Source organism: Coenobita brevimanus, chromosome 13 (assembly GCF_032717465.1).
Source record: "Coenobita brevimanus isolate Jiangsu-jjx chromosome 13, ASM3271746v2, whole genome shotgun sequence".
NCBI classification, from domain to species: domain Eukaryota; kingdom Metazoa; phylum Arthropoda; class Malacostraca; order Decapoda; family Coenobitidae; genus Coenobita; species Coenobita brevimanus.
In genome coordinates, this window is record NC_136966.1 from 38355411 (window position 1) to 38427499 (window position 72089).

The 72089-nt window shown below is 46.1% G+C and overlaps 2 protein-coding genes across 2 annotated transcripts; both read left to right on the forward strand.

Moving 5' to 3' along the window:
* Positions 1-17363: 17363 nt before the first annotated feature.
* LOC145414485 (C-type lectin domain family 10 member A-like) lies at positions 17364-19856 on the forward strand. Its single transcript, XM_080284025.1, has 4 exons — positions 17364-17436; positions 18324-18518; positions 19258-19431; positions 19636-19856. The coding sequence occupies exons 1-4, from the start codon at positions 17364-17366 to the stop codon at positions 19854-19856; spliced, it is 663 nt and encodes a 220-aa protein (XP_080140151.1).
* Positions 19857-28918: 9062 nt separating this feature from the next.
* LOC145416109 (lithostathine-2-like) lies at positions 28919-34977 on the forward strand. The gene is made up of 3 exons (XM_080285204.1): positions 28919-29134; positions 34050-34223; positions 34686-34977. The coding sequence occupies exons 1-3, from the start codon at positions 28930-28932 to the stop codon at positions 34901-34903; spliced, it is 597 nt and encodes a 198-aa protein (XP_080141330.1). The 5' UTR covers positions 28919-28929; the 3' UTR covers positions 34904-34977.
* The last annotated feature ends 37112 nt before the right edge of the window (positions 34978-72089 follow it).

Consider the following 72089-nt stretch of genomic DNA (forward strand, 5'->3'; position numbering starts at 1 on the left):
ATTATCTGGTATCTCATTTTATCAGGGCTGACTTAGATAAATTTACTCTTGCTAATTTTGTGTTAATAGAGGCTATTGCAGTTAACCATATATTTAACCTGTTTATTTGCCATTACATTATCCTTATGAGTCCTGAATGTTTTGTTGTTAGTTTGTGCATTAAACTTTAACTTGTAATTTTACCTAACTCTTTTGTTTTGAACCTGGAACTTTACGGGACAGTAGTGACTCTTCGTATTCTCACTTAAAGTGTACATTATCTTTCTCTCTGTTCCGTAACATAAATTTGGCGACCTCATATCAGGATATTCAGGATATTATCATAAGGATATTGTTTGATATTTTGTGACTGTGATATATTCATGATGGCTACTATTTCTACACTTGATGAAGCCAGGGATTTTTTGTCAAATGTGCAAACAGTGTGTGATATAGAAAACAGAACAAAGAATGAACTTAAGCTTGTTGCTCAACAATTGGGAATTGCAGTTCACTCTCATCATTCTAAAGATCAAATTGTTGGCATGATTAATAAAAGCTTGTTTAATGTAACCTCCTCCAAATGAGCAAACGCAGATTGAATTAGCTAAGTTACAGCTTTAGCCCTGCAGGAGGCTCGTGTGAAGGAAGCTTTGAATTTCAAGCACGTGCTAAGGAGGCTGATGTTAAGGAGGCAAATGCTCGTATTCAAGAGGCAGAGGTACGGGCTCAGGCACAAATTGAGCTTGCCAGGATTCAGGCAGACCATGAGTATCGCATGAAACAAGGTGGAACTGGATCATCTAGCTCTGATGATTTTGATGTGGCTAAAAATGTTAAACTTGTCCCTCCTTTTAATGAATCTGATTTAACAAAGTATTTTCAGTTGTTTGAGAGGGTAGCTACAGGTTTTAATTGGCCTAAGGAGTATTGGCCAGTACTCCTTCAAACTGTTCTCACCGGTAAAGCTCAAGTAACTTATGCATCTTTGCCTCAGGATCAATGTGATAATTATGATGTAGTTAAGAGCTTGATTCTCAAGGCCTATGAGCTTGTTCCTGAAGCTTATAGAGTAAAATTTAGGACAACTTACAAGCAAGATAAGCAATCCCATGTTGAGTATGCAAAAATCAAAGAAGATTTGTTAGAGCAGTGGTTAAATTCTAAGAATGTGGATTCTGATTTTGGTAAATTTAAGCAGATGATTTTGCTGGAGGATTTCAAGAGGTGTATTTATAAAGATGTAAGCCTATATCTTGATGAGAAAAGAATAGATAATTTGTCTGATGCTGCAGTTTTAGCTGATGAGTATGTTCTCACTCACAAGAGAGTACAGGTAACAGGAAAGAGAATAAAGATGATGTTTCTCAGGAAGTAAATACCAGCTTCACCTCTAGATTTCAGAAAAGTAAATGTACTTATTGTAGTAAGCTTGGTCATACTACGGAGAGATGTTTCAGGAGACAGCGTGATGTGAACAAAAAGGAGTCTTTAAATATTCAGTCAATTGGTCTAGTGTCCACTCTTGAGAGTTCCCAGAATTCTTTAACTGAGTTAACTGAACCTGCTTTGAGGGGTAACTTAAATTCTCATGATGGAGCTCCTCTTTTGAGCAGTAACGTGGGTGACACTCTCAAGAGTTCATGTGCTAATTTCCTGTCTGATGGTTTTGTCAGTCCTCTGGACAGTAATGACAGGAAATCAGTTCATATATATCGTGATACAGGTGCTTGCCAATCCCTTATGCTGACCAGTGTTCTAGGCTCTAATGTTAATTCCTCTGATGAAACTGTAATCTTACAAGGTGTAGGGAATAATTACTTCTCTGTCCCTCTGTGCAGAGTGAATTTAGAGTCTGGTTTTGTTAATGGTTCTGTTATGGTTGGGTTGGTTGAGACACTCCCAATGTCAGGTGTAACTTTCTTACTTGGAAATGATATTGGTGGAAGTCAAGTGTGTCCAGCTCCTCAGTTGTCTGGTGAGCCAGTGGCTGCGTCCCAGGATTGTGATGTCCCTGATGTGTTCTCTGCATGTGCTGTCACTAGGGCTAAGTCTAAAGTTACTGGTGATTTAGAGGATAATGATGATGATGATGTTATCCTAGCTGACACTTTTCTTGCTAATTTGGACCACTCACCAGATGAGGCAGTACCCCGTAGTGTTGATAATTTGTCTCGTCAAGAGTTGGTTGAGTTGCAGGTTGCTGACCCTGAGTTGAAAGGTCTAGCTAACTCTGCTTACAGTGAAGAAGAGTCAGCCGGTGCTTCTACTTGTTATTATGTAAAGTCAGGAGTACTTATGAGGAAGTGGAGACCCCCAACAGCATCAGCCGACTGTGAATGGGAGGTTGTACATCAAGTTGTCATCCCTCGTGTTTGTAGGCAGGATATCATTAGAGTGGCTCATGATTCCAGTTTGGCAGGACACCTTGGAGTGAGGAAGACTGTGGCACGCATTTTGAAACACTTCTACTGGCCAGGTATCTTCAGGGATGTTTCCTGGTATTGTAAGTCTTGTCACACCTGTCAAGTTGTGGGGAAGTGTAATCAGACCGAAAAGGTTGCACCTCTAGTTCCCATTCCTCCTTTTGAGGCGCCTTTCACCCGTGTGTTGGTGGATATTGTGGGCCCTCTTCCTAAGACTTCTTCAGGATTTTCTTATGTGTTGACCATGATTGACATGGCTACTCGTTATCCTGAAGCCATTCCACTTAGAAACATCTCAGCAAAGAACGTCGTTAAGGAAATGCTGGGGTTCTTCACAAAGTTTGGTCTGCCTAAGGAGGTACAGTCAGACCGGGGAAGTAATTTCATGTCAAATGTTTTCAAGCAGTCTCTGAAAGAGTTGGGCATCACCCAGATCACGTCTTCAGCTTACCATCCCCAGACCCAAGGAGCGTTGGAGAGATATCATCAAACACTCAAATCGATGCTCAAGAAATACTGTTTGGAACATCAGAAAGACTGGGATAAAGGTCTTCCATTCGTTGCGTTTGCTGCAAGAGAATCTCCAAATGAATCACTGGGCTTCTCACCTTTTGAACTGCTGTTTGGCCATGAAGTAAGAGGACCCCTTAAGCTGCTCAAGGAATGCTGGCTGTCGGAGGAAGATGACGTCAACCTGCTGGAGTATGTGATGAATTTCAAAGAACGGCTGTCCACTGCTTTACAGCTGGCGAGAGAGAATTTAGGAGCTGCTCAGGAGAAGATGAAGACTTGGTATGATAAGAAGTCCAGGTTACGCCACTTTCAGCCAGGAGATCAGGTTTTGATTCTGCTACCAGTTCATGGGCAACCTCTTCAAGCCAAGTTTAGTGGCCCTTATTTCGTGGAGAAGAAACTCAGTGATGTCAACTATGTCATCGCCACACCAGATCGTAGAAAGAGCAAGCAACTATGTCACATCAACATGCTAAAGTTATATCACAGGCGGGACAAAAATAATCCAGTCTGCACTGTAGCTGTTCCACCCGAGTCTGCAAGTGAAGCTCTCCCATGCAGTATGAGCCTGAGTGATAGTTTGGGGAAGAATCCTGATATCATGAATGATCTCCAGACTAAGCTTTCTCATCTACCACCCAAGGAAAGGCAGGAGTTTTCGGCATTACTGCAGGAGTACCCGCAAGTGTTCCGTGCCACTCCAGGAAGAACCACTGTGTTGATGCATGATGTCGATGTTGGAGACGCAAAGCCAATTAAATTGCCTCCTTACCGTGTGAACCCAGTGAAAGTTCCTCTCATCCAGAAGGAGCTTGGCTACCTGTTGGACCACAAGATGATTGAGCCCTGTCAGAGCGAGTGGAGTTCTCCTGTCACTCTAGTCCCTGAGCCAGGTGGGTCACAGCGGCTTTGCATCGACTACAGACGTGTTAATCAGATAACCAAAACAGACACTTACCCTCTCCCTCGTGTGGAAGATTGCATAGACAAGATCGGAAAGGCTAGGTACATAAGTAAGTTTGATTTGTTAAAGGGATACTGGCAAGTACCTATGACTGAACGTGCTAGGGAGATCTCATGTTTTGTAACATTAGGAAAGGCTTTTGCATGTTCAGTAATGCCGTATGGTATGAAGAATGCACCAGCCACATTTCAGAAGCTCATGAATGTTGTAACAGAGGGTTTGGCAGGGTGTGTTGTTTATATTGATGATGTATTAATCTTCAGTGACAACTGGAAAGATCACCTATGCCATGTCAGTAAATTTCTTGACCGTTTAGTTCATGCTAATCTTGTAGCTAATTTATCAAAGTGTGAGTTTGGTCAAGCTAAAGTTCAGTACCTTGGGTATGTAATTGGTGATGGACATGTTGCACCACCAGGAGCTAAGGTTCAGGTTATAAGTGATCTTCCCAGACCTAAAAGTAGGAAAGAGCTACAAAGATTTTTGGGAATAGTAGGTTATTACAGGAGATTTGTTCTTAACTTTTCTATTCTTGTATCACCACTTACAGACCTACTGAAAAAGGGAGTTGAATTTGTCTGGACCGATAACTGTGAATCCTCTTTCAACAAACTTAAAGCTATTCTATTAAGTCAGCCAGTGTTCGCTACTCCAAATTTTGCTAAGCCTTTTAAGATGGCTGTTGATGCAAGTGATACAGGAGCTGGGGCTGTTTTGCTGCAAGAGGATGATCAGGGTATTGAACACCCTGTATCTTACTACAGTAAGAAGTTCACTCCACCTCAAAAGAACTACTCAACTATTGAGAAAGAGCTTTTGGCCTTGATTTTGGGTTTACAGCATTTTTCATTTTATTTGTGTTCTGGTTTTGACCCCATAGTCATTTATACCGATCATAACCCACTGAAATTCCTTAGTAAGTTTAAAGATAAAATTCAGAGATTGACAAGATGGAGTCTACTTCTTCAGGAGTATTCATTAGACATACAACATGTCAAGGGGAAAGAAAATGTTATTGCAGATTGCTTATCTAGACTTTAGACAGATTGTTTTAGAGTAATAAGAAATTTCCTTTGTAAATTTCTTTTTCTTTGTGGGAGGTGTTACATAGCCTATGATTTCATCATCCTTTGTGTAATTTTAACACTCAGTATGCTGCATGTTTGATCACGAGCGTGTTCTGCCTCAGTTCCCCCTTCTACCGTTATAGTAGAGTAAGTCGTTCTCTCTGTTGCTTAGAGCGGGATTATCAGCTCTTTGCCCCCATGGCTTCATTTGCGCGTCCTGCTTACAAGTTGTATCAGGCTCTGCTGGCCCCTATATAATGAGCTCAGTCTCTGCATCATTGCCACTTAGATCTGCTCCTCATTTTGTTCACATCTCTGTCCTCCCCTGTACAGATATTATTATTGTGAGTGCTCAAGAAGTCTCCAACCATCTAGCAGCTGTGTGTAATTTGAGTATAACTGTTGTTGCATTTTTTCTTGTACTGTATAGCATAAGTTTAATTTGTAGGCCTAGTGAAGTTTTTGTAATTCGTGTGGGGTTCTTTATGTCAGTCATTTTTGATAATAGTTTGTATCTGTAATTATTTATCTGGCATTCACTGAGTATTATCTGGTATCTCATTTTATCAGGGCTGACTTAGATAAATTTACTCTTGCTAATTTTGTGTTAATAGAGGCTATTGCAGTTAACCATATATTTAACCTGTTTATTTGCCATTACATTATCCTTATGAGTTCTGAATGTTTTGTTGTTAGTTTGTGCATTAAACTTTAACTTGTAATTTTACCTAACTCTTTTGTTTTGAACCTGGAACTTTACGGGACAGTAGTGACTCTTCGTATTCTCACTTAAAGTGTACATTATCTTTCTCTGTTCCGTAACAATATATATATATATATATGGCCTTAATGACCTGGCTTCGGGTCCTGTGGTCGATAGGCCAAAAAATCTCTCTCTCTCTCTCTCTCTCTCTCTCTCTCTCTCTCTCTGATGTATGGGAGATAGTGTGGGTGGAGGCGAGGGATGGTGGTGATTGGTGGATCATGCCAGGGTAAGAGTTTGCTGTAGAAATGAACGTTGTAAGTAGCCTGGTAACGTACGAATTAATGACGAAACAGCAGATAAAAGGATGAGTACGCTACATCATAATTATGTTGACAGTTGTATGAGGTGCAGCGTCGTGATGTGAATGTTTAAAAGATCAGTGCTGAGAGAGAGAGAGAGAGACGGGGGGGAGGGATAATAAATGTGAGTAGGGTGGAAATGACTGGGGAGGACGGACTGATATAGCAGTGGAAGATAGGACTGAGTGGCGGTAATACGACCTGTGATTGTCGCCAGTGTGGATTTGTCAGTATTGACCTGCATTAACAAGAAGGTAAACACGTGACACTTTCAAATGTCTAGCTTCTCAAAACTTAGGTACACAGTCTGATGATACGAAGCAGAACTGTGTGGGTGAAAAATTATCCACCAGTGTTCATAAATATATTGTTCGCGTATACCATTGTTTCAGACCGACACACGATATGTATGCTAGGTCTGCTGAGTGTAGGGGAGAGAGGGAAGAAAGGACATGGTCCCTGTGCCCCATCTCTCCCAGACTATTCACCTGTTCCAACGCAGAGCCACAGTGGAAGCTTGAGGCACCAAGCCCGCTAGTCCAACCTTATGTTTCTAGTTAAAGCATCGTGTCCAGGCATTGTCCCAGCATATAAACAGGGGCTCCCACACTAAACAGTCGCTGCTTCTTCAGTGAGTGAGATTTTTGATAAATAATTGTAAATGTGCTTAAATAATAAGAGCTGCGAAAAACAAGTTACCCTGTTAGTTGCCTACGTTTTTCTAGACTGAATTACCAGAGAAAATGGATAATACTACGGGTTCGTGAAAGAATGGTTTATTCAACTTTTCACTGTGTCCTTGCTCAGATTTCATTATTCTTAATATTCTGATTCAGCACAAGAAGTGGCGAAAGGAGGGGGGGGGGGTTCAGGGGCGTACCTAGAGATCTGGGGGCCCGGGGGGCTAGGTTCTTTGCGGGGCCCCCCTCCCGGAGGGCCCCGCAAAGAACCTAGTACCCCTCATTCTCAAAACTTATCTAATATCTCAGCCGGGATTGTCTGGATGATAAATACATATTTTTTTAAATATCAATAAAAAAAAAAATAGCTTACAAATTTTTAAGAACTTAAAGGACAATTAGGGGCCCGGGGGGCAGTTTCAAACAACCCCCCCCCGCCCCCCCTCAGGTACTCCACTGTGGGGGCTGAGCAACGAAGGTACCTTGCATTAACGTGGGATTAGTGTGTGGTAAAGGGCAGCTGTTACAGCGGGATCTGGGACAGATCTCCGCCCACAAATGTGTTCCAATATTTCCGGTGTACCTTAGAAGTATTCAAAGGCAACTTTGATCGTCTTCACAACGAATTATGTCGTAAACTTTGTGAATGTGTAACCGCACTGAGGCTAAGCAGTAGATTCAGGAAAAGTGTGCCTTATATGACACGTATTCATATACTGAACGTATTCATAAACTGGAGAATTGACCCAGCGTATCACATGAGTAATCGACCTTCATTCTCAATTTGCAGATCTGTGCTATCTCCACCCACAAATGTGACCAGTGCTTCAGTGACTGGGCATAGGGTCATACTGTAAGTGGCACAGGAGGCTTTGTAATGTATCTTCCATAGTAGGGTATTTTGCTTGCTTCATCTTAATATTGGTTAGCGGGATTTGCTCGTTAGGTAGTCTGGAGAGTTTTCCGTACTTCACGTACTTTTTTCTTTTTTTTTTTAATAGTTACGTTTCAGTGTTGCCAGTTAATTTGCTGTTTGTGAGCGTAGTTATTTTGTAAGTTGTACATTAATTTTTGTGCTCTTTTTTCTATAATGTATTATTAATGTGATTGTTAAATTATGTAATCTTATCTTAGTTTGTATACTCAACAATTTAGTGTTATGTAATGTAAAAAAAACTCTGGCATGTTTTGGATGTCTCCGAGTTGGTAACGGTTGTAACCGTTGCTCCCTCGTAAATGCACAAGAACTTTGTAGAAGCAGTGGATCACTTAGTCTAGCATATAGGAAGCTTATATAAGGATAGGGAAGAGACTGGAGCAGTTTCAGTCGGTGTTCGGTTCAGTCTGAGTGTAGTTCAGTGTCAGTGCAGTTGCGGAACTTTGTGTATTTTCAGTACTTGTGAAAACAGTGAAGTGTTGTTGGAAAGCATTAAGTGTAATTATTTGGAAAATAAAGACTGAACTTAAGAAGCCAGTGTTTACGAAGTATTTACGATGCCTGAGCTGTTCTTGTGTACTGTACACCGAAAGGCTGACCATAGGAAGAACAACTCACTGGGCAATATCCTTCTTATACTGACCTACTGCTGTTGGAGCCTGTGGCAGTGTGGGACAGGGATGTAACAGTGATGTCAGGAGTGTGGATTATTAAGGACTGCAGTGAGTCTAACCTTCGACATGGAAGCAGAAGGTGTACAGGCAAGGGGCCAAGCTAGGCAGGAGGAGGCATCACTGGGTACAATTATGATGCTATTACAAGCACAACTACAGGCACAGAATGAAGGGTAGAGAGAACTTAAAGGACAATTACAGGCATAAAATGAAGCGCAAAAAAGGCTCGGAAAACAATTACAGGCATAAAGCGCACAATTACACGCACAGAACAAAAAACAGAAAGAAGGATATGAACATTTGCAAGAGGCATTACAGGAGCAACAGAAGGAGTTACAACTGAGGATGCAAGGACAGCAAGATGCTTTCATGGAGGAAACGAAGAAAGAACAACAACAGTTAAGGAAGGATATACACACTAGGCTACGGCAGCAGAAGTATGATGTAAGCAATAATGTGATGGAATGCAGACAGCATGTACGCAACCAGCTGGAAAGTAGTGAAGGAATAGTGATGGAGTGCAGACAGCATGTAGATAACCAGCTGATGCATGTAGTCGACCATGTGAAGATAGTTAGTGAGAAAATTGAGGCTGTAGAGAAATATTGCACTGCTGAGCCTCAGGTTAGTGTATGGGGAGCAGAGGAAAAGAATGGACGATGTATAGTGAATCGTGAAGAATCCCAAGCATCTGAAGGTAGCATTACAAGGTTGAACAATCAGAATGCAGAAGTTTTAAGTCCTGGACTTAACTATGATGCCCCAGTTTTTAGGCCCCAAACCAGTGAAGTGTATGGCTATTATGGGGATCCAGTTAAAAGAAACCTGTGGAATTTGATGGTAGAGTATCGTGGGAAGCTTAGCGTGCACAGTTTGAGTTGCTTCCTGATCAGAATGGTTTGGATAATAGGCAGAGGGCAGTGCAGCTGGCTACGAGCCTCAAGGGTGCTGCAATGGAAATTCTGGGCCAGATGTCAGTGATGGAAAGGAACAGTTATCAGTCCCCAGTAGATATGCTTGAGTGCAGATATGGGACCATGCATCAGACTGAGGTTTACAGAGCAAGATTCCGGACCCATGTATGGGCTCGAGAAGAATCCCTATAGCAGCTTGCTCATGACCTGGAGAGTATGACATACAAGGTGTACTCTGGAGCAGCACCTAACCTGTTGGCTATTCTTCTGAGGGACCAGTTCGTCGATAGTGTAGAGTTGAAAGTGCAAGTGATGCAGGCACAACCCAGAAGCATGCAAGAAGCACTAGCCAGGGCTCTAGAATCTGAGTTCTACGACAGGTCCAGTACGTCCACTCTTCAGGCACGTCGTAATGCAGAATCCATGGCAAGAATCGTGCAGGTACGTGAAACGGAAAAAATTGAGGGTATTGTGAAAAGCCAGAACATTGGACAGAGAACTGCAACAAGTGGAAAAGGGAACAGGAGAAGATTAGAGGAAGTTGCTGGTATTGTGAGAAGCCAGGACATGGGAGTGGATTGCAACAGGAAGAGAGAACAGGAAATGATCAGAGGAGGTTGCTGGTTCTGCAAGAAGCCAGGACACAAGCAAGTGGATTGTTACAAACGGAAGAAGGAGCAATAATGAAAAAGTGCAAGGAAACCCACGATTGCAACAAACGGGTGTTAGACACTTCAGCTATAAGTGTCCAAATGGGAAGGATGAGGGTAAATTAGTGGAGGCTGGTGACAAGAGGCAACAGCCAGCCAGTTTTTCCCAAGAAGCCCCACCACTGAGGAAATGCAGGAGAACCTTGATGAATAGTGTGCAAGAAGACGGAAGAACAGACGGCAACCAATGCAGTAGGATTGGGAATTTTGGCAAGAAATGCAGCCGTACTGCAGTAACAGGACCAGCATCAGATGAAGAAGACTTAAAGAGGATGCAGTTGGAGGATGCAGATTTACAACCAGTGCTTGAGTGGCTGCAGCAGAGTACAGTGCAACCATATTGGGAAGAAGTTTCCAGGTTCAGCCCTGCAACTTAGAGCTACTGGGGTCAGTGGGACCTTCTTCATTTGAGCAACGGACTAGTGGAGCGTCAGTAGGAGACACCCAGTGGCCTCAGCAAGTAATGGCAACTGGTGGTTCCAAAGAAGATGAGGTCTAAGATCTTGGATGAGTCCCATGACCAGATCACTAGTGAGCACTGAGAGTGAAGAAAACTCTAAGTCGGTTGCAACAGAAGTTCCACCGGACTGGTATGTGGCAAGATGCTGAAGAGTGGTGTCAGGCCTGTGATGTATGCTGAGCCAAAAAGGGACCCAAGAAACGAGGTTGCGCCCCTCTTCAGCTGTACCAAGTGGGTGCACCGATGGATAAGTCACGGTGGACGTTGCTGGACCTCTGCCACTCACTGAAAGAGGAAACCGGTATATATGTGTCACCACGGACTACCGTACTTCATAAAGTGGCCAGAAGACAATGCCATCCCCCATTAAGAGGCTGCAACTGTTGATCAGGTGTTGGTTGACCAGTTTTTCTGTCGTTTTGGGATGCCACAGGAGCTACAATCAGACCAAGGTAGAAACTTTGAGCCTGCGTGTTCCATGAGTACTGCAAGTTATTGGGGATCAGGAAGACCAGGACGACCCCATTAAGGCTACAGTCAGATGGGATGGTGGGGAAATTCAACTGAACCCTGGGACAAGAACTGACCAAGTACTGCATAGACGGACAAATGGAATGGAACCAGAAATTACCTGTATTGCTGATGGCATATCGGTCTGCATCCCATAAGTCTACTGGCTACACTTCTGCAAAATTGATGTTGGGCCATGAGTTACGGTTACCTGTTGATTTGTTAATGGGAAGACCACCTGGTGAAAAGCTGCCTACAGACACCTCCAGCTATGAGAAGCATCTTCAGGAAAGGCTGGCTGAGGTACATCATCAAGTGCGATGAGCCCTTAAGTTTTCATGAGAAGCGCTGAAGTGCAAGTATGATGCCAAGGTAAGTGAACTGAGCTTCATGGTGACAGTGTTTGGTTATACAATCCTCAGCAGAAGAAGGGACAGTCACTGAAGCTGCAAGGCCCATGGGACGGACCTTACACTGTGTTGGACCGCCTATCAGACGTAAGATACCGGATTCAGGGAAGCAGAAAATCTCGACCAAAGGTGGTACACGTGAAACGTCTGTGGCAGTATCATGGGCCAGGACAGTACAGCTGGGACATCTCCAAGGAATCGTGCTCTACCGCAGCCGAGGACACTGAGGAGGACCAAGGACCTGAGGTACAAGAGGATGGTGACAGTTGCCCAAGGGAAGAAGTGCATCAGGAAAAGGACCAAGACATTCCAGGAGGAGCAGACTGTGTGGAGTAGCAGGGACGTCGTCGGAAGCAGCGTAGGAGAAGTCTTGATAAGCTGAAGGATTACCTTGTGTATAATTAAATGTTTAGTCTGGATTAAGGATTATGTGTGTATACATTGAGTAGTTTTGTTGGGACGACAAGGACTAGGGAGGGGGTAGTGCTGAGTAGTGGGATTTGCTCATTAGGTAGTCCAGAGAGTTCTCCGTACTTCCCGTTTTGTTTTTGTTTTTTTCAGTTACGTGTCAGAGTTGCCAGTTAGTCTGCTGTTTGTGAGCATAGTTATTTTGTAAGTTGTACATTAATTTTTGTGCTCTTTTTCTCTATAATGTATTATTTATGTGACTGTTAAATTATGTAATCTTATCTTAGTTTGTATGCAAAATAATTTAGAGTGTTATTTAATCTAAGAAAATTCTGGCATGTTTGGAATGTCTCTGAGTTGGTAACATTTGTAGCCGTTGCTCCCTCGTTGATACAAATCCACTGGGATGGTTCCATTCTCCCAAATAATCATTTAGCCGCTTAAGTATACGAGGCTTGTTCTTAAATTCATTTGTCTTAGGGTGATCTCGCTGCGAATGTGGGACGTTTTGGCCACGGACTTTTGGGCCGTGGGTCACCAACCTAGGACGTTTTGAAGTGTGAAGTGTTGTGAACCTTACCTAACCTAACCTAACCTAACCTGTGCCCAAAACGATGGCCGAAACATCCGAGCACGCCTCACTGCCAATGGGAAAAAAGTACCATGAGTTACATCAAGAGAAATAAAAATACATTGTTAGTTATTAAGTCCGGCATAATCATCGGATCAGCGCGACTGCCCACCTGATGCCCACTCAGCGTCTCACTGGTAAAAGAACAGTTCATTTGCAGCAGGTTCCTTTTACTGCAGATGTAGGACAATTTCTCAGCTGCATTGTAAGACTGACAGACACTGAAGTTTTTATATACAGAGTTTCATATCGTATTAAATTTTCTTACTATTTCCAAAAAAAAAATTTCTGCTTAAAGATTTTTTAAAAGCGAAAGGCATGAAAATAAGTGTTCATTTACCTCTTCATTACGATCACGTATCTTGTATCCTTTGCTTGTTACTTCAAAAAAAAAAAAAAGTCTGTTTAGAGAAGACTTCTTATAAAGTGAAGAGATTAGAAACACTAGTTAAGTTTTTCAGAAATAACAGCGAAGTGGTTAGAAATAATCTCCAGTAAATCCTACAGAATGATGACGCCTTCTTTACGTAATTCTTACTGTCACCACAAAACGTAAAAAAAAAAAAAAAAAAAAAGCATAGACCTCTTGGAATGATGGAATTAGAAAAAAAAAAAAAAAAAACTCCGAAGAAATTATAATTCAGTTAAAACATGCTGTTGTGAAAATGCAAGTGTCCTTTAGAACACAGAAACAGACAAAACAGAACTTCAAGACCAATTTAGGCAAAAATGGAAATAAGACCACTATCTTCCGTCACTCGTCACAGTTACCATGCTGAAGAAAATACAACGCAGCGTCAAACTGAAAAGAGAACGTGAAATTACCCTGAGACACGAAAATCCACATAACTGCACCCCAAGACCAAGTTAAAGTTATAGGTACAGAGCTTCACCTTAACTTTGCCCAAATTCTCGTCGCTTTGCTGTTAGTTTCACGTGGCTCAGTGACAGAAAGCCAACGTTACGTCTTTGCATCATCTCCATACAACATTGTGACTAGAATCATACCGTACATATTCTAGTGTTAATCTATGTCAACAATTCAGCATTTAAGGCGGCGATGGCAGTTTTAGGGCATGTTAGCGTAAAAAGTGTAACCATTACTCTACATCACCTTTCTTGACTTCACATTAAAATAAAAAAATACGTAAGTAACAGTTTAATAGCTAAAATGATGATGCGAATCTCCTATGAATTACAGAAATTGACATACTTCAACGTAACGTCAGTACGATTATGTATCTTCTGTGTTATTCTAGCTACCTCTAGACGATTTTATTCAGCTAAGAAGAGGCTCGTTGTGGTGAAGAGGTAGACTGTGTTGAACCTCTCCACTTCGAAAAGTCTCGCCTAAACTTATTAAAATCGTCTGCTGGTACCAAAAATATAAGAAAAAAAGACTGCCTCGTCTTGAAGGGGTTAAATTGTTTGTCCCAGGTGGTGGTAAGAACTGAGAAAGAGAGAGAGAGAGAGAGAGAGAGAGAGAGAGAGAGAGAGAGAGAGAGAGGGTGGGGGGGAGGGAAGGGAGAAACTCAAGATGAACCACCTGTCGTACTTACATTTCTGCCGACGGGACAAAAAGCGTGGAAGATTCTCATGCCTCTTGCTCCCTCTGCAAAAAGAAATGTAGTTACGTGAGAAACAGAATCATGAGCTATTTTCTTTTTTCTTTCTTATTGTTTTCTGGAAGGAAGTGGAGAAGTATCCTATGGCTTTTGTTCTTCCTGCAAGCAAAAATCTGAGTAGTAGTAGTAGTAGTAGTAGCAGCAGAAGTAATAGTATTACGGTGGTGGTAGTAGTAGTAGTAGTAGTAGTAGCAGTAGTAGTAGTGGGAATAGTAGTAGTAATAGTAGTAGCTGCAACCCCAGACTCATCTAAACTTAAACCCGGTGAAGTGCAAGCTGAAAGTTTCTTCAGCAGTCCACAATCCTCCTTTCAGGGTGGGAATAGGGAGGGAGGTGAAGGACGTTTGTAGATCCGGGCAGTGGAGCCGACCAGCCATATCGATGCCACCACGTCAGGGCGTCCCTCTCCAACACCAGAGAGAGAGAGTTGGTTTTAAGTTTGCCTGTGAGCACCCCCATCTCGCTGCCTTAAGATCACGCACTCCCCCGCACTCTGGTTACACTCACTTGACGTAAATGTCTTGCTGTCTCCTTAACTGATAAATTACACAGGCGCTGGCATATCAACCCCTCGCCATTGCAACAGCCTTCCTTCCGTCTCATTTCATCTTTGCCTTGATCCACTAGCCTTCCTTGCTACGTCATTCCGCTTCATTTGCTTTTCCTTGAGGTATCCTTCCGTTTCATTTGCTTTTCCTTGCTACATCCTTCCGTTTCACTTGCTTTTCCATGCAATATCCTTCCGTTTCATTTGTTTTTCCTTCAATATCCTTCCGTTTCATTTGTTTTTCCTTCAATATCCTTCCGTTTCATTTGCTTTTCCTTCAATATCCTTCCGTTTCATTTGTTTTTCCTTCAATATCTTTCCGTTTCATTTGTTTTTCCTTCAATATCCTTCCGTTTCATTTGCTTTTCCTTCAATATCCTTCCGTTTCATTTGCTTTTCCTTCAATATCTTTCCGTTTCATTTGCTTTTCCTTCAATATCCTTCCGTTTCATTTGCTTTTCCTTCAATATCCTTCCGTTTCATTTGCTTTTCCTTCAATATCCTTCCGTTTCATTTGCTTTTCCTTCAATATCCTTCCGTTTCATTTGCTTTTCCTTCAATATCCTTCCGTTTCATTTGCTTTTCCTTCAATATCCTTCCGTTTCATTTGCTTTTCCTTCAATATCCTTCCGTTTCATTTGCTTTTCCTTCAATATCCTTCCGTTTCATTTGCTTTTCCTTCAATATCCTTCCGTTTCATTTGTTTTTCCTTCAATATCCTTCCGTTTCATTTGTTTTTCCTTCAATATCATTCCGTCCATTTCATCCTTTGGTTTATCTTATACAGAATTTTTCTTCCTCATTTGAACGCCCACATTATATTTTCCATCTAATCTTCTCATTTCCTGCTACTTTTAATTGATTTCATATAAGCATTCCTGGTAATTACCCGAAGAATAATAATAATAATAATAATAATATTAATAATAATAATAATAATAATAATAATAGTAGTAGTAGCAGTAGTAGTAGTAGTAGTAGTAGCAGTCGTAGTAGTAGTAGTAGTAGTGGCAACAGTAATCGGATGTGTTCAGGATTTACAGATATCTTTCACTGCCAGTGCAGTTCACTTGGTTCACTTAACACAACTGTCCTACTTTTATTATTCCCTCTCTCTCTCTCTCTCTCTCTCTCTCTCTCTCTCTCTCTCTCTCTCTCTCTCTCTCTCTCTCAGGGGGCATAGAGAACATCGTAACACTTTTCCTGGTGACTTATGTACTGAACACCTTGACATTCAATCTCATGTTTTTTACATATTCCAAGCAACGGCACAGGTCGCCTTAGTAACATAAAAAAGGACAAGGTGTAATAAACAAACTAAACTGCTGGGGAATAGGTGCCACGAAGCTTCCTATTCCATCTACATTATGGCTTTGAAAGTTGACAGGATCAAAATAACAAGTCTGACTGGTCCAGATGGGGTTGATTGGAGTGTGGATTTGATTAGTAACCAAGGAGACTCGTTTTTGCCTCATACCCAAGGCTCATTGAATTTCATGCAACCACGACTTAGTATTAAAGTTCTGATCCAATTCCGTCAGATAAAAACAGACAGATTACAGTAAGGGTCGCCTGCTGCCTGATGGTGGTGCGGGAGGACGCGGGAGGAAGACTGCTCAGCTATGTCCGAGAGAGAGAGAGAGAGAGAGAGAGGTGTCAATTTTAAAGTGGCTTTGGAGATTTCCTAACACTTCTTCCTTAGCTATTCGTTTTGCATTTTCCATCGTAACCTTGCCTTTTATGTTACTTATATTGCTTAAATATAGTTTGCAATAGTAATATATACTGAGGGGCAATGTGCACACCAAATCGCTACGTAAGAGGTGCCACAAAACTTCCAAAGCCGCTTAAATACGCCACTGAGAACCCAAGTTTCGTGCCTGGGAGACTTTAATAGATAAATGAGTGTTCTTGGAGGGCAACGGTGTCTGCCTTATTTGCATCCTGACGCGACGCTATAGCCCCGTTACCTTGACTTGGCCCAGATTTTCGTAATTTTGCAGCTTATTTCACGTAACTCGAGGGCAGATATGGACAGTATTACGGCTCTACATCGTTTCTATAGCACTTCTTTGCGACTAGCTTCATAGTCTAGTACAGTATTAATGTATTGTTAAATGTCAGCGTCCAATATGGAGAGGTGACAATACTGAACCGGTTCATAATTAAAGTAAAATATGGAGCCTGTGATGCCACATGGCGCGGTGTGACGGATGACGCTGGAGCCAAAAACTGGAAGATGCAACAATGTTTTCTTGTGGCCTGAGTGAAAGAGTGAAATGGTTAACTACACAATATGCTGAGTAAGGAAGGATGTTTGTCTTGCGGGAATGAACTGTCAGGTGCACAGAGGCTTTCTTTGTTACAAAAGCGTGTCACTCCTGTCTCACGCTAGCTTGTGTACAGCTGGTGGTGAACAAGCTTTCGTGTTTCTTATCTAGCTTTCAGGAGAATGATTTCCAAAGACTCTGACAAGCCTCGACTGTGGCATAGTATTGGTGTTATAAGTCCTTACAGTAAAGACTGAATTTTATATTACTGAACGTCCATGTCATGTTCTTGGTAGGAAAATGGCAGTCTGTTCTTCACGAGATTTCATTGAGTCGTAGGGCTGGAAAGTGGAACATATGACAAAGATTATTGTGATAACCTTCTTAGTATGTTCTCCGTGTGTGTGTGTGTGTGTGTGTGTGTGTGTGTGTGTGTGTGTGTGTGTGTGTGTGTGTGTGTGTGTGTGTGTGTGTGTGTGTGTGTGTGTGTGTGTGTGTGATTACAATTCTGCTGCCGCTTGTGCTGGATGAGCTGAATAAGAGGGAACGGTGTCACGAGAAATATAACTAACCATGATCTGGTTTGTTCCGGTTCTACTCAAGCCCAGAGAAAAGAGGCAGCTAGACGCCCGTGACGCGCCCTTGAGTGAGGGGCGAAGTGACGCAGCTTCATGTACCATATTTACTCCCATCAACACCATGAACAGTTTACATTTATACACCATGTCAAACTCAAGTGTCCATTAGTAATATACCTCTACAAGTTTTGAACTAATACGTGTCAGACGGTGTCGGTAGAGTATACAGAAAGAGGCAAAGAATGGCCTACGGTGTCCCCGTTTTTAGTGTACGGGGGAGTAATAGCGGGTCCGTCCTTCCTCAGTCATTAAACACTTGTGGCAGCGACGACACTCACGCCACCACACTTCATACTCACACACTCAATATTGTACACACACGTTTGACAGTCTCACACAAACTGACTTGCAGGAAAACCGCAGTGAAATGATACTGGTTTATTACTACTGTGTATGTCTACAGATGCAGATGCCATACTATTGTTTTTAAAGAATTGTTTAATATAATTATAGACCACTTGTTTAGTGCTTATTATCCAGCAAGTTGTTAAGTGCCATCACTCTAGCTCTCGCCTGGCAGTGGCCTCACCCATCTCCTCTCCCTCATTGTTGTCTCTCCCACCAAGGAATAAACACGCACAGCCACCCTTCTCCTCACTCCTACTTTAATACTGACTTGTAAGAGAAACTCTCGCGAACCTGAACACCCACAGCACAAGTCAGTGTGTTGTTTGTGTATCAGACGTCGGTGTAACATGTCGGATCAAAGACAAAAACGTGTCGCGTTGAATACCACGTGAATACACAGTCATCTAAACAGTGCATTAGAGATATATTTGCAGTAATTTCGGTCAAGTGACCTGTATAGGTGTGAACACCAACTGGTTAGTGAGAAAGAGCAGGAGGACAGGTGCGGTGTGGTGTACTGTGTTGTGTTGCTGTGTGATGATGGCAGGGCGTGTGTGGGCTGTGGTGGCGGTGGTGGTGCTGCGTGCATCGTGTGTTCCCATCTCTCCACTGTCTGAGGACAACGAATGGGCTGAGCTGCGGGAAGCCGTGAAGTCGGCTCAGGCTACTATTCGCTGGCAGTCGCGGACTCTAAACAAGTTGCTCAACACCACACTCGACATCAAAAACACCATCAAGCGAGGTTAGCTCGACGGTCTAAACCCTTTTCACTCAATTTTCTTCATTCCATCTTCAGGTATGGGCATTTCTCTTTCCCAGTCTGAACATTACATACGCAGAAAGTAATTAGCATTTATTTACAAATAAACTTTAGCTATTGCAACCACCGAGCCTCACGGGCACTAACTTGGGCACGACTACCCAAGGTCTCCATAAACCTTGGTACTAACATACCTCACAGATCAAGCAGCGTTCCAAGCTCAAGGTGTTACAAACTTATTGGAGATAATACAGCACTGACTCATAACACAGGAAAAGGAAGGATTTTCCTCATTTCAAGGAAATGTCCATGCATGTTATTTTTCCCTTTTCATTTGCTGCTACGATGCAAAAACTCACTAACCAGAATCCATTTTATCCTGATCATTGGATACCTTGAGGTTTAAATTGCACTATAAACGACACATGGAGAAGTAAACGTCTTTATGTAAGACTAACGGAAGTAATACTTTGGTGGAATCATATATAATGATCTTTTTTTGTCTGTACTGACTTTCAGTATTATAAATTCCTCAATGAACATCTGCTTAGGTTATTCCTCGTTGGATTCCTGCTAAGTTCCATTTTCACTGGCTTCTATGCACATGGTTGTTGCAGAGGACTTCTGAGTTTATAATAACTTGAGCTGACTCACAGACAGGCATTGTACACGTATCATCTTCAGCAGGCAATTTTAACTCCTGTCGTCTGTGTCATTACAGCATGGGGCTGTTCCCCGCCCTACAAGGAGGTCCTGGGGGAGTGTTTCTACTTGAGTCAGCACTACGTAACGTGGCATGTGGCCAGGAACAACTGTCGAGCTTTGCAGGGAGACTTGGCCACTCCTTCCGTCGTCAGTCGCCTCTTTCATTTCCTGCTGGATAATGGAGCCACCGGTAGGGCCGTCGTCAGTACTGTGCTCGGTTGTTATAATCACCGACAATCGATTGACATAAAATGTCATACAATATCCCCTGCATGTTAAACATTTTGGAATGGCTTTGAAAAACACGTAGGTAAAATAGGTCCATACAATACTATTTTACCTTTAGCCATATGGTTCAGTGGTCGACTAATTCTGATCCCTGGCACTCCCACAGAGCACGACCGTGTGTGGATAGGCGGCCGAAACAAACGTGGGCCTTGGGGTTGGGTGAACGGGAGGGCCATCGCCACCGCTAACTGGGACCACGGTCAGCCCAGCCACCCTGATAACCACTCCCTCTGCCTCAACATGCGCCTCGACCTCCAGCCCTCACTCAATGACGCAGACTGTTCACTTGAGTACCGATATGCTTGTCAGAACACAACGATGTATTAATAATGCGAGCAGGGTATTCTTACCACAAAAAAAAAAAAAGTTCCTTAACACTCGCTGCAGATATTCAAAACCTCACGATTTCCTAGCAGCAGTAATCTTTATTTTTTTTACCACGAAAAAGAAAACTTACTTAACGCTTTCCCTGTGGACTTTATATCTCATGATTTACTAACAGCGGTAGTATATATATTTTTCTTACTGCGAGAAACTTTACTTAACCTTCCTTTGAAAACGTTGTATTATTCCATCCCCAGACGATTTTTTTATATATATTTATATAGCTCAGGATATTTCGCAGTAGCAAGAATATTGACACCTCGAATTCGGGAGACGTCCTTTCAAGTTTCATCTTGCCACTGCTAGACAGTTTTACCCGCTGAGGTGGTTTATTAAGGTAGTATCTAATCCAGCCATCTCTAAAGGTCTGAAAAGCTAATTAAATCGTCAGAAGACAGACAGATAAAAACGAAAGAGACATCCCCATGCTATGTGATTTAAAGACGATCTAGCTTAACGCTTTGGACCTTATTATTAAATATGAGATTACCAAGGGGAAGCCTCCAGTTTTCTTCATCATTATTTTAACAAATGATGAAAAATAAACAAGTCTGACCTTTCTACCTCATTGCTAATTTTATTATAGACAGTGAAATGCCGTCTAACCACTTCCTTTCCCCAATGGTATATTACTGTTCTTACTCTATAACAGTCCATTCCTTGCTCCTGCAAGAGCGCGGGGGATTGGAGCTAAGTTTCTCAGGCCCAAAATTTAAGGCAAGGGTGGCTAGTCGCTCGACGCTTAGTGGGTCTATGTGAACAAAAAAACTCCAACCATTCCTCGGACATAAACTTTAAGGACCATTTCCGGTTAGAGCTCCTTAATCCACGAGACCATTGGGCATTCGTTTGATAACATGGTTGTCACCCAGCGTAGTAAATGTTTTCCTAGCGTACAGGAAACAGCTGGGCTTGTCTTTCAATGTAGATCACCTGAAGGTAACTACACCAAGTGAGTGTATGATGAACGTTCCGGCCTAACACTACTGACTCTCATAAACTAGTGACATGTCTGCACATTCATCTTTCCAGTTTTAAGAATAATCTGCTTAGTTTGCTAATTACAACCTGCACAGTTGACGTTTAGTCAGTACAGACCATTTCATTCAGCTCAGGAAAACACTGCACAGCCAATATGTTAGCTAGATAATGCTGTGTACACTGTGCTGCTGTGACTCTTAGGCAGTAATAACTAATCTCATTTTACCCCCTCCAAGGTACTAAGGCACGAGGCTTAGGCTACCATACTGTAGTTCAGCACATTTATGAGTAAATGACCAGCCAACTGTCCTTGTAACACTACATGCTCGAAAGGTCCCCAGTTACCACTTGAAGATCGAACCTATTCCTCACTCCGACTGGGGCATTCTAACCACTAGACCACCGGGTACCATATGCTGTAAACATAATATAAAAAGGACACGTGTTAGTTCCTGTTTTTATCGTTTCAGTGCGATGACGTCTACTTATATTTTATTTTTGCTACCACCAGACGATTTTACTTACTGTAGGTAACACAGGTCGTCTCACATTGAAGCACTTAAGGGAAACAGTTGCAATGTCCTTCTCTGCTGGTCTTCTCTGAACAGTATAATATCTGGACGTAGCGAGAATAAAATGAGACATCGTACTCAGGTGGGTCAACCTTCAAACGTCTTTATTATTTTTTTTTTTTCTGCTATCAAAATATTTCTGTCAGTTTAGGAGATTCTTCAAATAGTAAAGCGACTAATGGCCTGCAGTTCGAAGTCTCTTCTAATCGTGTGATAGCAGCAAGACTGATGTACAGCGGCCAGGGAAGAGGAGTGCTTAAATCAGGAATAGGCTACATCCTCTATTCTGTGATGCTCATAATACACCATTATGATAAAACAAAAATAAAGAAACTATAACATCTCTGGTTTTCTTCTCCCACTATTCCATCACTGCAGCCAGATCTTATGGAATATATTTATGTACTGAAGGTGTTAGAAGCAATTTAATTGAATCGCATCAATACATTCATGTCAAGTATATAATATTCTTTCTAAAACCCAATTATTTTATTCAGTTTAGAGGAGATCTCTAGTAGTTTTCCCCTTCACTATGGTCTTTTCTTATCATTTTGCTGTCCTAAGACAATTTTATATAACTTAAAATCCCACTCGTACTGCAAGGCTCAATGAAGGCTATTTGTAACACCTAGGCTTCAAAAATCTCTCATAGCTGAATAAAACTGAGCTGCTTTGACAAGGATCAATATAAAAAAAAAGTCCTCAATGTGAAGGAATTAAGTGTTAGTGGCTGACAGCACAATACGCTTATGGCCAACAGTTCCTTTACACTGTTTCGACTCTGTCTAAACTTACTGAGATTTTGTCAAACTAATCATTAATATTCTAAAGGGCTGGACGGGCTGCAGTCTTCTTTCACTTGTTCCAAACCGTAGACGTGTGGTGTAAAAGGATTACTGACCGCAACCCTATGACAACTTTTAAAACCTTTTCTTTCCTGGTTTCTGAACCCTACCTCGCCCTATTTTTAAGAGGAATCAGAGGATGTAATGGTGGTGATGATGATGATATCTAGCCGTGCGGCGGCTATACAGCAAGGACACATGATAATCTTTAGGGTGATCCTGAATGTGGAGAAAGGAGCTCGTATTCTCAGCGGTTAAGGAAGCTCCCTAACACCTCTTCTTTACCGATACATTTTTGGATATGGCTGACTAATATAGTTTTGTATGTTAGTCAAGCAGAGTAAGGCGATATTAGAAGGATTTGTGTAACACAGGAGAGGACAGAAAAGAGTAAAATGCAAAACAAATTGCTTAGAATGAGGTGTAAGGGAGCTTCCACAGTCAACGAGAATAGCGGAGTGAATAGGAGTGTGTAGTCAGGTATCTGCTAATGGATGGGTGGGTGGCGGCAGGTGAGGGTAAACCCTATTATTGGAGTCCCACTGCTGTAAAGCTTGCATAAATTAAATATTCCTAAGTTTTAAAAGTGGGAGCCAATGGGGGGGGGGTCAAGAGGCAGACTGTATCCCTCCCCTGTGGCTAGGACACTATGGGGAAAGGCACCAGGCACCGTGTTTATTAGCTGTACCAATTTCAGGTTGTTAAAGATGCCTTGTATATAGGTTTGTCTTTATTCATTCGCCTCCCAAACACTTCACAATCAAACTAAATATTAATCTTATACCAAAGCTACAGTAACTGTGATGATGACTTGTTTATCTTGTAAAGTGGACTGGATCTTTGTAATTATGGTTCCAGACGGCAAGCACACACACACACACACACACACACACACACACACACACACACACACACACACACACACACACACACACACACACACACACACACACACACATGCAAGTGGGAGAATCACACACAACGGTAGAACACATAAGATGGCTACACGACATAGATACCTGAACTTATATTAAAGTGACGGAGGCCGGGCACTTCAGCGTTTGTAAGGTATGTCATTTGCGTTTGTAAGGTATGTCATTTTATATGCTCGTATATATCCGCACCCTGGGATGGGCAGGTGAGTGTACAGGTGTGTGAGCATAGGTGTGTCAGCACAAGTGTTTGAGTACACGTGTGAGTACAGGTATGTAAATACAGGTGTGAGTATAGGCGTTTGAGTACAAGTGTGTAAGTACAGATGTGTGAGAATAGGTGTGTGTGCACGAGTGTTTGAGTACAGGTGTGTAAATACAGGTGTGAGTATAGGCATGTGAGTACAGGCGTGTAAGTATAGATGTGTAAGTATAGGAGTGTGAGCACAAGTGCTTGAGTACAGGTGTGTAAATACAGGTTGAGTATAGGCGTGTGAGTGCAGGTGTGTATGTACAGATGTGTGAGTATAGGTGCGTACACACAGGTGTGTGAGTACAGAAGTGCAAGTTCAAGTGTGTGAGTACTGAACTATAGATGTGTGAGCATAGGTGTGTGAGTACAAGTGTGCGAGTAGAGATGTGTGAGCATCTTTTCAGATAAGTAATCATGGCTGAGAAATACAGAGCCTCGGAGTTCCCAGGAGGGGGGATCATAAATGCCCCCACCTTCCGCCCCTCTCCCGGTGACGACTCGAGCTGCCTGGAACCACTGTCTGACTCACTTCTTCTTCATTTCTGCAACATTCGCGGCCTTTCCTCCAACTTTCGCTCTGTTGAGCACCACCTCTCCTCCTCTAAACCTCACCTTCTTTTCCTAACTGAGACTCAGTTGTCTGAGGCAACTGACAGCAAACCCTTTTCTGTATCCTCCTACTTTCTCTATACTCATTTCAAAGCCAAAGGTGGCTGTTGTGTATATATATATGTAACGACTTATCTTGCTCTCGTGTTCCTGAACTCGATTCTTCTGAATTCTCTACACTCTGGCTTCGGCTTTCCTGTCATTCTCTGACTAAATATATCTGCGCTGTTTACTTATCTCCTAATTCTACCGACTATCAGAAATTCTTCGGCTATCTTACTTCTACGATGGAGCACATTCTATCCATTTCTCCTTTCTCTGAAATCTCCATTCTAGATTTCAATGTTCACCACCACCTTTGGCTCTCCTCTTCTCTCACTGATCCACCTGGTGAACAAGCCTACATGTTTTCTATCCTTAATGGCCTAGAGCAGCTTGTACAGCACCCTACCCGTATCCCTGACCACCTTGGAGAGAACTCCAACATACTTGATCTCTTCCTTACAACTATAGTCTCACCAATCTAAAACCAAGGTTTGGGTGGGGTCTGGCGCTGGGTGCAGCCATGCCATACTTCCTAAACGAGCGATGAGTAGATTCTGTTATATATGTAATAGGCATCACAGATAGGTACACACATACTAATACATTATAAACGTAAGTATTCTAGCATATCAAAGGAAGGTAAACTTGTAATGCATATGGCTCTTGTACATCAATAAAGAAACGTGGCATACATATTTTACAGTGGTGCTGAAAAAAATGTAGTTACTTTTACCGACTTTCACGGTAGTTCTAAGTTGGGTAAGTAATGTAACAATTACGTTTATAATATAATTTGAAGGAATCAGTAGAACATACGCTATTTTCTTAATAGAAATAAATAAGTTAAAACACTCACGAGCGGCAATATCCAGATCCATTGGAGGGAGATTTAAGCTTCTGTCACGTGCTTCCACTGTTCACTTTCTGTTATATATATAACTTAAATTATATTTATAACTTAAATTAGTTTGTCTTTACACACACACACACACACACACACACACACACACACACACACACACACACACACACACAGAAGTGGGTGAAGTCATGTCAGGCCAGGTGGCGAGGTGTGAGCGGCGAGCTCTAACGGTGTCAGGTCAGCCACTAGCCAATCAGAGTATAGGAAACAAGACAACGCTGTACGCTGGGAAATCCCCGGCTGGACTCCACCCAAACCTTGGTTTTAGATTGGTGAGACTATAATCCTTTTGCTTACAGTATTAATCTTTTCTCTCTGTTGGGCTCCTCCGATCACAACCATATCACCTTAACCTGTCCTATCACTCCGGTTCGGCCTGTGGACCCTCCAAAGAAACGTTGTCTGTGGCACTTTGGAGCTGTGGATTGGAAGGCCCTCAGGCAGTACTTCTTTGATTTTCCCTGGAATGATTATTGCTACCATGGCCGGGAGCCATCTGAGTGTGCCTTGCGCATTACCGAGCTTATTCTCTTGGGCATGGAAGCATACATTCTTTCTCATATCCTTTCACTAATGCAAGTAAGCCTTAATTTAATCACGCTTGTTCTAATGCTGTCCGCAACAAGGAGAGGACCTATAAAAGGTACCGGAGCCTGTTCTTCGCTCTGTTAAAAATAATTTCATCCGTACTAAATGCTCTCAACTCTCCAACTCGAATTCTTCCCGCTCCTTCTGATACTTTGCCAAAAACCTTTCTAACAACTTTACCTCATCATCCTTCCCTCTTTTCTACTCTGATGGGTCTGTAGCTATTTCTTCTACTGATAAAGCAGATCTCTTCGCTCAGACTTTCTCCTGCAATTCCATCTCAGACGATTCCGGTGCTGTTCCTCCATCACTTCCCCCCTCTGACTTCCTCATGGCTGACATTAAAATTTCTTCAGTTGATGTATTTGCTGCCATCACTGGCCTCAGTACTAACAAGGCATATGGGCCTGATGGAGTCCCTCCTGTTGTTCTCAAGAACTGTGCTTCTGTGCTTACACCCTGCCTAGGCAAACTCTTTCACCTTTGTCCATCAAGTTGTACCTTTCCTTCTTGCTGGAAGTTTGCTCTCATTCAGCCAGTCCCAAAGAAGGGTGACCATTCCCAACCCTCTAACTATCGTCCAATTGCTTTAACATCCTATATCTCAAAAGTTTTTGAGTCACTTCTTAATAGAAAAATTTTAAATCATCTTTCCTATCACAACCTTCTTTCTGATCGTCTGTATGGGTTCCGTCAGGGACGCTCCACTGGCGATCTTCTCACCTACCTTTCAGACTCCTGGTCATCCTTCTTTTGGGACTTTGGCGAAAGCTTTGCCATTGTACTTGACATTTCAAAGGCTTTCGATCGAGTGTGGCATAAATCTTTAATTTCCAAACTCCCCTCTTAAGGTTTCTATCCTTCTATCTGTGCCTTCATCTCTAGCTTCCTTTCTGGTCGTTCTGTAGCCGTTGTTGTAGACGGCCATCGTTCTTCTCCTAGATCTATCAACAGTGGTGTTTCTCAGGGCTTTGTCCTATCACCAACTCTCTTCCTTTTATTCATCAATGACCTTCTAAGCTATACATCTAACCCTATCCACTCTTACGCTGATGACTCCACCCTTCAACTTTCCATTTGGTTCCCACAACGTCCATCTCAGCAGTTACTTCAACAAACAAGGGATGAGGCTATGGCACACCTAATGTCTGACTTGGCTCGTATCTCTGACTGGGGTAAAAATGATCTGGTTGTTTTAATGCATCAAAGACTCAGTTTTTACACCTATCAACCCGACAAAATCTTCCACAGGTATACCCAGTAATGTTTAATAATATTCAGCTAAATCCTGCATCATCCTTGAACATCCTCAGGGTTTCATTTACTCGGGACTTATCTTGGAAAGATCATAATATTACATCTCTTGTAAAATCTGCTTCCAAGAGATTAGGTGTGCTAAGCCGACGCCGTTCCTTCTTTACCCCTGCACAACTGTTGACTCTATGCACGGATTTTATCCGCCCCTGTGTGGAGTACAACTCTCATGTGTGGGGAGGTTCGCCACATAGAGCTCTTCTCAATAGGATGGAGTCAAAGGCTTTTCGTCTCATTAACTCTCCTCCTCTTACTGACTCTCTTCAACCTCTGTCTCATCGCCGCACTGTTGCATCTTTATCTCTTTTTTATCACTACATCAATGGTCGCTGCTCCTCTGAACTGTCTGCATTCATTCCTCCACCTCTATGACGGGCGCAACTCTCTAATGCAAGAGTTAACCGTTACTCCCAGTCCTTCATTCATGCAACAGGTCAACTCTGGAACTATCTCCCTCTGTCTGTATTTCCTGCTTCCTATGATCTCCAGTCTTTCAAACGCCGTGTGTCCAGGCATCTCGAAATGATCGGATCTTGAATTTGGCTCTCTCTTGTATTTTGTTTTTCTCTTGGAAGGAACAGTTATTGCGGACTCGTGGCCTTTGGTTCCTTCTTCCTTGCATAAAAAAAAGTGTGCGAGTAGAGATGTGTGAGCACAGGCGTGTGAGTACAAGTGTGCGAGTAGAGATGTGTGAGTACAGGTGTGTGAGTACAAGTGTGCGAGTAGAGATGTGTGAGCACAGGTGTGTGAGTACAGTTGTCATTGCAGGTGTAGGATGCTGTGTATGATGTAAGGCATCTTTCTTAATTTACTACACTCCATGGCTATTCTGTCATCATATATATGCTTAGATATCCTTGACTGGTGAATAATATTGCTAAGAAAGTAATGTTATACGGTATGTTTTAGTACTTTCCAAAAACTTAAGTATAAAAATAAATGTACTAAAACTGCGTTCAGCAGAATGATAATCGAGGGCAGTCACTTGGACATGCAGTCATAATAAAAACTGAAGAGAAGCATCGGGAGTCCGCCCCTCGCCCTTGACTGAGCCGTGGCCCAAGTCTACTTGAGCCATGGTCTGAGCGTGGACCCAGGCGAGGCAGTGACGTAGCTCCATCGCCTTGATTACTCAAACAATTTTTATATCAGATCATGCTGACGCGTGGATGAAGGCTATCTTGATCCCTCTCGCACTAAGACGTATCGGATGATGGTCTTTAAATTTATTGTTTAAATAAACCAAAGAATGTCCTACAGTGCCCACATTTTTAGTATGCAGTACTAGGGAGTTATGGCGGGCTCGTCCTTCCCTAGTCATTAAACACTTGTGGCAGCGACGACACACGCGCCACCACACTTCATGCTCACACACTCAGTATTGTACACACACACTCGGCAGTTGCCAGCAAACTCACCGACAGGAAAACTGCAGTGAAGTTAAATAGACTCATAACTGTGCAACTAATGTAGCTGAATATAATTCGCTGTAAGCGACAGGGTAATTGTTAAGTGACGTAATAGCAAGTTGTTAAGTGTCATTACACTGGCTCTCGTCTGTCAGTGGCCTCAGCCACCTCTTCTCTCGCATTGTTGCCTCTCCCACCAGGGAATACAGACGCACTGGCAGGCCTCTCCTCATTCCCACCTCATCATTTGCATCAGCCACGTCTTCTGTAGATCTGAACATAGACGACACAAGACCATTTCTTCTTTTAATCTATCAGACGACTGCATAATAAATGTCATTTCAGCTAAAGAAGTGTTGCAAGTGTCTCATCAAATACTGTATGAAAATAAATTGCTACCTCAACAGTGTATCAGATTTTAAAAAACTCTCAATGGCTGATCCCAGTGCTAAAGTGGCCAATGCAAATGTAAGAGCCTATTAGTGAGCGAGAAAGAAAATTAAGACAGCTGTGGTACGGTGCGTTGTGGTGTGGTGTGGTGTGGTGATGGCAGGGCGTGTGTGGGTTGTGGTGACGGTGGCGGTGCTGTGTGCCACGTGTGTTCCCAGCACTCCACTGCCACAGGACAACTTCGAATGGACTGAGTTGCAGGCAGCAGTGAAATCGGCCCAAGCCACTCTTCGATGGCAGTCCCGGACCTTGTACAAGTTGCTCAACACCACACGTGACATAAAAAAGTCCATCTCGCGAGGTAAACCGATGCTTGTAATGCCGTCAAACTACGCCTTCACATCTAAGTTACACACACGTCCATTATCATAAGATGTCTTAATCAAACATTCCTACAAACACTCTTGTAATTCTTGCCTCTCGTGTATTTGACAGCCATTTTCATGTAATTATCAATTAGATAGAAAGACTTTCCTATGTGGTTTTGTTATTCCGACAGGGATGACCTTTTTTACTGCTTCAACGGAAAATACTGTGTGGCAATAATACTGGCAGCGTCGCTGTCACTTGGTACACTGTACAGTATGTGTTGTCTTAATATTCATTTTTCCTCTATGGCGTTACACCTTGTAGGTTTAATTTTTGCATTTTAGTGCGCCATCTTTGGCCCATACTGATAGCAAAGTTCTTTTCACTGATGTCATTTTTCTAAATTTCCAGTGTTAATCCTATCAACTTAAACTTAATTATATTGCTAGGGGAGCGGGGTGGCTCAGTGGTAAAGCGTGTGAATCGAAATCGTGAGGTCGAGAGTTCGCGCCGCGCACGGGGAGTTGGCTTTGCTGGTAGGGGTAGCGCTCTCCTGTGACCCTAGCAGAGCTATATGACCTATCTAGGTCATGCTCGGGGGAATAATCAAATCAATCAATCACATTGCTAGACGTTGGAAGAAATTACAGTTACTAAAAGGAAGGAAAGAATAATAAAGACCCAGCACCAACCCAGTAAATGGCTATATGGCACTAAGATAGAAAGCAACCGAGTCGATGTTCATGGAGTAGCCGTTTAAAAGATACAACGTCACCAGAGTCGACGTTTATAAAGTCGGCGTTGATAGCTTCGGTGGTGGCAGAGTCGGCATCAAGAGAGTCGGTGTCAGCAGAGTTGACATTGATAGAGTCGGTGTTGGCAGGGACGGTGTTGACAGATCCGGCGTATGGAGAATCAATGAATTTGAAAGACCCTATCAAGAGGACAGTGGGATTCCCAGCCCTCACCACCCCCTCCTTTTAAGTCGTTTCTTACGACACGCAGGGAATACGAGGGAAGCATTCTACTTCCCCTTAACCCAAGGGATCCCTCTTCCCCACGGATAGCAGTTACTAAAAGTTTGATCGAGATAGGTTTCAATTTCTCATAGGTACGAGCTTGCTTCATTTTAAAGCAAGAATATGGTGTTAGCCGAGAAAGATTTCCAAAGAGTGTTTGCCACATAAAAACTTAATTTAGTGTTTGATATGATGACCTCACCTTTCATGGGCGTCCGAAGGGGGGGGGGAAGGGGGGGCAACTTCCAAAGTGTGCTTGGAACTTTCCCGGTCGTCAAGTATATTTTCGTTCCTTTGAGTTATAGCATATCAGCATATGAATACTTTTCGACTGCGATTTAAGTACTGTCACTTTATGCATTTGATGTAAGTAATGTAATTCATGTAAGTATATACCTATGCTTATTTGAAGTGTGTGTATTTTGATATAGTATAACCGCACATATATGCATACTTTCTTTTATTTTGCCCCCCTTACAAAAAATCCTGCGGATGCCCCTGTCACCTTTTGACTCATCGTTTGCTAGAGATCATATAGGCCACAGTAACACTATTTCCACTATTAACTTCGGGGCTTGTGGACGATGGAACCATCGGCATTACGGCCTTAGCTGGTCTCATGCCGGTGGTCTCGTGCCCATCATGTTGGAAGAGAATCTGTAACAGTACGTGACTGATGCCGTTCTCTTTGCTTTACATGCAGCTTCAGTTCTTGGCCTGCTTGTATTATGGTACAGGTTTTGGAAAGTAAATTACCTGACTGTCGCCGCACAACACCACCCCGCTGGGTATTCTTGTTAAACCTACAGGCCAATCAGGATGAAGGCAAACATCTCGCTTACTTTCACTCTCATCCTGACACGAACATAAGGAATCCCCTCCCCCCCCACCCAAAAAAAAAAAAAATACCATGTATACTCTCAGTTAATCCTTTTAGTAATCGGTGTCAACCAATATTATGTATCTGATTGAAACGGGAACTTCCAGGGTTAACTGAAAATAATATATGTACGTATATATGCCTGTACGAGTATGTAGCAAAACAGAGCAGCGCCAGCAAACTCCTTCATGTGGTGACAGGGAAACTAGTTAGCATACTTGGCGTTTCCATGTATAGCCTGGTAGGTTACTGTGCATGTAATATCATCATACGTTTTCTTTAGTATTACACCCGCCCTCGCCAAGGAAGAGCGGGTGTTATGTTTTGATCGGCGTCTCTCTCTCTCTCTCTCTCTCTCTCTCTCTCTCTCTCTCTCTCTCTCTCTCTCTCTCTCTCTCTCGTGTGTGTGTGTGTGTGTGTGTGTGTGTGTGTGTGTGTGTGTGTGTGTGTGTGTGTGTGTGTGTGTGTAAGCAAAATAACTCAAAGTTTTTATCCGATGTTAATCTAACTTGGTGGAAGGGTTGAGCGCTACCAATGGGAAAACAATTTTTAGGATAATGCGTCAAAAGGCAAGGTCATAAGGAAAGGTCAAACAATGACCTAGCAAAATCAACTGAGAGACTTTTTAGTCACATTTTGACTAAATTGGGTGGGAAGGTTGAGGGTAAGGCAAGAATGAAGAGGATCAATTTCGAGAAGAATCGGTCAAAGATGAAGCTCACAGGGCAAGGTCAAAGTCTGACCAGTGAGTGTGGGCATTAACAATCAGTTCTTATTTAACTTTAACCAAACTTGGTGGAAGCACTGAGGGTCAGACAAGGAGTAAATATATATACTGTTTTGAGAATATCAGGTTAAAGGTAAAGGTCAACTTAGTTTTTATCCGTTTTAGATCAAACTTTGTGAAAGGGGTAAAGATAAGGCAAAAATAACAGGATAATAATCAGTCAGTGGTGAAGGTCACTGTGCAAAGTCAACTCAGTTTTCTTCATATCTGAACCAAAGTTAGTGAAAGTGTAAGGGTTAGGAAAGAATAAAGTAACTCGACTTATACTGTAATCTGTCGCAAGTGAAGGTCACAGGGCAAAGTCAAATATTCAGCTGGTATATACCAGTTACTGGGCACGGGCGTTGCACTCTCAGTGTGCACCTTGTTGTTATTATTATTATTATTATTATTATTATTATTATTATTATAGTACTTACAAGCCATCTTCACTGTTTCAGTGCAAATATTTGATGGCGTTCATGGACCTGGGGGAAAAAAAAAATAAAGTAGACAGAGAAGGACTGTCAAAGGTTTTGCGCATGTACACACACTCAGAAAAGTATTGTTACACCTTCTGCACGATACAAACTGACACCACGAATGAAACGTTTGATAACAGCCTTCCTCCAACCCTACCCAGACAGCTGGATTGTTCAGTACGAAACTCATCGGACCCCCCTGTAACGGTACTTCTTTGAGTGTGTGTACAGTATAGATGGAAAGCTGCCAGGTGCTGTCAACAGTTTTTATGATGGTAGTAAAGCACGTGTAAGGGTACATGGGCATCTAGGTGAATGGTTCACAATTGGTGTGGACGTGCGGCAAGGCTGTGTGATGTGTGAAGTCCCCATGGTTGTTCAATATACATATGGCTGGTGCGATGAGAGTAATGGAGAGGGGGATGGCGTTGGAAATGAGTGGTGATGGATGGAATATCCCAAATCTGCTGTATGCTGATGGTGCAGTACTGCTTGCAAGTACCGGACAAGAACTTGGTAGGCTAGTGCAGAGTTTTGATGATGTCTGTGAGCGTCGTGCCTTGAGAGTAAACGTAGAAAAGAGTAAAGTGATGGTTGTTGAGAGAGAAGGTGACTCCCAGTGCGATGTTACAGTGAATGGAGAGACTGGAACTGGTGAGAGAGTTCAAATACTTGGGTACAGTGACAGAAAAGAGAGGAAAATGTGCAAAAGAAGTGGAAAGTAGAGTGACACAAGGAAAGTAGCTGGTGCAATGAAGGCCTTAATAAGAAACAGAGGTTTGAGTATTGCAGCTGCAAGAGGCTTACATGAAGAAGCGTTAGTGCCAGCTTTAACATATGGATGTGAGATTATGGTGTGGCATGAAAATGAAAAGTCACGAGTGAAAGCAATGGAAATGGGACTGCTGAGGAATGTATGTGGAATACAGAGAGTGGATAGGATACGAAATAATGTGATTCGTGAAAGATGTGGAGTGAGGACGTCTGTGGACACCAGAATCGAAGAGAGTGTGTTGAGATGGTATGGTCATGTGGAGAGAATGGAGAACAATAGAGTGGTGAAAACGGTATATCTGAACGAATTTGAAGGAGGGAGGAGGCGAGGTAGGCCAAGGAGAAGGTGGAGAGATATGGTGGATGAGTGTGTGAGGAAGAGAAGTATGGAAATCGGTGAGACTAGGGAACTGACAAGAGCTCGAGCTGGCTGGATGAATATTGTGAGGAGAAGTGCATGATTAGGGATTCGGTACCCCTTTTTAACGTGACAGCATTCGGACTGACTCTATCGGATACTTTTATGTGAAGCTACATATGTTTTGGGCGTATAAGACACAGCCAAGATTCCGGGGGCTTTAATGGTGAATGAATGGAAGCATTGCCCATTGGACTGGGCAAATTTGGGCTGTCTGGACGTTGTAACTCCTCACCCTCCCCTAGGGTGGGAAAGGAGGTCCGGATGATGATGATGATGATGATGATGATGATGATATGATGATGATGATGATGATGATGATGATTATTATTATTATTACTATTATTACATGATGATGATGGTGGCGATGATGATGATGATAGTGATGCTGCTGCTGCTAATGCTATTTTTTCAATGGTCAACTTCATCGACTACTCCTCCTCAGTGGAATCCTGGTCACTGCATTTCAACCACATATTGTTGAGGACTTCCATGTCCTAAGCTGACTAGTTGCACACATCAAATAACTACAGTTGGTAATCTTGTCTCTTCGTCTGTGCCACTGCAGTGTGGGGCTGTTCTCCGCCCTACAAAGAGGTCCTGGGCGAGTGTTTCTACCTGAGCCAGCACTACCTCCCTTGGCAGGAAGCCAGGGTGAATTGTCAAGCTCTGCAGGGAGACCTAGCCACTCCTTCCGTTGTCAGTCGCCTCTTCGAATTCCTCCTGGAAAATGGAGCCACAGGTAGGTTCCTTATTACTTCTTTAATAGCCTCACACGATTCGAATAGTATGCCATGTGTTACAAATTGGCAAGAGTAATTAAAAAATAATAACTGTTATTTTTTCCGCAAATACAGTAGTATGCAGTTGTCAGGAAATACTGGCTGTGATGGTCGTTTACAAGTACTGGAATTCAGTAGCGATCATCAGCTTTTGCTCGTTAGCCACACTATTAACCCATTTGTGCCCAGTGTCCTCAAAATAGGACGGAACTGGGCATTCTCAAAATTTAATAAAGAAGGGAACCCCCGGGTAGAGACGTATGGGCTTCGCGACTATGAGCCGACAGGCGGAGGGCGGTACGTCCAGCACCCTTCCAGCAAAATCCCTCGCACAGGAACTCTGGGAGGTAATGGGTTAATAATGTATTCCTACTAAGTAAGCTTGATAATTCAACTATCGCTGTCGAACGACACTCCCACAGAACATGACCGAGTGTGGCTGGGTGGGTTGAACCGTCGTGGGTCATGGCGGTGGTGGAATGGCAGCTCCATCCCCAAGGGTGAGTGGGACGCCGGGCAGCCCAGCCACCCGCTCAACCACACCCTCTGCCTCAACATGCGCCTGGATCTCCAGCCATCACTCAATGACGCTGACTGTGAACTTGAGTACAAATTCGCATGTCAGAACAATGTTTATTAGCAAGAATAACACTTTTTTTTTTTTTTTTTTAAATATTCACATAACTGGACGATGATTGTACTCGTATTACTAGTAAAAATTCTGCACCTCCACTGTATTTTCCTTTAACCACATCTTGTTGGATATTATGCTAAGTAGCCTTGGCACACATTTCGACTGTTTTCGTTTGGGGTAATGAGCTATTTCGTATAATTTCGATGGCGGAGCAGTTACAACATCCTGTAACGCAGGAAGGCGATAAATTCAAGGAGTGGAAGTATCGACAGAGCTGACATAGATATCTTGGGACTGGATTCATTAACAAGCTTAGTCACTTTCCTCTCATAACTGTGGCCTCTTTTCAGGGGACGGAGTGATGAATCTTCTCATGCCTCTTATTAGTCATGCAAAAACAAATCCGAGTTACGAGAGGAAATTATCATGAGTATGTTTGTGAACTGGGCCTTTTTCACTTCACTCGACGGGCTAAGTAGCTTTGGTTCCTTACCCGTACTGAGTGTCCAGTGTCATACAGTTTCGAAAGCTTCCCACAATGAAATGTTGTCTATATTTGTGTGTGTGTGTGTGTGTGTGTGTGTGTGTGTGTGTGTGTGTGTGTGTGTGTGTGTGTGTGTGTGTGTGTGTGTGTGTGTACTGGCGTGCGTGAGTGCGTGCGTGCGTGCGTGCGTACGTACGTGCGTGCGCGCATACACATACATACAATTAATGGCTATGTGAGTTAACTGAGTAGGAGGGTAGACCACCAGTGGGTGTGTATGGGTATCTGTCGCTAGAAGGTAACTGGTAAAGGAAAACGTATTGCTGAAGAATGAGAAGGGTGATGGTAACTACTGTACCCTGGTTTACTATATACCAGTCTGTCTCAGAGCTGAGACAGATGAGCAGGGTTTTGCCAAATGACAACCGAAAATAATGTGGTGCGAGAAATATTTGGCATTTGATATATGAGACAGGTGATGCGAACTGGTAAGCTGAGATGGTTTAGACATGTTCAGAGGAAGGGAGACAGGGACTGACTGAGGAAGTCACAGGTGCGCATGTGGAAAAATGTCAAGTGGCAGACTGCGGGGTCAGGTACTGTGTGGAGACCTCAGGGAAAGAACTGTGTAGGAAAATGGATCAATATTATGATACATGAAGAGATGCAATCAGTAAAAAGACCTAAACAGGACAAACATACTCCTAAACGAACTGAACACATAAATGCTACTACTAGAGTGAGGACTACCCATGAGGGGGACACAAGAGCATCTGGGGTTGATGAATTCAGCGAGAGGCGATAGAAGACGTCCCGACACTGGGAAAAGCAAAACATCACACACACACGTAAGGAAACTCGGTTTCCCAAATAGGGCAACTGATCAGTGGAATGCCCTACCGAACGAAATAGTGTGTGCCAAAACTATTCACAAATCAAAGGACATGTATGATAAAAATGGTTTAATACACGGGACAGTACGAGCCCGACTCATTCCTGTAAAGATACAGTTAGGTAAGAACAATTAGGTAGGGTAAGAACACACACACACGCACACACACACACATGAATGGAGTAGTACACAAACTTCATGAATGGAGTAGTACATGGCAATTGGAATTCAATGTGGACAAGTGTCATGTAATCAAGTTTGGTAAAAGTGGAAAAAGACCTGATTGGGATTATAAGTTAGGAAATAAAACCCTATACACATCAGAAAGAGAGAGAGAAAGACCTAGGTGTGATTATCAATAACAGACTATCTCCGGCTGACCACATCAGCGAGAAGGTACGGAACATGTATACACAGCTTGCAAATATGAGAATAGCATTCACATACATAAATGAAGACATGCTAAGAAGGATAATAACATCATTCATTAGACCAACCCTGGAATATGCATCAGTAGTCTGGAGTCCTCATCTCAAAAAGCATATAGACAAGATTGAAAAAGTTCAAAGGGCCACTAGAAGATGGATACCAAGCTTAAGGGACCTAAGCTACGAAGAAAGACTAAATAAACTGAATCTACCAACACTACAGGAGAGAAGGAAAAGAGGTGACATGATAATGCTATATAAGTGCATATCAGGAAAGGAGAAAATAGACATAAATGATTACTTAACATATGGAGAAGCATCAGCAAGAGGACACTGCAAAAAACTGCATAAGAGGAGAGGTGATAAAGACGTAAGGAAATTCAGTTTCCCAAACAGAGCAATTGATCAATGAAATGCACTACCGAATGAAATAGTGTGTGCCAAAACAACTCACAAATTTAAGGATATGTACGATAAATATGGTTTAAGACACGGGACAATACGAGCTTGACTCATTCCTGTAAAGATACAATTAGGTACGAACAATTAGGTAAGAACACACACACACACACACACACACACACACACACACACACACACACACACACACACACACACACACACACACACACACGGGAACCGACTACACTTAACTAAATTGATATATTCCTCAGCTTGGGTAAAGAGTGACATCACTGGGTCCCACGTTACAACTGCATCTCGCACGCTGTTGAAAAATGCACAAGCAGGTGAGTTAATGGAGACTTACGTAAAGGGTTGTGGTGTTGCTTTATATGTATACATGTGTGGACCAACAACAGACACCTGTTAGTCTGAGAAAAAGTCATGATAAAGATTACACTGGTAAGAATATACTCATGAATAAATAAATATGGCCAGAGAGGTTTTGCGTATAGTACAGCGACTCATTTTATTATTGGAAATCAGATGCCTAAAGGACAATAAAGCTAACTTGAGGAAAAAAGGAAGACTGGGTTAAAGCAGATGCTCCTGGTGAGCTCCCAAAATATAGAAACTACACTGCCAAGAATGGAACTGACAATTTCTCTCAAATTATAAAACTTAACAATGGGTACAAAGTGCACCTGCAGCAACAATCGAGGGGGAGGGGGAGATTGAGACATGAACTGTCTAACTATCTATCTATATGCCAGACGCCTTAATCCCGTAAGGGGTGGCCACAAACAAATCGCCTCCATGTCACCCTGTCGCCCGCCATTTAACTGCCCTGCTCCCAGCTCACTCCCCTGGATAAAAGTAATATAGTTATTACAGAGAGAGAGAGAGAGAGAGAGAGAGAGAGAGAGAACAACAGAGGAAATTCCCATAACATTACAAATGAACACCCCTAACTCCACAACAAAATGTTTGAAGTCATTAGACATTCTTCCTCATCATCAGGGTTTGGCTGGGCTTCTTTATGACCTTACTACAGTATTTGGGCACAGGCACTTTATCTGGTGTTCTTGGCACAGATGAGACAAGTAGTGTTGTTTGCTTCTGAGGAGAATATACCTAGGTTTCTCGTGCTTTACCTGGATAAGGGTAGCATAGGGGCGTGTTGAAGTACCTGCTATATTCTCCTTGAGTATCAACTTGCAATTGCATGAAGATGGAGCAAGGGAAAGTCTGGGAATATGGAGAGACATTGAGGCCTGTGTAGGGGAAGGATGGCTGGGAAGAAATCAAGTAATGTAGGCAAAGAAAGTCATATAAAAGGGAGTGGAAGGTCAGGGGGCAAATGGAATGAAAGGGGCGTTGCATGAGCTGCCCCCATCTCATTAGAGCTTGGTGGGGAAGCCCATGTAGGAAGACAGGAGGGAACAGGATTCTGGTGGGGCCCGACACGCTACTGAGTCAGTTAATACTGATTCTTCTTTCACTAGTCCTTGGCTGCCCATTGAAAGTAAACTGTTGAATAGATGTAGTAAACGTAGCCTACATGGGGAGGAGGGAGGATTTTGAAAATTACAGCAAAACTGGGATGGATAAGTACATACTCTACTCATTGTTCTGCCTCGGGTGGCCACTTGCCCTCTTACCAGACACATTCTGTTCACTGGAATAAAGAAAAGGCAATGCAGGACCATGATAAAACTTTGTGGGAATTTTTCAATTAACCCTGGTTTGAGTCAAGTATGTTATTAAATGTTTTAAAAGCTCATGTGCATAAGTTGGTTTTGTTTTCATTTTTTTTAAACCTACGTTTGTGTCTCTGTTCACTGGGTTACACAGAAATCTAGAGGTAGAAATCATCATCAAAGTATATAAGATTTTCTTGTTGTCATAATGATAAAGTGATCAAATGGTAGTAAAAGAGAGTCAAACTTGAAGGCCCATTGATAATTTTAACTCAGTGTAGCATGGTAAAGGTGCAAGCACTACTGAATGCTCTTCTAGTTAGTTACCTACACCACTAACAGTGGAGAAGTTATCTTTTCATGCCTGTCACTGTTTGTCTCACTGTACACCTGATTACTGAAAACTGATTAGAGAATCAGGGGATGAAACTTTGAGAGCACATTTCTGTTTACCCATGGACAAAGTAAACATGTAACAGACGTCCACCTGAAAGTGTGGAACGTGTTCGAGCAAGCAAGTGAACAAGTCAGGCAGTGTTGAATATTGTCTCATGTGGCTCTTCATCTTCCCCTGATTTCCTGACCTGAAAATACTAAAAAGAATGAAATACCCACCCGAGGAGGAGACCTCAGGGAGGACGAGACAACCATCCCAAGAGGAGGCCATGGGGAGGAGCACAAGAGCCCCGAGCCACACCAGCCCATGTCCCCCGCTACCATATGCCCCTCTTCCACCCAACAAGACTAGCGGGGAGTGCATCGCCCGCTGCTTTACCCTCCAACCAGGACAGCATCCACCAGACTCGGGGTGGGACTTGTTTCCATACAGTCCCATCTAGGCCCTCGGTGACGTCCATCGGACTTGCCACTAGAGGAGGAACGACCATAGGTCTTCCCAGTCCTACACATCCCAAGGAGAGCAGCGGCATAGTAACGTCCACCAGACTTGCTGTAAAGGAAGCGTCCACCGGATCTTCCTCTTCTGCCACCCACCTATGGGAGCAGGGGCACAGTAACGTCCACCGGACTTGCCGTCAGAGGAACGTCTACTGGACTTCCCCCACCTGTCATCCCAGGGGAGGGAACAGAGCCATGGAAGCGTTCACTGGACCTGCCATAGAGGGTACATCCACCAGATTCTCCTCGGATGCAACTTTCCCCCAGCGTGGGACCTCAGTAATATCCACCAGACTTCCTTCACCTGCTGCCCCTGGGACAAGTGGTGCCCCGGTAACGTCCACCAGACTTGCCGGGTTGGAGGAATGTTCACTGGACTTTCTTCCTCAACTACCCCAGAGTGGAGCCTTGGTAACATCCACCGGACTTGCCAGGCGGCAGGATCATCAACCGGATCTCCTTCCACTGCCCCAGAGTGGAGTTCCGGCAACATCCACCGGACTTGCCAAGCTGAGGGAACAACCACCGGTCATCCCTCCTCCACTGCCCTGGAGGCTTCTGCCGAGGGCAGCATCCCTGGCTAGGCCCATCCCTTCATAGGCCAAGCAAGATGCCCCTCACGCTCCCCTCGTACCACTAGGGGTGGAGATTGTTCCCCTACAGAGTTCCAGTTGGAGGACATCTGGAGTGGACCCGTCATGAGCCTGGGCATCCTGTCCCTGCAGCCGAGCCCTCGATGCCCCCAGCAGCTGTCGGACTCCCCAGGGGCGAGCGGCTGCAGGCAGTCTCTGACCTCCTCCCCTTCCCGACGTGACTGAAGCCCCTGACCCTTGAGGGGTGCCCCGACGAGACCACAGCCCCCGACCCTCAAGGGGCACCCCGACGACCATGGGCCAGGACCAGCCTGGACCCTCCACCAGGACTCTCACCACTTCCAAGGGCACCGAGCAGCGCACCTACTGGCCCTATTTAGCCCCAGTCCCAAGGGCCACCACACTCCTAAGGGCCCCACCAGGAGAGGGCCACCCACAATGACACCCTTCAGCCCACACCAGACGCCTACTACGCAGCCCGAGACGAGCGCCTCTCCCGAGAGTACACCCCAGACAGCCCCTCCTCCCACACCTGGCAGCCACCTGCACCAGCCTGGGACTTAGTCTCTGTGTTCCACTTATGTACTAATTAGTGTTGTATTGTGTTACATGTATTGTGCAGGGCATCATATCTTTGTAGGTAATATATGTGTAAGACTGGTTAGCCTGTGTTTGAGCCCTATTCCTTTGTTGCATGCTCTGGCCTGGTCCTGAACAAAAGAACCCAAGTCCGTGCGCATGTTTTGTGTTCAAGAAGTTGAACTCTGAACACACGACATAACAAAGAGCTGATTAGATTACACTAAATATATTCGCTCACATTTCCCAAAACCAGTACTCCTCTTGAATTAATTTTAAGTTTAGGGCTTGGGACCTAGCAGGTTAATAATGACTGCTTTTTGCCCACTCACAAAAATTGCTTTCACCAAATCTCTCGGTGAGCTCAGATTCGAATCAGAAATCAGAAATTCAGAGTTTCTTTCATTGATCAGGGTATTGTATTAGTTTGACTCGGATTCAGTCAAAAATTCCCTCCCCCCCCCAAAAAAAAAAAAAAAATGTATTATTTGTTATGAAAAGGCAAAACCTAGTTGTCCTCAGCAACTGTCGGAAAATGCTGCTGTGCTACTCACGCAGCCTTAGACCGTTATTTCTTGCGCAGCCGGCTGTTATGGTAATCTGCCTTATAAAAAATTGTTTCCTCAGTTTACGGAAAAACTAGTGGGAATTACGGGTTGTCTATGAAATGAAAATAATTAAGAATTTTTTATGTGATTTCCAAACTGGCGTCTGTCTTTCTTATAACTTCAAAATTGGCTGAGATATCGAAAAAAGTTCGCCATTGTACTACAGGGTTTTCCTTCCGATCCTTGCCCCCATTTCTTTCCGATGTGATAAATCTTTCACTCAGGTCCAAGCTGTGACTGAATTTGGTGTTCTCGCTCACTTTGCTCGCTCGAACAATTAAATTTTGGTGCATGGATGTTAAAGGACAGAAACACTGAGGTAGATTAAATGCAAAACCTTCACATGATGGAGGTAAGTGCATTGCAGAGTGTCCTTCTAGTGGTTTCGGGACAATTCACCATCAAGTCATTTCACCATGAGACATTTCACTGAAAAAACATGGACGATTTCCCGTCAGGATAATTCGCACCCAAGATGATTCCCCGCCATTCAATGGTGAAATAGCAGCCGTGGCAACAGACGGCATCACAACACCCCCAGGAGGTGACAAAGGAGGGATAGGTAGGGTGCGCAGGACGTCCGTGCAATATGGGAATATATCCCATACGGCCGCGCACCCCTATTCCATGGAGTGCGCCCAGTGCAAACATATCAGTATGGGTGCATTACCCTCCAACCAATCCAGCCCTTGCCAGGATAGGGGTGGAGCTAATAAACTAGCTCCAGACAGCACCCCAGTGATGGTCGGCAGCCACACAAATAAAGCTACAGCCTGGAACCGTACACAAGCAACGGCCTGTACTTGTAGCTTGGCACCAGCAACAGCCTGTAGTTGTGCACCAGCAACGGCCTATAGCCATGCACCAGCAGCGGCCTGCAGCCATGCAATTGTGACGGCCAGTTGCCACACGCCTAAGAGTCAGCCAATAGCCACTCGTAGTGCTGTCCACCCCCCCTGCAGAACCCGTGACAGCCGGTTGCTGCATGCAGGGAGAGAACAGCATGCCCTTTCTCCTTCTGCAGTTGCTTCAAAGGGCACGACACCGGTGACGGCAGGCAGCCGCACCAGTAGACAGGGGACAGCCTGTAGTCGCCCATCGCCTACACTTCGCCCTTCACACGGGACTTTGGCGACAGCCGGTAGCCGTGCCCATAGGCAGGTGACGGCCGACAACCACACTTCATCTGTGGTCCTGTCAGGGAGTCAGACCTCAGTGACAGCCAATTGCAGCACCGATGGGAAAGAGAAGGCAGGTAGCCGCCCTCCTCCCGTTGCCCATGGGACCTCGGTGACGGCTGGTGGCCATGCCAGGGAGGAACACCACAAAAGTCCTCGGTATCTGTGACTCCACAACCAGAGGGAGACCCCCGCTCGAGCCACCCCACCAGTGGTGGAGTGAGTCCCCAGCCCAAGGCAACCTCCAGGAGGAGAACCTCCCGTCAGTGGATTGGTGGAGAGGACCTGTGTTGACCTCAGGGCTGCACTCCATCCAGCTGACACCTGAAGGTGACCAGCACTTGTCGGACTCCTGTCGCCAGCAACACACAGTCCCACCCTGATGACGAAGCAGTGGGAGTGAGACCACAGCGGACGGGCCCTCCACGCTGCCCTTAGTACCCTGGGGTGCAACCTCTCCAGTCCGGATGAGGAGTGATGCCCTTCCCACACCGAGTGCCTGCAGGAACGCCTACAGAAGATATTTGGCCTCAGTGCCGAGGGCCAAACCCCTATACCTAGTCCCTCCAGTTCAAGGCCCTTCACCACGCCCAGTTGTAGCCTGCTCCAGAGGACAACTTCCCTACGAGTAGTCCCGTGCCCCCTAGACGAGAAGACACCTAAGGGAACTCAGCCAACACTGGACTGACACCTGTGAGCTGCCGGGTGGCTGCTCCCTTGCCCCTCACCCCTACCGTGACTGTGACTTCCATGCCCATGAGGTAAAAGTGAAAGTGACAATCAGAGTATATTGACAGTGTTTAATTACCTCAACTCCACTATCTGTGAGGCAAGTCATTAGCAGTATTCTACCATCCTGCCCCACTCAGTGAACACGGGACATGTGTATGATTATTATAAAAAATATGCATCCCAAGAATTAAGTGTATTCCCAACTTCACTTAACCCGTCATGTCCCGAGGTTTTCTGCACCTCCGACATCCTCCAATCCCGAGGTATTTTCGAAAAAAAAATTTTTGGCTAAAACCTCCGCTTTTGGTGAGAAACATCAAAAATTCATAGAGAAATCGCTCACCTGAGGTTTAAAATACTCAATCCAGGTAGGAGTTCCTCCTTACTTGACTGGGTTTTCTAACATGCTGGCACCAAAGAAAACGAGTTCTATGGGAGGGTAACTATTTCACACAACTCATAAACGGTATTTATTTATTTACTTGGTACGAATTTATATATAGTATGAGAGTATATTGGTTTTCAAGCAGTAATATAGGCATTATAAGCATTGTTTCACTCACTAACTAATCACCATACCTAACCTTTTTTTTGCCACATTACCTAATCATTATTTCTGACTGTTTCTTCTTCTAATGCTATGTAAACTTTGTCCTCCACATTGTCATCGATTGGGGAATCACTCTGGCCCTGAATATCTTTACTGGCCAGGTCACTGGTAACAGGTGAATTGCCAAGACAATGGCGTGAGGGGGGGAGGGGAGAGGTTATGCGGTGTAAGGCATTGTCCCTGCTTGGCATCTTGTGGAGGAATAGAGGAAGGTGTCCCGTGTATATGTACAAAAAATCACACGCGAAAATTGAAAATTGTGCAAATTAGGGACCTTGCAATTGCACGACGTACTGGTACGTCACCGGGACTGGCAAATGCAAATCATTGCAACGTACCCATACGTCGATGGGACGAGGCGGGTTAAGTACAGTGTCTGTCCACCTATTCTCGCGACTGTCAGTATCCTGTGTGATACCTGTAACATATATCTGCCAGTCCAAGCTTTGCCTTTGTATAGAGTTTTGTGGTTTGTCTAGCTTCCCTGTAGTAAGAATTTTGTTAACATAATGTAAGGTTGTTGCCCTGTGTTTTTATGCCCTGTTCCTCTCACACTGTCTTAGGTCCGGTCTACAAAGGGAACCCAGCTATACCTTAGGTGTTGCTAGGACGGAAAGCTGCCTAAAACATCTAACGTAACAAATGGATATACTTAGGGCCACTGGGTGGTGAAAGCATGAATGAAGTAAACTGACAGAATAAAAAGACACTTAACTCAGTTCTTTCCATATGTTAAGGATATTTAGAAACTGGAATGTAATGAGTGTGATGACTAGCATGGCTGGAAAATCCACTTCACACAGCTCTTACTATTATATTCAGGGGTGAAGAAATTCGTAAAAATGCAGTAAAAATAACGAATTGGAAACGTCATCTGAATGAAGAGGTAACTAACGGCAACCTCACAACACTCCTACTTGAAATCAGAAATAAGTTGAATCGTGATGAATGCTAAGTATTGTAAAAAAAAAAAAAATAGTAAAAATAACCATGAAGTAACATGTATAACTGATATTCCTGCTTGGCGGAGTGTGCCAGACACCACTGTCCCAGGAGGAGGGTACAGGGAGGTGACCCCTACCCCACAAGGAGATGACGGGAAGACTCTCTCACCTGCCGAGCCTTCCGAGCAGGAGCAACATATCTCCCCCATGACCCGACGCCCCTCTTCCCCACAGCCAGACCACCGGACAGTATGCAGTTTGAGTGCACTACACTCCGGTGGAGGAAGCACTCACCAGAATCGGGGTGGAACTTACAACCCTCAAGTCCCAATCAAGCCCTCGGACACCATATCTGCCGGATCGGCCTTCACAAGAGGAGAGGACTTCACTGGAGCCTCCAGTCTTGCTATACCCCAGGGGAGCAGTGGCACAATAGAGTCTGCTGGACCTACTGTGGGTGGACCTTCGGGAGCCAGCATGTCAGCACGTCCCATAGACGACCTTCACTGGTTCTCCCCAGGAGGGAGGCAGGCCTGGAGGCAGACTCCACCAGAGCTACCTAAATGGGACAGACTGCCGGTCATCTCCTGAGCTGCACCAGCCCCGACAACAGGAGGCCAGAGTCCACTGGACCTGTGGCGTTAGCCAGGAGTGCCTCCCAGGCCTCCCCATCCTATCGTCCCTGGGACAGGTGCCTCAGCCCCAACGGCAGAGAGACAGAGTCTGCTGGACCTGTGGCATATGTCAGGAGGGCCTGCTGGGCCTCTCCTTCCCGCCGTCCTCGGTCTCAACACCTGAGGGAGCGTCCGTGCCTCTGTCCCAAGTAGGAACTTAGGCAGTGCCCACCTGGTCTGTCTGGCAGAAGGAGTGCCCGCCGGATCTCCCTCTCGCGCCCTGGTCTGGAGTTCCAGCAGCGACCATCAGGCCCACCAAGCAGGGGAGCAGGCCGCCGGCCTCTCCCCCTCTGTGACCCACAAGGTTCCTACTGAGGGTGATGCCCCTTGCTCAGCCCGCCCCTCCTGTGGCGAAGCAAGGCACCCTCTCCCCGCCACTCTCCTCCGGAGAGTGGGAAATGCTCCCCCACAGGTACCCCACCTGAGACCAGCCAGGGCGAGACGAAACCAAGGCCAGGTGTCCTCTCGCTGTGACTCCAGCCCCGCCCCCAGCAGGCACTGACGGACTCCCCCAGAGTTAGCGGCCGCAGACCATCCTTGATGGCCTCTTCCCCCAGGCGAGACTGCAGTTCCCAGCAGAGGCGAACCACCTCTACCGCCCACCACAGCCACCGGGCCCCTCCTGAAGAAGGCAGCCGAAGTCAACCCATGACAGCCACCCCTCCCGGACAGGACTGCGGCCCTAGAAGGGTGTTGCCTGACCGGCAGCCGACTCTTGACCTGGGCCTACCCAGGTCCGCCCCCAGGACCCCTACTATGATGAAGGGCCAGCGCTGTGCTGCCTACCTCCTGGCGGGAGGCCTCGGTCGCTTTCCCCTAGTTTGACTCCTCTTCCTTGCAATACACGACGAACTATCTCTAAGTATCAGTGTGGTGCCCCTGTCCCTGTGTTGTCATATATCCCCCTTTTCAGTCCTACTCCTTATACACCGAGTGTCTGTAATACAGGTTTATTCTGTGTGATTGGCCCATGTCAGAATTCTATGTAATCATAGTGTCCTTCGTCCCTGTCATGCTAGTAGATTATAACTGGTATATTATCCCATCCCATGTCATGCAAGTGCAATAAAAGATAGCCTAGACTCCATCTATGCCACATGGATGTGTCATAGTTAGTGTAAGGTTCCATCTATGTCACGCAAATGGTTATTGAAAGGAAATGTGCCTCCGTCCCTGTCACGTGCTATATATTTTGAAGTAAATTGTATTGGGAGTGTTATATGTATACAAGAACAGGATATACATGAACTACTGAATGAATTATACATGTATTGTAAAGTGAGATTACTTTTTGTAAGTGAAGATACACTTCTTATGTTGGTCAATATTCTGTATGAACTAGGTGGAGACATTTAGTATAAGACATATTGTTCCGTGTCAGCTAACATTCTGTATTCACTAGGTTTGGTCACGGATATATTGTAACCCAGCTTATCGTTAATATACGTGTTCCTTTGCTCAGTCAGTGTTTGGACTTTCCCATCCTTGTCTGTGTACTCTGACCCGGTCATGAACAAAGAACCCAAGACCAGCACCGCAGCTGGTCCCAAGAAGTCGGAGCCCAGACTACAATGCATAACAATAATAACATCTGAGTGGTGTGCTTTAGTAACTGGTATAGAATTAGTACATGAAAAAAAAAATTTCTAAAGGAGGTGTTAGCAATATCAACTTTTACATCGGACTTCAGATAATGGAATTTTTATAAAAAATTGCATTAGACAATGATTCTCGTATTTCTTTTGGGTCCGTTTGTTGTGGAGTCCCCACCAGTCTGTGAAAGGCTGGTATTTGGATACATAAGAGAAATCTCATAAAAGTATACAACATTTTTTTTTTTTCAATACCGGGTGTTATTTATCTCAGCATTATTACATTGGGTATCTAATACTGAAACTGTTAAGCTAGACGTTCTTGGGTCGACTTCTCGTCCTTAGAATACTAGCTACTGAGCTGGGGTTCGTTTTCGAGACTGGAACTAGAATACACGACAAGAGGAACAGGGCATAAAAACTCGGCGACCAACCTTACACGTATATTACCTTAGTTACAATCAGAACAAGTTCATTATTAATAATATACACAAACAGGTTAAGGGGAACAGAATTGAACTAGTTGACCCTGGCCTGGGCTGCTGTGGATTTGGGCTGCTTACAGGTGATGTGCGGGCATGGGAGGTGGCTCGTCAAGTGTACCTTCCCGTAGGAGGCACGGGACTACTGCTGGAGGCTGGGTCGTCTGGAATGGGCTGCTGGCCAGCGTGGAGAGAGGCCCTTCCCTAGTGGGGCCTTGGTGGGGAAGACGGTCCTCTGGGCTGGGACCAAACAGAATAAGTAGGCATGTTTGCCTCCGCCTGCTCCTGGAGAAAGACTGCCAGCTGGCGGGGCTGGGGAGGCCATGTCCCAGAGTCTCAGGGATGCCTCTGGGCATCTAGGGGTTCAGTCTATGCTGGGTCAAGCTGCCGTCAGGAGCTGCCTGTGGCGTCCCTTCCTTGTAAAGTCCATCAGCTGAGGGCATCACAGAGACACTGGCTGCAGGACACTGATCCCCAGGCTCGTGATGGGCCCTCACCAAAGCTCCTCCAGCTGCAACTCCTTGGGGGAACTGCACCTGTGGGGAGAGAAAGGCGTCCCGCTCGGGCTCTGGATGGGTGGTGGGGCGAGCCAGGGACTTCCTCCAGAGGGGTAGTCACCAGGGCAGTGGACGAAGGGCGTACGGTGGCCGTCACTGTAGTGCTACAGGGGGCAACAGCTAAAGAGCAGCTGGTGGCCCTCTCTTCCTTCCCAGTGCGGTTGATGGCCATCACCGCGGTGCTGCTCCCAGGAGCAGCTGCAGCAAAAGAGCAGCTGGTGGCCGTTTCTTCTTTCCCGGTGCAGTTGGTGGCTGACACTGCAGTGCTGCAGGGGGCAACAGCTAAAGAGCGGCTGGTGGCCCTCTCTTCTTTCCCGGTGCAGCTTGGGACTGTACTGAGACAAGTCCCACCCCGATCCTGGCGAGGGCTGACCCGGCTGCATTGTACTTTGCCGGGGCAACGTTCCTGCTGGTGGCTGCATTGTGGGGAAGAGGGGTGCAGGGTCAAGGAGGACATAGGCCTGTCTCGCCCTGGTCTTATGTGCTCCCTATGCACCTCCCTGTGGTCTCCTCCTGGGGTGGGTGTTGGGCCATGGGTCCTCCCTGGGGTAGATGTGCGACACCCCTCCCTGGGCTTCACGTGGGGGTGGACATTTCACCGCCGTCGGTGAGGGGAGATTCACCTGGGTTTTATTGGAGTTCCTAGGGCAGGTGCAAATCCTCTCCCTCCACTGTGCTTGGTGTATTCTCATTGTGATGGGGCTGTGTTCGGTATGGTGGGGTTGGTTGGGGGTGGTTGTGGTGATGTTGGGGGTTTGGGTGAGGGTGTGACTGCATACCTGGCTGGTGGGTGGGAGAAGTGGCCAGATCTGGTTGTGGTGGTGGTGAGGACAGATGTGAGTGGTGAGGTGGTGGGGCCACGTGGCGCATTGGCTCGTCATGGGCGGGTAGTTGAACATCCTGGTGGTGGAATATGTGGGGTGGTGGTGGGTGAGGGGTTAGTGCGTGGGATGTGTACTGGGGGGATCATGTGGTGATGTGGTGGGTCCACGTGGTGCATCGGCCAGGTGTGGGCGGTGGGTTGATTGTCTCGGTGGTGGAGTGTGTGAAGTTGTGGTGCCAGTGGTGGGTGAGGGGCTGGTGTGTGCTTTGGCATAGGAGGTGGTTAGGGAGAGGGTGTGTGGGGGGAAAATTGGGTGGGTGTAGGGGCGGTGGTGGGTGCTGTGCGGTGTCGGTGATGTGGTGGGATGGAGGAGGGTGGTTTGCGGCCTGCATGTCTGGTGGTGGCGGCGTGGCAGAGGAAGGTGAGGTGTCAAGTGAGGTTGCTGGTAATGTGTCGGGGACTCGTGGGTGTGGTGTGGAGTGTGGGGAAGGTGGGGTGGGGGAGATGGTGGTGGATGGGGGGGTAGGTGAAGGTGCGGAGGAGGAGGAGGGCATAAAGTAGCAAGCATATGAATCAGACAAGTGTTCTGGGGTGGCAGGTGGTGGCGGGGTCGTGTGATTGGGGATGGAGTACGTGCGGCATGGTTGGGTGTTGCCTGGTGGGGCATGAAACAGTCACACGTGATGGTTTCAATATGTGAGTTTGGTGCCGTGGTTGGATAGTGACTTGATAGGGGATGGGGACGTTGATGAGTGTAGGGCCCCTCGAATTGTGGCGAGACTTTGCTCAGGACCAGTAGGCATGCTACTTCTACCGAGTCTCCTGTCTTGTAGGGGTTGGGTGTTGTGACGTCTGGCTGCAGGTCTTGATGCTTTTGCAGGTAGTACAATCGTCTCTTGAGGTGGTGAAGGGAGTCGGATGTGGGACGTGAGGAGGGTGGTTGGAGGTGGTGTCGGAAGGGTAGGAGAAGGGGGGTTTCTCCAAACACCCGTTCATGGGAGGTGATTCCATCGTCTCTTGGGCAGGTGTTCATACCCCACTGTATAATTTTAACATGCACCCACTGTATAATTTTAACATGCACCGAAATGTTGAAGGCCTCAGAAGATATAGGGGTGAGGTTAGTCACTGACCTGATAAATATGATTATTTATGAGTGTGTTGTCCCAGACGATTGGCTGAAGAGTGTAATTGTAAACGTGTATAAAGGGAAGGGTGATGCCCTGGAAAAGGAAAATATAGAGGTATAATGCTTTTAGATCAGATAATGAAGGTAATGGAGAGAGTCTTAGAAGGTATGATTAGAGAAAGAGTGAATATTGATGAGATGCAGTTTAGGTTTATGCCAGGTAAGGGGACCACTGATGCCATATTCAGTGTCCGACAGCTTCAGGAAAAATATAGTGGTAAGAAGAGGGATCTGTTTTTTGTTTTTGTTGATTTGGAAAAGGCCTTTGACAGAGTCCCTAGAGAGGTGATGAAGTGGGCAATAAGAAAGCTTGGCTTGAAGGAGTGGCTGGTTAGGGTGGTTATGGCTATGTATGTGGGTACTCGCACCCAGGTAAGAGTGAATGGAGATTTGAGTGATGAATTTTCCGTGAACGCTGGTGTGCATCAAGGGTCAGTTCTGAGTCCCATGTTGTTTATCATGGTGCTTGAAGCCCTCTCACATGACTTCAGAAACGGACTCCCGTGGGAGATGTTGTATGCTGATGATTTGGTGTTGATTGCAGAGAACGAAAGGGAGGCGGAGGAAAGATTTAGGAAGTAGAGAGATGGTATGGGGCACAAGGGCTTAAGGGTAAATGCAGATAAAACAAAAGTGATGATATCTAGGGTTGGTGGCGGTACTGTCAAAGACGAGGGAGAGTGACCATGTGCAGTTTGCCACAAGGGCGTGGGAAGTACTCGTAATTCCATCTTGTGTGGTGTTTGTGATAAATGGGTGCACAAGAGATGTGGTGGTATCAGAGGTAAACTGCGAGATAATGCTGATTTTATGTGTACAGCGTGTCGGGGAGAGCAGGTGGAGATTGTCAGGCATGAAAGGATTGAACCTGCTGGTGAATCTCTTGAGTGTGTGGAGGAGTTTTGTTATTTGGGGGACATGTTGTGTGCTGGAGGTGGGGCTCTGTGGCTAGGGTGAGAAGTGGTTGGAAGAAGATCAGGGAGCTCTTGCCTCTCCTGACATTGAGAGGACTCTTCCTATGTGCTAAGGGGTCTTTGTATGCAGCATCTGTTAGGAGTGTAATGCTGTATGGTAGTGAGACCTGGGCAGTAAAGGAGGAGGATATTCGCAGGCTCAGGCTACAGAAATGACAATGATTAGGTGAATGTGTAGTGCATCCCTGTGTGCAAGGTCTTGGGGGGCTGGATTTATGATGGAAGAGTTGAGAGGTAGGATGGGACTGGAGTATATTGGTGTTGTGACGAGAAGAGGTTGATTGAGATGGTTTGGGCATGTGGAGAGGATGGGGGATGATAATTGGGTGAGGAACGTGAGAAGTGTTAATATTGGGGTTGGGGTTATGAGGGGTAGACCAATAAAGACATGGGACGAGGTCATTAAGTGTGATCTCAGGGTTAAGGGACTGAACAGGGAGGCTGCAATAGATCGTGCAGCATGGAGAGCCACCATTAGGTGACCAAGGCCAATGCATGCAAGCATGTTGGAGCCTTTAAAAACGAAATGAAACAAAACGAACTGGCCAATCTCCATTCTCTGTTTCCTGTATTCAAGCCCGTACTTGGTTAAGAAGGGTGTGGTGGCTGCTTTCAAACACTCCGTTCCCTTGGGGCCAGTAGGAGGAGGAGTGGGAGATCTGGTAACCAAAAATGGGGGCGAGTTCTTTCCAGATCTTGCTGGTAAATTCTGAGGCACTGTCTGAGTGAAGGGCTTGGGGAATACCAAAGTACAGGAAGATGCGACGGACGAGAGCTTCAGCCATGGCCACAGCATGGTGCTTCTTGGCTGGGCAGGCGATGAAGAATTTTGAATAGATGTCTACAAATGTTATGAAATATTTGTAGGTGGCTTTGGGTGGCAGGGGCCCGACTATGTCCACGGACAACAGTTGCCATGGTTCATGGGCGGTGATCCTTCCCGACAGCCCAGGTGTGCAGGTGATGTCTTTACCTAGTGTGCAGACCCAGCAGGCCTGGTTGATCTGTCTGGCCAGGTTGGAGGGGCCAGGCATCCAGTAGATGTCGTTGAATACTTGTAAGAGTTTTTTTGTGCCGAGATGGAAGCAATTGTTGGAATGTAGGTGGGTCATTGTGTCGAGGGCGGTGTCCAGATCGAGGACTATGTGCCCAGCCTGAGGAAACAGGTGATCGCCATGCCTATGGAGCTTGGAGAACACCTGGGGTGGTATCCCAGTGGGGGCGCTCCTTATTTTGCCACTGTCATAGGAGGTTGGAGGTGGCGTTGATGGAGTTGATTGGTAGGTGGGACAAGGTGTTGGCGTTGGTGTGTAGTTTCCCTGGTCAGTAGGTGACTTCAAAATCAAACTCCTCGAGGGTCTCTCTCCACCTGATCAGTTGGGCGTTGTGGGTGTTGGATTGTCATAGCCACTGGAGAGACTGGTGATCCGTGATGAGTGACGTGAGTGCCGGAGAGGTAGGCTCAGGAATGCTTCAAGGCCCATATAATGCCCAGGCATTCATGTTTGGTGGTAGCATAATTCTTCTCGGCTTGGTTGAGGGTATGACTGGCACAGGCAATTATGTGTTCTCGCCCCTCTTGGACTCGGGCAGGGTTGGTGCCGATCACCAGTAGGGACATGTCAATGTACAGGCAAGAGGGCAGGGTGTAGTCGGGAAATGTAATGACCAGGGTGATGATGAGTTTAGCTTTGAGGGTGTGGAAGGCGGTGCCTACGTTGTCAGTCCAGATGAATGGCTCGCCCTTCTTAGTCAGGTCGTGGAGGGGTTTTGTGATGTTGGCAAAACCTTTTACGAAGCACCAGTAGTAGGATGTGAGCCCAAGAAAGGTGCACACATCATGGACATCTCTTGGTAGGCAGATATCTGCGATAGCCCGCAGTTTGTCTGGGTCGGGAGATATGCCTTCCTCTGAGATGATGTGGCCCAGGAAGGAGATGGATCGCTCAGCCAGGATGCACTTGGATGGTTTAAGCCCCGCCTGGTAAATGCGCAGGAAGACTTGCTTGAGGCACTGGAGGTGGTAGGCCCATGTCCGGCTGAAAATAATCACATCGTCCAGGTACACCTGGCACACTTCCCAGGTGATGCCGCTGAGGACTGACTCCATCAGTTGGGAGAACGTGGTGGGGTCATTGCAGAGTCCGAATGGGAGGACATTAAACCCGTAGTGTTTACTATTACTGGTGGAAAAAGCTGTTTTTCCTCGGTCCTCGGGGTGGATGGGGACTTGCCAATATCCTGACTGTAGATCTGAGGTGAAGAACCAGGATGCCCCATATAAGGAGTCAAGGGAGTCGTCTGTCCTGGATAGAGGAATGGCGCCCTTGGTGGTTGTCATTGAGTCGTCTGTAGTCCACACAGAAGCACATGGTGCCATCTTTCTTTTTGACCACAATGACAGGCGAGGACCACGGGCTGGTGGAGGGTGAGATGACGCCAGCACTGAGCATTTCCTGGACCTGCCAGTCTTCCTCAGCCCGTTGTTTGGGTTTTTTCTGCCTTGATGGTTGGTGAATAGGTGGTCCTGCGGTGTGGATTTCATGTGTCAGGTACATGGTGTGGCCGATGTCTGTTGGTCCTGATAAAAATAGGTCTTGGAAGTCCAGGAGAAGTTGTCAGAGGCTGTTAGCTTGGTGAGGCAAGAGATATTCAGGTAGGGGGGTAGAGTGGCAGGGGAAGGGGGGGTTTCACAAGACTCAGCCTCCATTTCTCCAATCACTAACCCTCTGGGGAGGGTGAGGGAGGTGGTGGATAGATTGGTGATGCGTACTGCTCCGAGGCTGGGGGGAAAGGAAGGTGGGTGACAGTAGGCAAGAGGAGAAGGCCCCGGGTGGTAGGCTGGGGGGAGAACAAGACGGAGGTTCCGGTAGGTCTGTTCAGGTGTAGCCAGGCCTCGTGCTGGGGGGGGGATGGTCAGGGTGGAAGTAATGGTTGCAGGAAAGGTGGGGTGGGGAGGAGCAGGGTGTTCAGGGGAGTGAGGGGCAGGGTGGAGGACATGGTGGGGGGGTGCAGGGTGAGGGGGGGTGTGCATGTGCAGAGTGGCTGAGACGGGTGGGGGGGTCTGGAGGCTTCTGGAACTGTTTGTGGGAGTCCATGCTGGTGTGCAGCTTCTGTAGAAGGTCCAGCCCCAAGTAGCCTTCATAGGCATGGCAGGTTGAGTCAAAGATGATAAACTTGTGTTTGGTGGATACTTGCTGTTGGGTATCAGCTCGTTGGGCCCGGGTTTCCCCACGTATTGGCAGGGGGCCATCCCCTGTGTCCATGAGGTGAGCTGAGGTGGGGAAAAGCAGGCCAAAGGCCGAGGTGTGGCAGGAGTAGAAGTGGGTGTAGAGGCAAGATCTGGCTGCTCCCATGTCGACCAGTAGCCTTGCTTTTACCCTGTTCAGCCTTATCTTGTCATAGACTGGGAGGCGATATTTCTGTGAGATGGCCCCCACCACTGTGGGGAGGTGCGGGGGGGGGGTCCTAAAAATCCAGCTGTTGTGGGGTGTCTTCCTCCTCGGGCTCCATTTCCCCAGGGTCGGAGTAGTTGGTGGGTGGAGCATCGTCCTTGGTGCCTTCGTCGTCTAATGGTGAGACTTCTCGGTGCACTTGGGTGGTTGTCCTACGCCAGGCAGTCTTTAGCAGCTCATGGATGTCGTGGAAAGGGCAGCTGCAGCTGCAGGCAGTGAATTCCTAAGGGTTGATGGATATCAAAGTCGGGTTTTCCTTGGGATTGGGGCGTCTCTTGGTAGGGTGCACCCTGGGTAGGGAGGGTGTTGATGAAGGGCTTAAGTGGGTGAGGGGCGTCCATGGCTTCTGGTGTTGCGCTGTTCTCTGGGTGGGGAACTTGCTTACTGTGCCGATGTGTTGGGTGGTGAAGTGGGCGGCTAAGGGGCACTGCATGAGCTGTACGTCCTTGTCGAGGTCTCCTGAAGGGTCATATATGGTATAATATTTCCTTATGGTGCTGCGGAGGATCCTCAACAATGTGTTAAATATGTGTTGCTACCGGGTGGCTGCATTGGTCTCTGGGTAGGCAGCAGTGGTGAGTCGCCTGGCCTGGATGAGTATGTCGTCCAGGTTGCCATCGTAGGTGAGGGCGTCGAGCTGTGGCAGAGCTAGATCTCTGTTGCATTCCAACTGATTCTTTATTATATAAATTGTATTTAGCATCTACGATGGTCGCACCCACGTTAAACACTACATTTTTTCATGTTAAATTCCATTTGCCAGTTTTTAAGACCACTTATACAATATATCGAGGTCCTTTCGTAAACTAACACAGTAGTCAGTTTAGTTAAAGATACGTCCTATTTTTGTGTAATCAAAAAAATTTGATAATACTGCTAATGATTCTGAAGTCTTACATCATTTATATATGTAATGAATAATGAGTGACTGAGTACCGATCCCTGTGGTACACCGCTACTCAGAAATCCCCAGTCCGACTTAGTGCCATGTTATCACCGTCCTCACCGTGTGCTCTAATCTTCCTAACTAATCTGAGTCATGAAAAGAGTTACAGAAGGGCAAGCAACAGTGAAAACAGACTGGTTAATTGGCCTTGCCAAATTGTATATTCATCTTGCCCATATCAGGTAATTACTAAAAACTTATTTCCTCAGCAGCAAATAGTTGGAGTTTGTGTTTGCACGGGAACTCTTCCTGCCAAGCGAAGCTCCCACGCACGCCACCAGCCCGCACCTCGGGCTTGGCGGGCAGTCTGACTCAGGCAGTGCCAGGGAGAGGACATCTCCTTGCCTGTACCTATTAGAATAAATCTCAAGCTGGCCTCGCTGTTTCCATCTCTCTCCTGGTTCTCACCCCAACATGGTGCAGTGGAGTTCTATGGGTGACCCAGGGACAGTGCTGCTAGTGCCTGAGCAGGCGAACTGAGAGTCAAAAGACTGGTTCTGCTGTATGGCACCAGGAGACCAAGTACTGTACGCAACAACTTGCACAATGTGCCACCACCCCAGCTACAACCCCCGGGAATGGGGACAGCCTACTAGTCAGTGTACCCAAACCTGCACCCAGAGGCACAGACCCAGTGGCAAGTGCCAGAGCCACCTGCGGCTCCCGGTAAGGCTACCATGGGAATGTCGCCATCCCAGTTCGAGATATGGGCCCACAGTGTTAAGTGCTACAGCAGTGGTTGCAGGTGGGTCCCACCCTTGGCCGTATGTTATGCGAGATTGCTGTGTGATCCTGAAATGCAGCAATGCATGAACACACAGATAGTCAAGCATATATTTGAGCCCATGTGCAAGGAGGAAGCCATTGGTGGGGTAAGGAGTGTGGTGGTGGGGCCCAGGTGCACTGGATAAGCATGGTCAGACTCTTCACATACACACAGGAGTCCAATGATAGTGTGTGTTCATATGTAATAAAATGTACAGCCAATGCAGTAGAGTGTGATTTTAAGTGTCCCCAGTGTTTCATAAATCTTGACGATTTTATGACATCAAAAAAGCTTGTGATGGGGCTGTGCAACCTCAGTATGAAAAGAGAAGTGCTGCAGTGACCTAATGTTGCGATCTGTGGAAGAAATCACAAACACCTGTGAAGTGTTTGAATCAGCAGAGAAAACGACGGGAGTGTGCGGCCATAGTGGTGTGGCAGGTGCTTCAGTGAGTGACGAGGAGGAAACAGAAGCGTTCAGTGCCACTCGGTTGCAGCAGGCGGGTGCAGGGCCATCCCAGCCTCATGCCCTTCTCCCACCAACAAAGGCCTGCCGAAGGTGCAGTGGCAGCAAGTGCAGCGGGGATCATCGGGGCCATGCCGTCAAGACCACCTGCTGCAGATGTGGGAAATTCGGCCACTTCCAGCAGGCATGTAGGTCAGTGAAGCAGCCCAGCACCGCTGAGACCACTGGCAGCATCACCATAGCCAACGCCAAGGCATCAGCATGCCTCAGGGTGGAATTGAAGTGTGACGACCCACCCGCAGCATGCAAGGTGATGGCGGTAGCTCATACGGGTGCACAGGTATGCATAGAGGGAAGCAACCTCATGCAGGGTCTCGGGCTGACTCCACAAAGTCTGCAGAGACCTACTGTGAGTATTAATCACCTTGCAGACGGGAGCATACGCGTTGTGGAATGCAAGGATCGCAGATTCAACGTAGGTAGGTCTGCTATGGCAAACCTGTACTTCCCTGATGGAATGCAGCAGCTGTATCTGTCGCTGCAGACGTGCAAAGTGCAGGGCATGGTGCCACACAACTTCTCCAATGTGCTGGTGACTGTAGGGGCCGTTGAGCAGGCAGAAAAGCACCCAATCCCTGCCCAACCCGATACTCCCCCATATGCCCTGACAAAAGAAAATGTGAACCTGTTGGAAAAGTGGTTCCTGGAGCACTTCGGGTGCACAACATTCGCAGTGAACATTGCCACCCTGCCAGACATGAAGGGGCCAACCCACAGCATTCACCTGTGCCCCTGTACAAACCTCTATGCAGTGCACATGCCAGTGTCCATCTTCCACCACTTCTATGACAAAGCTCACCTGCAGCTGGAAGATGACATAAGGAAGGGTATCATCGAGCCCATACCAGCTGGAGATGCCACGGAGTGGTGTTCCCGTATGGTGGTGGTCCCGAAGAAGGATGGGTGGCTATGCAGAACAGTGAACTATCAGTGACTCAACCAGGCAAGCAAGCAGGAGACCCACTAAACCTGCCTCCCATTTGACGCAATCATCAGTGTGCAGAAGCACACGTTCAAACAGATGCTTATTTGGGGTACCAGATCCCCCTGGATTAGGAAAGTAAGAAGCTAACCACCTCCATCACCCCATGGGGCCACTTCCACAACTGGTGCACACCCATGGGCCACTGTGCAGGGCAGGATGTCTTTACCAAGTGCTTCGACGACACAACAGCAGAGATACCCAGGAAACTGAAATGTGTCGACAACACACTTCTGCACGACCATAGCATCGCTGATGCTTTCTGGCACACATACCAGTTCCTGCAAACGTGTGTGGCAAATGGGATTACACTCCGTCCAGACAAATTCCGATTCTGCAGGAGAAGCATGAGTTTCGCAGGTTATCAGCTTGGCTGGGAGGAGTATCGGCCTAGCTAGGACTTGCTAAGCAGTATAACCAATTTCCAGATGCATCCACGCCCCTCCCTCACAGATATCTGATTATAGTTTGGGCTGGTGAACCAGGTGGCGCCATTCCTCGCCATTGCACCACTCATGGAGCCCTTCAGAGAACTATTGAAAAATACGTCAGGGAACGTGGTGTACTGGGACAGCAAACTCCAGTCCATCTTCTAGGCAACAAAGGAGGCTATAGGCAAGTTTGTGGCAGAGGGCCTCTGGTATTACGACGCCACACACCAGGAGGACACTGGATGAGGAGGCACATGTCATGCCAGGAGGACACTGGATGAAGAGGCACATATTATGCCAGGAGGACACTGGATGAAGAGGCACCTTTCATGCCAGGAGGACACTGGATGAGGAGGCACCTTTCATGCCAGGAGAACACTGAATGAGAAGGCACCTGTCATACCAGGAGGACACTGGATGAGGAGGCACATGTCATTCCAGGAGGACACAAGATGAGGAGGCACAAGTCATGCCAGGAGGACACTGGACGAGGAGGCACCTGTCATACCAGGAGGACACTGGATGAGGAGGCACATGTCATGCCAGGAGGACACAAGATGAGGAGGCACATGTCATGCCAGGAGGACACTGGATGAGGAGGCACCTGTCATGCCAGGAGGACACTGGATGAAGAGGCACCTGTCATGCCAGGAGGACACTGTATGAGGAGGCACCTGTCATGCCGGGACACTGGATGGGGAGGCACTTTTCATGCCAGGAGGACACTGCATGAGGAGGCACCTGTCATGACAGGAGGACACTGTCATGTATGCCAGTGACGAAAAGCACCTGCAACTTGTAATTCCCACAGCTGTTCAACACGTGGTCCTAGCCAACCTCCACGCAGGTCACCAAGGCAGAGACTCAAAGCGCAGGCGTGCCAGGCAATGCGTGTACTGGCCCAGCATAGATGCTGAGGTGGAGCAGAAGAGGTGACACTGCCAAGTAAGTGAAATCAATGATCCATCACAACCTGCGGAAAACTTGCTGACCAAACCTCCACTGGAGTACCCCTTCCAGCAAACAGTGGCTAATCTGTTCCAGCTGGAGGAGGAAGAGTATATCACTTACACAGACAGGTTAACTGGCTGGCTGGAAGTGAAGCTTCTGCTCAGGGGCAACACCAGTTCATGGCTCAGAACGCCTTTCATAAGTGGTTTAAAAGGTTCGGTATCCTGGATACAGCAGATGGATGTGATGGGGGTACGAACCTCATGAGTGGGGCAAGGGCATTCCTATCCGTGTGGCATGGGTAGCTGAGGGTGTCCTCGGCCCATTACCCACAGTTCAACGGCCGAGCAGCCAAGAGGCTGCTGAGGAACAACATCAGCCTGGGAGGCTCCCTGAATTGGATGCAGCCGCCAGGATCATATTGCAGTACTTCAACACCGCACTACACGACACCGGCGCGTCCCCAGCCCAGCTGCTGATGGGACGTCAGCTGAGAGACTTTATACCTGCTGCCAAAGAACACTACAGGATCAGCAGGCTGTGGGTTGGGATACTGAGAAGCAGGGGATGGGCTATGGCCCACACTGGGGATGCAACGGCTACGAGATTCAACCAGACAGCACACAACCCCTCCCCTCTCAACCCAGGCCATTGGGTGCACCTACAAAACCAGGAGATGGGGCAGTGGGACCATGTAGGGGTTATTGTTGACATGCCAGCCCCAAGGCATATCTGGTGAGGCTGGACAACAGTGAGTGAGCCTCCCTCAGGAATCGCCGCCACCTATGCCCCGACAAGGAGACAGGGGAACAGACACCCACCACGCACACACGTTGAGGGTGGTTCCTAGTGGGAGGATGACCGCAGGGGGGAGGCCCCTCAGCCTCTCCCTCCCCAGGAGAGGCCACAGTGCACTAGGCACGCCCCAAGACACCTAGAGAACTATATACCATGACACTGCAGTGTTTTGTACCCCTAGGCATGTCAAGGTGTTTCGCAATGTGTATAACCTTGTTGCACTTGTATCATGATACCAGAGCAATGGTTGCTCCAGCAAATGTAATTGAATTCCTTATTGTTGCTGCAATTATGCCATTCTAAATTCAGCATATACCGGTATGTCTGTAAATTTTGCCAGCATTGTGTCACATAACACCACAGCGTAGACTCAAAAAGTGTTTTCATCTCTGGACCAAAATAAGGTAGGTTTTGCGCACGTCATCTATGATTGGTCGCCTTGACTCACGATGTCACATGGGCACCAACCGCCAGGACAACAGTGTGTTTTGAGCAGCCAGTGCAATGTATAGCCTGCTTTAATTTATACAGTTTATGAGGTTTATAGTACTTTTCATTATATGTGGTGTGTATTGGTGTTTCGCAAAGACATCCCAAGACATCTGAGACAGTTTCACATGCCAAATGATAAAAATAACCAGACTAAAGTGCATACATTTGTGTGGACAGAGGGACAAAGTTGCTTCCCACGGCAGTGACTATGAGGGGTTTTTCAGTTCGGAACAATATGCAAGAAATCTGCAAAGCTACCTGCCAAGGACACCATCACCAATAAAAAAAAAAAAAAATGCTAAAGCCTGGAACAGTCTGGGATCAAAATCTGCCTGCAAAACAACAATGTGATACTATTGAGCGAGAAGTTTTACAGTGAAATGTAATCGACTAATAAGATAAATTGTTAGGGAATTTGCATTCAGTTATGAACATCAAATGGTCACATATCAGTAGAACTGTCTTGTCTCTACAGAAAGTATTATCGCCAAGATACTATACGGGTGTTTGTGATAGGGCGCGTTCGCACGTGTACTCAAACTAGTTTTGGCAACATGTAAGCAACACAATAACGAACACACTGCAAACATGTTGGGAGCAGCAGCGTCCAGATCATGTTGGCAACATCATGATGAAGTCTCAGCTGCCTCGTATGGACACACTGTTCCCATCACCTCTGCTGCCAGTGTTCGAAACTGCAATGAAACATGTTTGAATACATCTGTCCAAATATTCCTCCAAACATGTTCCCGAACATGTTGCCAGGTGTGTTGCCAACACATATTTGAGCACACGTGTGGACACGCCTATAGGCTAAAATGAATGTCGGTGAACCCCGAATCATCTCAAACATAATTCTAAAGCATTATCCTTGCATCATGACTATATTCTTATTCAGCGTAACACATATAATTTCATGGTGGTGTGGTGACAGATTCACGGTAATTTGCATGAAGAGGTTAGATATAACAAAAAAAAAAAAAAAAATCGGTCTGTGGAACAAAATATTGTTGAGAAGCAGGATAGTCAGGGCGTTGATCAGTGGTATTTTAACATTGCGTGTCAGAGTTGCCAGCTAGCCTGCTATTGTAAGCATATAGTTATTTTGTAAGTGATGCATTAAGTTTTGTGCTCCTTTTCTCAATAATGTTCTATGTATGTGATTGTTTGTTAAATTATGTAATTTAATTTAAGTTTGTATGCTAAATAATTTAGAGTGTTATGCAGTGTAAGAAAACTTTGGCATGTTTCGGATGTCTCCGAATTGGTAACTGTTGTAACCGATGCTCTCTATCTGGAATACACTAGAACTGTGGAGAAATGAAGAACAATCTAGAATAAAGGAAACTTACATAAGAATGGGGAAGAGACTAAAGGCGGTTCAGTCAGGTTCAGTTCAGTTTGAGTGTAGTGCAGTGTCAGCAAAGTTTATATATAATCGGTACTTGTGATAATAGTGAAGTGTTGTCATCCATTAAGAGTAATCGCAATAAGTAAAGTTTATATATCTTCGGCATTTTATGAAAAGACTGAAGTAGGAAAGCATTAAGTGTAATTATTTGGAAAATAAAGACAGTGAACTTAAGAAGCCGGTGTTTATTTACGACACCTGTGCTGATCTTGTGTGCTGTACAATGAAAGGCTGACAATAGGAAGAGTAACTCACTGGTCAACGTCCTTCCTAGGCTGAACTACTGCTGTTCGAGCCTGTGGCAATGTCAGATGGGGACATAATATTGGTGTCAGGAGTGTGGACTTTTAGAAAGTGCTGCAGTGAGCACAAAATGAAGAAATCAAAGAACAATTGCAAGCACAGAGGGATCAGCTGCAAGAGGTATTACAGGAGCAACAGAGGGAATTACAACTGAGGATGGAAGGATAGCTAGATGCTTTCCTGGGGGAAAAGAAGGAAGAACAGGAACAATTATTGAAGGAGGAGGTATATGCTGAGCTAGGGCAGCAGAAGTATGAGGTAAGCAATAATGTGACCGAGTGCAAACAGCATGTAGACGACCAGTTTGACATAAATTAGTGAGGAAATACTGATGGAGTGCAAACAGCATGTGGACAACCAGCTGAAAATTAGTGAGGGAATAGTGACAGAGTGCAGACATGTACAGTATATAACCAGCTGAAGCATGTAGTCAAACCATGTGAAGATAATTACTGAGGAAATTGAGGCTATAGAGAAATATTGTACTGCTGAGCCTCAGGTTAGTGTACAGGGAGCATATGAAAAGAATGGACAGTGTATGATGAATCTTGACTGATCCCAAGCATCTAAAGGTAGCTTTATGGGATTGAATAATCAGAATGAAGAAGTTTTAAGTCGTGGCCTTGATTATGATGCCCCAGTTTTTAGGTCCCAAACCAGTGAAGTGCATGGCTATAATGGGGGTCCAAGTAAAAAGAAACCTCAGGAATTTGATGGTAGAGTATCTTGGGAAGCTTACCATGCATAGTTTGAGTTACTTGCCAGTCATAATGGTTGGGATGATAGGCAGAGGTCAGTGCAGCTTGCTACTAGCCTTAAGGATGCCGCAATGGAAATTCTGGGCCAGATGTCAGTGATAGAGATATAACAGTTATCAGTCCCTAGTTGAAGTGCTGGAGCGCAGATATGGAAGTGTACCAGACTGAGGTTTACAGAGCAAGATACCAGTGCTGTGCATGGGCTCAAGGAGAATCCCTACAGCAGCTTGCTCATGACCTGAAGAGTATGGCATACAAGGTGTACCCTGGAGCAGCACCAAACCTGCTGGCTGTCCTGAGGGACCAGTTCATCGATGCTCTTGATAGTGCAGAGTTGAAAATGCAAGTAAAGCAGGCACAACCCTGAAGCATGCAAGAATCACTAGCCAGGGCTCTAGAATTTGAGTCCTACGTCAGGTCCAGTATGTCCACTTTTCAGGCAGGTCGTAGTGAAGGATTTAAAACAAGAAAGGGACAGGTACGTGAAGTGGAAAAATTTGAAGGAAGTTGCTGGTACTGTGAAAAGCCAGGACATGGGAAAGTGCACCGCAACAAGTGGAACAGAGAACAGATCAGAGGAGGTTGCTGGTTGTGTAGGAAGCCAGAACACAAGAAGGTGGATTGTTAGAAATGGAAGAAGGAGCAAGAATGGGACAGTGCAAGGAAACCCATGATGGCAACAGACAGGTGTTGGACATGTGGTGAGGTGGGACACTTCAGCTATGAGTGTCCAGATGAGCATGATGAGGGTAAATTAGTGAAGGCTGATGACAAGAGGCAACAACCAGCAAGTTTTTCCCTAGAACCCCCACCATTGAGGAAATGCTGGACAACCCTGATGAACAGTGTGCATGAAGAAGGAACAACAGACGGCAAGAAGTGTAGTAGGAATGGGAATCTTAGCAAGAAATTCTGCTGTACTGTAGTGACCCGGCCAGGGTCAGATGCAGAAGACCTGAAGAGGATGCAAATGAAGGATGCACATTTACAACCAGTGCTAAAGTGGCTGCAGCAGAGTACAGTGCAACCATCCTGGGAAGAAGGTTCCAGGTTTAGACCTGCGACTAAGAGCTATTGTGGTCAGTGGGACCTTCTTCGTTTGAACAACGGACTACTGGAACATCAGTGAGAGACACCTGATGGCCTCAGCACGTACTGGCAACTGGTGGTTCCGAAGTAAATGAGGTCTGGGATTTTGGATGAATCTCATAACCAGATCACTAGTGGACACCTGGGAGTGAAGAAAACTCTAAGCCGGCCGCAACAGAGGTTCTACTGGATTGGCATTCGTCAGGCCTGTGATGTATGCTGTGCCAAGAAGGGACCCAAGAAACGTGGTTGCACCCCACTTCAGCTGTACCAAGTGGGTGCACTGATGGAAAGAGTCACGGTGGACATTGCTAGACCTCTGCCACTCACTGAAAGAGGAAACCGGTATATAAAGTGGCCAGAAGCCCATGCCATCCCTGATCATGAGGCTGCGACTGTTGTTCAGGTGTTGGATGACCAATTTTTCTGTCGTTCTGGGATGCCACAAGAGCTACATTCAGACCAAGGTAGAAACTTCGAGTCTGCTGTGTTCCATGAAAGCTGCAAGTTACTGAGGATCAAGAAGACCAGGCTGATCTTACTAAGGCCACAGTCAGATGGGATGATGGAGAAATTCAGCTGGACCCCGGGACAAAAACTGGCCAAGTACTGCGTAGAGGGACAAACAAAATGGGACCAGAAATTACCTCCGTTGATGATGGCATATCGGTCTGCATCCAATGAGTCTACTGGCTACATCCCTGCAAAACTGATGCTGGGTCATGAGTTACGTTTACCTGTTGACCCGTTAATGGGAAGACCACTTGGTGAAGAGCTGCCTACAGACACCTCCAGCAAAGCATCTTCAGGAAAGGCTTGCTGAGGTACATCATCAAGTGCGAGGAGCCCTCAAGTTTTCAGTAGAGGTGATGAAGTGCAAGTATGGTGCCAAGGCAAGTGAGGTGAGCTTCAAGGCTGATGACCAAGTTTGGTTATACATTCCTCAGTGAAAGGAGGGACAGTCACTGAAGCTGCAGAGCCCTTGGGACGGGCCTTACACTATGTTGGACTGCATATCAGACGTAACATATCGGATTCAGGGAGGCAGGAAGTCTCCCCCAAAGGTGGTACAAATGAACCGTATGTAGCAGTACCATGGGCCAAGACAGTACAGCTGGGACGTCTCCGAGGAATCATGCTGTCCCACAACCGAGGATGTTGGGGAGGACCAAGGAGCTTAAGTGCAAGAGGATGGTGACACTTTCCCAAGGGAAGTGAATCAGGAAGTCGACCAAGATCTTCCAGGAGGAATGGGCTGTGTGGAGGAACAAGAACGTCATCGGAAGCAGCATAGATGAAGACCTGATAAGTTGGACGATTATTTTATGTATAGTCAAATGTTTCATCAGGATTAAGGTTTATGTTCATATATATTGTGTAGTTTTCTTGGGACGACAAAAGGACTAGTGAGAGGGTAGTGTTGCGAAGCGGGATTTGCCAGTTAGGTAGTCTGGACATTTCTCAATGTTTCTGGTGTTTTACTGTTGCGTGTCAGAGTTGCCAGCTAGCCTGCTATTGTGAGCGTAGTTATTTTGCAAGTGATTCATTAATTTCTGTGCTCTTTTTCTTAATAATGTTTTAGTTATGTGATTGCTTGTAAAATTATATAATTTAATTTAAGTTTGAATGCTAAATAATTTAGAGTGTTAAGCAGTGTAAAAAAACTCTGGCATGTTTCGGATGTCTCTAAGTTGGTAACTGTTGTAACCAATGGTCTCTCTCTGGAATACACTAGATCTGAGGAGAAATGAAGAATACTGTAGAATAAAGGAAGCTTATATAAGATTGGGGAAGAGACTACAGGAAGTTCAGTCAGGTTCAGTTCAGCTTGAGTGTAGTGCAGTCAGTGAAGTTTGTGTATCATCGGTACTTGTGAAAATAGTGAAATGTTGTCAATCATTAAGTGTAACTGCAATTAGTAAAGTTTGTATATCTTCGGCATTTTTAAACATAGTGAAGTTGGAAAGCATTAAGTGTAATTATTTGGAAAATAAAGACAGTGAACATAAGACACAAGCGTTTATTTACGATGCCTGCTGATCTTGTGTGCTGTACACCAAAAGGCTGACCATAGGAAGACCAACTCACTGGTCAACGTCCTTTCTATACTGAACTATTGCTGTTGAAGCCTGTGGCAGTGTGGGACGGGGACGTAACAATATTACTACTGTTATGCTAGGTGTTTTTAGGGGGGCTTCCCATCCTAGGAACAACTATGATATAGCCGGTTTCTTTATCTAGACCGGAGCTAGGATGTACCACGAGAGGAACAGGGTATAAAAACTCTGGGCAACTACCTTACACATATATTACCATATCCTTCCTTACAATACAGACAAGACACACAGTACTCTATACAATGTCAAGGGGTGTTAGACAGGACTCGGACTGGCAGGTGTATTATGTGTATCTTGCAGGATACTCACAGTCACGAGGACAGAGGACAGACACTGTAAACACTTGGCTCGAGGTTATACACAACTTTACTCTAGGGCTGCATGTATCTCACAGGATAGGTGTCAGTGTCCCGCTTTACACTAAGTAAAGGTGAAGTAGCGTTTCTGATGTTATAAATAAACAGGTATACACAGTCGGTGTATTTATGATTGGAACACTGTCTTTGTCACTCACTGTTTCCATTGTTCACTACTCGGCACTATGTTCGGTTAATGTATCACAGTCCTGTTTGTTAAGGGATCATTGAGGGCTCGTGCCAGGCAGAGGTGGCCTGGGGACTCGCAGGTGTTGGCCAGGTGTTAGTGGGACCTCATCTGGTGTCTTCTTCGCCAGAGGCCACGGGACCACCCGCAGAGGTGTCATTGCCCGTCATGGACTGGGATCAGGCGTAGTAAAGGGTCCCTCACTGGTGGGGCTGGGTACGGGAGTCTGGCCCCTTGGACCGAAGCCGAACAACTGCAGGTGCTCCTGTCTGCACTGGATTGGGGAAGGGCGTTGCCATCGCCTGGGACTGGGAGGGTCACGCCCGGGTTTACTGGGGGCACTGTCAAGGGTCCATTGCCTGCAGTCTCTCTCCTGTTGTGCCCCCGTCATGGTCGGACTGCAGCGTCACCTTCAGCAGGAGTCCGTCAGGGTCTGCTCTCTCTCTGGCACTGGCTGGAAGGTGTAAACCCCTGGGGATAACACGGGGCCACTCCAATAGTCCTCTAGGGTGAGGTTCTCCTTCTGGGGGCTGCCTCGGGTTGGAGAGGTAGAGGTGCAACTTGCTCTGCCACCAGAGGGATGGTCTGAGCAAGGATTGCTCTTATGTTGTGAAGTCACAGGGGGTGAGAGACTTTTAAGGTGTCTCCCTGGCAAGGCTACATGTCGTTGCTGAGGTCCCTTGGGCAACAGGAGGAGGGCAGCTACAGGCCATCCCTTTCCCATCGGTGCGGCTACTGGCTATGACCAGGGCCTGACTTCCTGATGAGACCACGGACAGAATGTGGCTACTGGCTGTCACCTGTCCATGGACGTGGCTACAGGCCGTCACCAGTGTCCTGTATGGGGAGTGACGTGTAGGCGAGGAGTGGCTACAGGCCGTCTCCTGACTACTGGTGTGGCTACAGGCTGTCACTGGTGCAGTACTCCTCCAGGCTACTGCAGAAGGAGAGGGGGCGTACCATTCTCTCCCCAAATGCGGCTGCAGGCCATCACTGGTTCTGCAGGGGGGGTGGGCAGCACTTGGAGCGGCCACAGGCCGTCTCTTTATAGGCTCGGCTACAGGCCGTCACGTTATGGTGTAGCTATAGGCCGCCACTTTATATGCGCGGCTACAGGCCGTCTCTTTATATGTGTGGCTACTGGCCATCAGTGGGGTGCTGCCAGGAGCTGGGTTTTCAGCTCCACCCCGATCCTGGTGAGGGCTGGCTCGACCAGAGGGTAATGCACCCGGACTGAGTTGTTTGAGCTGCACACTCTCCTTGAAATAGGGGCGTGCAGCCATATGGGACATATCCCCATATCGCACGGACTGCACACACGCCCTACAAACCCCTCCGTAGTCCCCTCCTGGGGGTGTTGTGGTGCCCTCGGTTGCCACAGCGGGTGTTTCACCACCATCTTGGTGGGAAAAGTCACATCCCTGTGGCTGGAGATAATAGGTCTCCGTGGTATCGGTGCTGTGGGCTGGAGTAAGGTGCTGGAGGAGGTGGTACACTGTGTGGTTGCCAGGTTTTGGTCGTAGTTAGGGGTGTAGGTGATGAAGAAAGTGGATGCTTGGGAAGCCGTGTGGGGGAGTTGGAGGAGGTGATGGGGCCCACAGATGCTCCGCTTCCTGCAGTAGGTTGGTTCCCAGGTGACGTGTTGTATCCTTATGGCTGGAGATGGTTGCTGCTCTGAGGGCCCCAGCTGAATGTTGGCGTCTGGTGAGGCGGTGGAGGTTTCATGCCACGGGTAGATGCTGATATTTGAACTGGGCCTGATGTAGCATGAGGGTGATGGGGGTCGTATTGGGGATGAGGGAGCTGGGGGTAGCTGGATCTAGTGGTGGAGGTGAGGTGGGGGGAGTAGGGGTGGTGTATCTGGCGGGAGGGTGTGAAATGCAGCCGGAACGGGTGATGGTGGTTTTCAAGGTGAGTATGGGTGACAAGGTGGGAGTACAGCCTCACGGTGCTGTGGCTGTACGGGGTGTCATGTTGGGTGGTGGTGCCTGATGGTGATGGGGGAATGTGGGGTGATGATGAGGGGAGTCGATGCGGGGGTGGAGGCAGCAGGGGGTGGTGTGTGGGGGTGTGAGGGTGCTCTGGTGCTGGAGATGGGTGGTGGTGACGAGGTGGCAGGTGTGGTGGTGTGAGGTGTGCGGTGCAAAGTGGGTTGGCTGGGGGAACGGATTTGCAGTGGTGGTGAGGCAGTGGTTGGGGTGCCGTAAGGTGTGTGGGGTGAAGGAGCTAATGGTGAGGGGGTGGGGGATGATGGGAGGAAGGAGGAAGGGTGTGATGTAGCAATTGTAGGAGTCTTGAGGAGGGTCTGGGGCGACAAGTGGAGGTGAGGTGACGCGGAGGGCAGGCTGGGCAGGGTCAAGGCGAGGGGTGGCGGTGGTGTGGAACAGGTGCATGTGTCGATTTCAGTACGTGCGTGGGGTGTTGTGGTAGTCTATTGTTACTTGGTAGGGGTTAGGGACATGTTTTTTTTTTTTTTATGCAAGGAAGAAGGAACCAAAGGCCATGAGCCTGCAGTAACAGTTCCCTCCAAGAGAAAAACAAAATACGACAGAGAGCCAAATTCAAGATCCGATCATTTTGAGATGCCTGGACACACTGCGTTTGAAAGACTGGAGATCATAGGCAGCAGGAAATACAGACAGAGGGAGACAGTTCCAGAGCTGACCTGTTGCATAAATGAAAGACTGGGAGTAACGGTTAACTCTTGCATTAGAGAGTTGGACAGAAAAGGGATGAGAGTTTGCTGCCAGACGGATGCTACGCGCCCGTCGTAGAGGTGGAGGAATGCAAGCAGACAGTTCAGAGGACCAGTGACCATTAAAGTAGCGATAGAAAAGAGATAAAGATGGAACAGTGCGGCGAAGAGACAGAGGTTGAAGGGAGTCAGTAAGAGGAGGAGAGTTAATGAGACGAAAAGCCTTTGACTCCACCCTATTGAGAAGAACTGAATGTGGGGAGCCTCCCCACACATGAGAGTTGTACTCCACACAGGGGCGGATAAAACCCCTGTATAGAGTCGACAATTGTGCAGGGGTAAAGAAAGAGCGGAGTCGGCTTAGCACACCCAATCTCTTGGAAGCAGATTTTACAAGAGATGTAATATGATCTTTCCAAGATAAGTGCCGAGTAAATGAAACCCTGAGGATGTTCAAGGATGATGCAGGATTAAGCTGAATATTATTAAACATTAGTGGGTATACCTGTGGAAGATTTTGTCGGGTTGATAGGTGTAAGAACTGAGTCTTAGATGCATTAAAAACAACCATATTATTTTTACCCCAGTCAGAGATACGAGCCAAGTCAGACATTAGGTGTGCCATAGCCTCATCCCTTGTTTGTTGAAGTAACTGTTGAGATGGGCGTTGCGTGAACCGAATGGAAAGGTGAAGGGTGGTGTCATCAGCGTATGAGTGGATAGGGTTAGATGTACAGCTTAGATCATTGATGAATTAAAGGAAGAGAGTTGGTGATAGGACAGAGCCCTGAGGAACACCACTGTTGATAGATCTAGGAGAAGAACGATGGCCGTCTACAACAGCGGCTATAGAACGACCAGAAAGGAAGCTAGTGATGAAGGCACAGATAGAAGGATAGAAACCGTAGGAGGGCAGTTTGGAAATTAAAGATTTATGCCAGACTCGATCGAAAGCCTTTGAGATGTCAAGTGCAATGGCAAAGCTTTTGCCAAAGTCCCGAAAGGAGGATGACCAGGAGTCTGAAAGGTAGGTGAGAAGATCGCCAGTGGAGCGTCCCTGACGGAACCCGTACTGATGATCGGAAAGAAGGTTGTGATAGGAAAGATGCTTTAAAATTTTTCTATTGAGAATTGACTCGAAAACTTTTGAAATACAGGACGTTAAAGCAATTGGACGATAGTTGGAGGGTTGGGAGTGGTCACCCTTCTTTGGGACTGGCTGAATGAGAGCAAACTTCCAACAAGAAGGAAAGGTACAAGTTGACAGACAAAGGCAAAAGAGTTTGCCTAGGCAGGGTGTAAGCACAGAAGCACAGTTCTTGAGAACAACAGGAGGGACCCCATCAGGCCCATATGCCTTGTTAGTATTGAGGCCAGTGATGGCAGAAAATACATCAACTGAAGAAATTTTAATGTCAGCCATGAGGAAGTCAGAGGGGGGAAGTGATGGAGGAACAGCACCGGAATCGTCTAAGGTGGAATTGGAGGAGAAAGTCTGTGCGAAGAGATCTGCTTTATCAGTAGAAGAAATAGCTACAGAACCATCAGAGTAGAAAAGAGGAGGGAAGGATGATGAGGTAAAGTTGTTAGAAAGATTTTTGGCAAGGTGCCAGAAGGAGCGGGAAGAATTCGAGTTGGAGAGTTGAGAGCATTTAGTATGGATGAAATTATTTTTAGTAGAGCGAAGAACAGACTTGCACGATTCTGGGCAGAAACGTAAAGATGATGTGATTCAGGGGTGGGTTGGCTCCGGTACCTTTTGTAGGCCCTCTCCTTGTTGCGGACAGCATTAGAACAAGCGTGATTAAACCAAGGCTTTCTTGCATTAGTCAAAGGATATGAGAAAGGAATGTATGCTTCCATGCCCAAGAGAATAACCTTCGTAATGTGCAAGGCACACTCAGATGGCTCCCGGCCATGGAAGCAATAATCATTCCAGGGAAAATCAAAGAAGTACTGCCTGAGGGCCTCCCAGTCCGCAGCTCCAAAATGCCACAGACGACGTTTCCCTGGAGGGTCCACAGGCCGTACCGGAGTGATAGGACAGGTTAAAGGTAATAAGGTTGTGATCGGAGGAGCCCAATGGAGAGAAAAAATTAACAGAGTAAGCAGAAGGATTAGTTGTGAGGAAGAGGTCAAGTATGTTGGAGTTCTCTCCAAGGCGGTCAGGGATACGGGTAGGGTGCTGTACAAGCTGCCCTAGGTCATTAAGGATAGAAAACATGTAGGCTTGTTCACCAGGTGGATCCGTGAAAGGAGAGGAGAGCCAAAGGTGGTGGTGAACATTGAAATCTAGAATGGAGATTTTAGAGAAAGGAGAAATGGATAGAATGTGTTCCATCGTAGAAGTAAGATAGTCGAAGAATTTTTGATAGTCAGTAGAATTAGGGGATAAGTAAACAGCACAGATATATTTAGTCAGAGAATGACAGGAAAGCCGAAGCCAGAGTGTAGAGAATTCAGAAGAATCGAGTTCAGGAGCACGAGAGCAAGATAAGTCGTTGCGTATATATACGCAACAGCCACTTTTGGCTTTGAATTGAGTATAGAGAAAGTAGGAGGATACAGAAAAGGGTTTGCTATCAGTTGCCT

Bases quoted from the DNA above. Each gene is read 5' to 3' on its own strand.
- LOC145416109 (XM_080285204.1), top strand. From the start codon at position 28,930: ATGGCAGGGCGTGTGTGGGTTGTGGTGACGGTGGCGGTGCTGTGTGCC. The intron at 29,135-34,049 runs GTAAACCGATGC...GTGCCACTGCAG, and splicing joins AAAAAAGTCCATCTCGCGAG to TGTGGGGCTGTTCTCCGCCC. The intron at 34,224-34,685 runs GTAGGTTCCTTA...ACACTCCCACAG, and splicing joins CCTGGAAAATGGAGCCACAG to AACATGACCGAGTGTGGCTG.
- LOC145414485 (XM_080284025.1), top strand. From the start codon at position 17,364: ATGATCTGGTTTGTTCCGGTTCTACTCAAGCCCAGAGAAAAGAGGCAG. The intron at 17,437-18,323 runs GTGAGGGGCGAA...TGATGATGGCAG, and splicing joins CGCCCGTGACGCGCCCTTGA to GGCGTGTGTGGGCTGTGGTG. The intron at 18,519-19,257 runs GTTAGCTCGACG...GTGTCATTACAG, and splicing joins CAAAAACACCATCAAGCGAG to CATGGGGCTGTTCCCCGCCC.